Below are 72,089 nucleotides of genomic sequence, written 5' to 3'. Positions count from 1 at the left end.
TCTCTTAGTTGGCAGAGAGGGGCATCCTAGAGTAACATGCCCTAAACTCCAGTGGGCTCAGATATAGAGACGGTCCAGTATCCCAATGGTAGCAAGCATGGTGCTCTCTCTGTGTGTTTTGGATGACAACTCCCATCAGCACCCGTCATTAGGGGTGGTGGACACTGTAGTCCACAACATCTGGAGGGCACCATGTTGGCTTCTCCTGCAAATAGGGAACTCATTTACTGAGTGTGGATATTTACATAGTGAAACATCCATTGATAAACAAGAAGCAGGTTTCAAAATGCTTGCAGAAATCCTAAGGTTTGTAGAAGTTTATATTTAAAAACCAACTAATGGGAATACTCCCCAAATAAACTCAGGGACAACTGAAAAGGCTAGGTGGGCAAAGAATGCTAGCAAACTTTTGAGGGAGAAATGGGGGGAAAGTGTGGAACAGGACATGGAATGGGATATCCTGGAAGGGAATGTGGCTGGCTGGCTGGCTGGAACCATGAACTCCATGCTGAAATGTTTTGTTGTAGGCCCAATTTTCCTAGAAATGCAGCATTCATTTCCATAGTATGATTTCCAAAAAGGTCAACCTCCTCATGAATCAAGTTAAGTGAATGCTACCTGGCCACTGAAAAGAGACAAGACATTGGCTTTGCCTGGGGCAGGGAAATAAAAGCAAAAGCCTTTTTTTTCTCACATTTGCTCTCAAAGGAACACAGGTCAGCAAACAATAAGATAATAAAACAATATAATTAAAAATAAAAAAACACCTGTACAACATTTAAAAACATTTAAGAACACCTAAAAGCGCTAAAAAAACTTCTAAATCATTTAAGAACATCTAAGACTTTAAGAAGATCTGAAAGATCCTTGCTCGTTCTTGTGATCCAAATCCACCTATTGGAGAAGAGAAAAAGACACCCAGCAGAAGAGAAAATAAGGAAGATAAGGTGAGGCAAGTCTCAAAAGATTCCCAGTGGAAGATTACATCAAGTGATCAGCCATGAAAACTAAACATCTCACCCTCGAAAACTGAATGCCATTGGCACCACTGCACACTGAAACCTCAACAGACAACTTGGCCCTGACAGCCAAATATTATTTAATAGGCTTGATGCCAACCCTAAATTCTACAGGGTGGTATTTTTCTAACAAGTCCCATAAGGCTTACCCCTTACTCCCCACTGTGCATAACCCATGCTCTTTCCAAATCTACTCCAGTGACTTTGGGGGAAACCCCTAGAATAGATTTAGGGAAAGGAAGGAGGGTGAAGGATAAATCATCGCACTGATGGAACATTTACCTTAGTACTATGTTCAATTCTACTTATGGTACATGGGTTGAATTCTTAAAGCTGCTCCTTTCTTATTGGTATGTGACTCCATATTAAGGCAAAATGGACACTCCATTTTCATTGTCCCATTCCTGGGTGGGGGGGGGAATGAGGGTGGTGATTTCAGCAATTTTTGAAGGTAAAGGAGGTGAAAGAAGGAATTTACAGGTGGCAGCATCAGCAGGGATCGTTTCTACTACTGCTAACAACCAATTGTTTCCCAGAATGCCCCAGCGAGTTACACTACATCATCACACGCCATCCTTGCCAAGGGAATTCTGGGGTTCTAAATGGTGTCCATCAGTTAGCGTCCACTGGGCGGACAGCTTCTGCTGCCACCACAAAACTGATGACGGTGGTAAAAGGAGGAAACCTGGCAAGCAAGGCAAGTCAGTTCTGCTTCCCCTACTGCTCCCCCGAACGACAACAACAATTCTAGCGGTAAGCTCTCCATTAGTCCTGCTCGGAATCTGTATTCATTTTCTCCTTCCGCTGTGCTATTTACATTTTTTGAAGTGGAGCGAGCAAAATGAGACAAAACACTTAGGATATGAACATACTTGTGCTATAGAATGACATTGTGCCAGTCTAATATCTCCTGTGCTATTTTCTATCCTTTTCTTAATGGTCCCTAGCATTCTGTTTACCTTCTTCGAGTTTGACAGCTGCAATGCATTAAGCTGCTTTCAGTGTTTTCGGCAACGATGACTTAAGGTTCTCTTTCCTGAGCAGTACCAGCTAATTTAGAAACCCACCCATTGTGTGCAAGCAAGATTATTTTTCCTGTGCACATTAATTTGTACTTATCCACTCTGAACTTTGACTGCCAATTTATTGCCCAACCATCTTATTATGTGAAATCTTTCCGTGCTTTCTTATACTGTCGTTGGCACGGCTGTCTTGAATGCATTGGGGGGAAGGGTCTCCAGATTTTTCTATCTCATCCATACTCCCAGATCAATGGGAGACAATGACCAGCAAGACTGGGAGCAGATGCTGGGCATGTGAGAGGCACCAGTTGAGGACTTGTTTATTTAGATGTGCGGACAGACGTAAGCGGAGTCACAACTTGCCCACATGGTGTACTCCAGAGGCCACACTGCCTGTCAATTCGCCCTGCTTTCCCACCCCAACATGGAGCACTCAAGATGATTTAATATATGGATGTAACAGGCAGAGACAACACACTGCCACTTATTTCACAGCAGGGATGGTGATGACATAATCTCCCAGGTCACTGGCTGCCAGTCCTTTTCATGACAAATAAATAATGGTTTGTCAGACAGGAAACACTCCAAATAAACAAAGCAGAGTAGGATTTGGGTTGGGTGCATTAGCTGCCACTTAAATTCCAAAGCCCCCTTATTAAAACCATTCAAAATACCACCCAACAGTGAGCAAGCTTCTGAGTCCACCAGAACTCTTCATCAGTCTGGGTGCTAAGCGCAGTTGGAGGGGGTGAAGGGGGAAAATGCTCTCGGACCCATGGGAATTGATTGGTACACGATACGATCAAAACACTGATCATGTGGAAAATGTGGATGAACCTTCAGTCTGAAAAACAGCTCAAAACCCAGATTTAAGTGGATTTATTAATTTTATTTTAAATGGCAACTGCCAGGACACCACCTTAAATATCTGGTGTCTCACATTGTCCCTGGGCAACTCCAAACCCAAGAAGTTAGTAAACCGAGAATGCTGTGCATATTTATGGTGAACATGTTCATGACGCAAGGCAATCTGCCAGTGTTTTGTCTCCAGACTGGGTTCATGTATTCCCTTAAAAGCATTAGACAGCCCATCAACAATGATGATGGAACACTAGTTATTTTCAAGCCATTGAATGTTGGATCGAGCTGTTTCAAGAATGTAGCACATATTACAATACATAACAATAATGTTTTGTGGCGACCCTCTGGGGCAATTGTTTTGAGGACTCAAATATAAGCAAAGAGCTGAATCTCAGTGACACTTTGAATGGGGCGGAAAAATACAAGGGAAGGTTTTAAAATTCTCATTTGAAATGCAGAGCAATTTATCTTAAAACCACAGAACTGAGATATGTGAAAATGGTCTCTGGTGTTTTCTGAGGGGTTGTTAGTGGCAGTAATAAAAGAGACAGCAGCCTCAACTATTTCATTCCCAAGCAAAACATATGGAATTATGAAGGTGCTTTTGGCTCTCCAGTACGATTGGGGTTGTCATCTTATGCCCTGGTCCTCTGTGATTCTATGTCTAAGGAGCAGGGGAAGAGCTTGGCAATCTCTAGCTCATTCCTTACTGCCTAGCTGTTTCTATACCACCACTCTTGTCCATTGTTGTCCTGGAAATAATCTTCATGCATTTTCATATACATGTGCTGCCTCCTTCTGGAACTGTGTGTGCTTGAGTTTGTCATTTTTCTGTTCCATAGATGCTGAATTTGCACAAACACACCCACTTCCCCAACTAAATGCATTTGATACAGAATGCTGAAAATCAGGCTGGATCTAGACACATCAAAGAAGCATTTCACTTAATCACGTTTATACTTTGTATGAGAAATTGTGTTGGTAAAAACAGAACTCCACAGTGTCATCTGGTGTCACAGTGTTAGAATGCATAAACAACACATATAAAGTGCTTTTTCTTTGCCAATGTAGCTGCATCCTCAGACTCTTGAGATAAGCTTGTGAAACAGTTTTGGAGGACAGGAAGCAGCTAGTTATTGTTCTTTAGCTTCTATTAAACATGGGGAGCCTGTATCTCTTCAGATGTTGCTGGACTGCAACTCACATCAGCCTCAGCCACTCAGCCAGTTTAGACAGTAGTCAGGGATGATGGGAATTGTAGTTCCTCAACATCTGGAGGTCATAGCTACCCCACACCTATATAAGCAGACAAAATTAGCTAGATGTCTAGATGTCACTGGGGCAAAATGTCACATATCAGTAAATTAAACACTGAGGGAGGAGCAGCAAGGAAGGGAAAATGTGAACCTAGAATTTGGTCAGCTGTAGCAAAATCTTGTGCTTTGTTAAGAACATTAAAGGATCCACTCATAACTAATAGCTATGTGGTTGCCTTCTTGAAGGTGGGGACAACATTTGCCCACCTCCAATCTGAAGGGACCTCACTTGTTCTCCAAGAATTATCAAAGATTCTAGACAGAGGCTATGAGATTACATCTGCAAGCTCCTTTAGTACCCTTGGAAGCAGCTCATCAGGCCCTGTAGATTTGAATTCATTTAAGTAACTAGGTGTTTCCTTACCACCTCTTTTCCTATCTTGGGCTGCAGCTCCCTCCTTACATCATTTATTCTGTTATCACCAGGTTAGGCACTGCTTTCCTTTTGGGTGAAGACAGAGACCCAGTAGGAGTTGAGCAACTCTGCCTTCTCTCTATCACCCAGTAGCATTTCTCAGTCTTCTCCATACAGATGACCTACTACTTGCTTGTTCTTCCTCTTGCTTTGAACACAACCAAAGAAACCTTTTTTAAAATCATTTTTAACCTCTCTTGCAAGCCTGAGCTCATTCTGAGCTTTGGTCCACCAGTGTGCAGCCAGTTAGTTTAATTCCAGCATTTTCCCCTCATTTCATGGGCCATGATATTCAATGAAGAAAAAAACACCTGTGCCGCAAGGCCCTTCAGCTTCCTGCCCAGGGTCTCATAGTCATTTGCTATGAAGTTGAAGTCAGTGTCCGCCAGTATCATTTGTACCTACATGAATCAGAAGGAAGGGGTTGTGGACAGTGGGCTATACAGTGGTGCCTCGCAAGACGAAATTAATTCGTTCCGCGAGTCTTTTCATCTTGCGCGGTTTTTCGTCTTGCGAAGCACCGTCAGTCGCAACTGCACCTCTTCAAGCAGTTTTAAGAAAAAGGAAACAAACTCGCAAGACGTTTTCGTCTTGCGAAGCAAGCCCATAGGGAAAATCGTCTTGCGAAGCAACTCAAAAAACGAAAAACTCTTTCGTCTTGCGAGTTTTTCGTCTTCCGAGGCATTCGTCTTGCGAGGTACCACTATATAAGACTTGACAACCTATCTGTCACATTGTAAAACTTTGAACCTGGAAGTCAGCACACCTTCCAGGACATCCTGTTACCTTGGCACACTGCTGCTGTCCTCTTCAGTAGGGAGTCACCTATTACCACTACGCATCTCTTCCTCCTCTGGAGAGTGGCAGGAATCTTTCTGTGCACAGTACCTTCCACAACTGCCTCAGGGTATCCTGAGGTCTGCAACTGCTGTCCTTGTTCCTCTGGCCCAAAAACCGTGTCTGAGGTGAGGGCATGGAATCAATTTTGCAGTTCCAGTGACACAGCATTGCTCCTGGCAGTCCTGCTTCTGTGTGCCATGTTCCTTCCAGTACTGGTCTCCTGCAATCTTCCTCCTCCCTAGGGGTGCCCTGCCTGTGCCATCGTTCCAGGACAGTCCACTCTGCTCTATCGAGAAATTCCTCATATTGGCAGTAACTGATGTGTGATTTAGGACTCATCCTATGAAAAGATGAATTCTCAAAAGGCAGGCTTTTGCTCTGCTAAAACATGTAGATATTTGGGGCAGAAATTTGAATCATTCCACTTTAGTTTCTTTCTGTAAGTTTAAGCCCCTCATCCGCATAAAACAACAGTACTTGTAGGAATTTGATGAATTGGTCAAACGGTTGCTTGAAAGTTTCATCAATCTTTTCCCACATTTGGCCCAAATCCCAAGTAAAGAAGCTCAGCACATAATTCATAAAAGATGCTACTCAGTGAGTTTTGGCTCTAATAATTTTGAGTACATGGCAGGGGTTATGCGCCTGTGTGTGTGTGTGTTTCTTTTTTCAAACAGGCAGGTCTTTGAACATATTGTGCAGATCTTTTTTCTACATTGATTCTGAGCTTGATGAAGTTGAACATTCAAAATCCAAAGAGAGCTCTTAACAGGGCTTCGTTTCTGTCTCGTCTCAGCTGTGGAACCTGTTTTCAGCATGTGGGAAATAATACAGAAGACAGTGCCTTTGAGTAGGTGCAGAGTGCCTTTTATCCAGCGCTATGTAACTGGTACTATCTGGTTTTTCCAAAATCTTGATTAGAAAGGAACTTCATGTCTGAGGCAGTACAGCAGTAGATGGCAATGAAGGGCAGTGATGAGCATCTGACTTCTGGTTGGTTGGGTCACTGCTGTCTACCAGGAGGTAGAAGGGAAAGAGCAAAACAGCTGCAAGGTCAGCATAGTGCACGAGAACTGGTAGAGTCCTGCTGGTGTTTTTGCACTGCCCCAACCTCCTCCTCTACCTTTTGGGAAGCAGCCGCAACACAATTGACCAGAGGTCAGCTGAGCAGCAGCACCTCACCAAGCCACCCGCAACCAGACTCAGGTATGACTAGATAGATTCGTGTCTCCAGACTCCACACTACTAAATAAAACAACAATAACTGGCTACTATTCCCTCTGAATTTCACTTCCTGTTAAAAATTGTTTGTTGGTGGGTTCTGCTGTAGATAAAACTCCTGCCCTATTTTCAGGAGTTTGGCTTTTTATTGGAGCTGATTTTGTTTTAGGTGGGGAGATATTATCACATACTTCCACAAGTGACTGTTTGAGTGATATAACCCTATTCTGAGGGTCATTGGAGGACTATGTGGGACTTTGTTGGTAAGGCCATTTTGGTTTATATAAAGGTAAAGGGACCCTTGACCATTAGGTCCAGTCGTGACCCACTCTGGGGTTGTAGCGCTCCTCTCGCTTTATTGGCCGAGGGAGCCGGCGTACAGCTTCCAGGTCATGTGGCCAGCATGACTAAGCCGCTTCTGGCGAACCAGAGCAGCACACAGAAATGCCGTTTACCTTCCCGCCGGAGCGGTACCTATTTATCTTCTTGCACTTTGACGTGCTTTCGAACTGCTAGGTTGGCAGGAGCAGGGACCGAACAACGGGAACTCACCCCATTACGGGGATTCGAACCACTGACCTTCTGATCAGCGAGTCCTAGGCTCTGTGGTTTAACCCACAGCGCCACCCACATCCCTTTTGGTTCATATAAATGTGACTTAATAACAGGACAAATAATCGCCATAGCTATCTTTATCCATAAATTATGATGACAGATTCCAGAACCTTCTTCAGCCTTGTTTGGGTATTTTCTTCATTATGACTAATAACGTGCAGGAGGAAAATGCCCGACTGTTGCTTCTTGCCAGATCTGCCCCACCACAGATTTTGGGTGGTGAGCGGTAAAGGGAAGCTTGCAACATATACACACGGGTTCCCCCTATGATTGGAAGTCTGCACAATCAAGGTTCCCAATCCTGTGGCATACCTGTACAAGCACAGCAAGTTCCCATTTACAGATTTCCCCTTCCTGCAAAAAATAAAAGTTTTTTAAAGAATTAATGTGTGTGTTTTGCAATGTTCTAATTACAACTGCATGGAGAAAAATGCCTGAGGGGGCTATTTCTGTGGGGCATACATCAAAAGGCCATTTGGCACATCATGAAGAAACAGCAATAGATGATGTCTTGAGTGACTAGCACATTTTCTTTCCTCACTTCTAAGCATCATATGAAAGAAAAATGCACCCATCAACCCTGTGGGGAAATGTGTGCGGTCCTGAGATAGGTACAGATCATACCTCCCTGTGTGAGTGATGTACCACATTCTCCTTTGTGTATAACTAGGAAATGTGGGACAAGGATGCCCAAGTCAATCAGACATCTTCTATTGCTGCTTCCTAGTAAAGCGTAATATGTCTCTGAATGAGAGTGGGTGGAAGTCTACACACCCAGTAAAATCAGGTAGCAGAACTTTTCCTGCACTGTACCAGTTCAAAACTTCAGGTGAGGGATTGCATGTTCAAATATTTCTTTAATGACAAACAAACAACATCAATGAGATAATCATCCCTGCACATAGAAGTGTAGCATGCCAGGAGATAAATTCCAAGTAGCCTTCTCCTTGTCTTCCCATTTTATGTTCAGAGAGATTTTCTGAGGAAGAAATCAACTATGCAGCCTCATATTTGCAACCTGAAATGGTACAGCCCAGTAAATTTCGCTGAGAAAAAGCTCGATTCTGCTGAATGTAGTAACTGGCCCTTAGTTCTCAGCACAGAGATTCCAACGGGAGCTGTCCAGATGAAGGGGCAACTTGAAGGAGGTATTTCATATTTTAAAATGGTGACATTGGAAGCAGCACTCAGATTCATCAGCAGAATCAGGTTTGTACTCCTATTTCAAACATTCCCTCAGCCACTTGCAGGATTGATTTTCCTTGAAATCCACTTTTGTCATATTTCTAAAAGCTCTGGCATAAAAATGGATATTCTCTTGACTTTGGCTACATAATATATGTCATATTTCTTTCCCGAGATTGACTTCAGAATGACATTACTTCAAATGCAGTTATAAGCTGTGACTCTTTACCAGCTGAAACTCTTCCATCACTCACTCTGTACTCAAGAAATGAATGCTTCCTGCTTTGCATACCTCTGTGCTTGCTATCCATAAGCAAAGTCCTCGTTCTATCACAAAACTCAGTTTGGGGCCTGTAGCAAATGGAGTACTGAGCAGCATGGATTCTGCATTAAACTCTGATGAGGCCCTGGAGTTAGCAAGGGAGTTTTTTGTTTTAGGCAAGACCTAAACTCAGGGTCAAATTAGCAGGATGACTTATTTTGGGGGTAGTGAATCATCTCTAAAGGAAGCACCTCTACAGGGTATGTAGCCTTTGGGGTGTTCCTTAGGAAAGTAAGTGAGGGCAAGGTCTGCTGGTCTTTCCTTGGGTATGTAGCAAGAGAGGAGATATTGGGGGGGAGGGTTTCATATCATCTCTCATGCCAATGGCCAGTTGTTCTTCAGGCTCCCACCTGATATGTGCTGAGATGGTGCAATCTCCATAACATTGTAGCATACCCATCAACTGACAACCGGTACATCTCTTCTTCTTTTTTTCATGCAAGAACACGGCGGCCATTTTGGGCCCTGTGATCTTGCCCTGCAAAAGCACTTTTAGGACGTCACATGGGTAAAGTGACTTGCCCTGGAGCACAGCCTAGAAGACATCCCGGTTTTCAGGTTTTGGCCTGGACACGTGTTATAGCAATATTTCCTAACTATAGCATATTCCAATTATGCATGCAAGAAGCTTATAACATTACAGTGTTACCTTGGTTCTCAAACTTAATCAATTCCAGGAGTCCGTTCCAAAACCAAAGCGTTCCAAAACAAAGGCATGCTTTCCCATAGAAAGTAATGCAAAACGGATTAATCTGTTCCAGACTTTTAAAAACAATCCCTAAAACAGCAATTTAACATGAATTTTACTATCTAACGAGACTGTTGATCCATAAAATGAAAGCAATAATCAATGTTCTGTACTATAAAATAAACATGACAGTATTGTAGATGATAAAAAAACCAAAAAAAAAAAAACTTTCCTGCACTGATGATAGTCATTGTTTGGATGGGGGGCTTTTATCCATTTCTGCAGTCACAATCAATCAGTCAGTCAGTAGCTGAACTGGGTTCCACATAGCCACAAAAACAAATTAACCGAAAAAGCCTCAAAAACAAAAACGCAAAATAAATAGCAAAAACAAAAAGTGCCAAACTTAATCCGTTCTGGAAGCCCAATTGACTTCCGAAATGTTCGAAAACCAAGGCACAGCTTCTGATTGGTTCACGTGCCCCAGAAACAATAGTCAAGAGTTATATCTGACATTCGGCTTCCAAAAAAGTTTGAAAACCGGAACACTTACTTCCGGGTTTGAGTACCAAGGTACCACTGTATAATAGCAAAATGGACCTTTTTCAACCCTACTAAAATCGTAACTTTTTTCATTCACTTAGCCATTTACTTCATCTGATTAACAGCTGAAGGAGGATGGCTGCTAATCAATCACCAAACACTTCCTATAACTCCTTCCCCAATGCCTTCTCCCCCCTATTTCCTCTCAGCATTTTTAGAGTTAATGAGGAGGGTCAAGAAGGGGAAATAGGTCTCCAAACAGACACTTGTGGCATCAGTTATGTTTCTTCTGGGCTGTAAGAGTAGCTCAACCAGTGAGCCATTTGTCATGCAGCTTAATCCTGCCATAAAATACTAATCAGCCTGTGCAGTCATGTCCCCTTTGCACTGCTTCCTTTTTACAAGCACATTAATATCAGTGAGGAGGAGGGGACTCATATGGACACAAACACACTTAGGATTTTTCCTCCCTTTGAGTCCATCCCTGGAGACTCTGTTCCTGGGAAGTAGTTCTTGTCTTCTTGGTTAGGCTGGGTTGTGGTGGTCTGGTATCAAAAGAAAGGAAAAGGGGCTGCCACCAGTGTCATAAAGCCATGGCCTATTTTTGAGCACATCATGTTGACATTTCACCATAACATAGACAAAACATATGCAATTGGGAGTCAGAGGGGGTAAATATTTGTCTGAGATGGGCTGTCATTGCATGGATGTGCAAACTAATCTCGATAACATCTAGAGTAACTACATTCACAGAGAGCAGTAAAGTCATAGCACACAGACAACACATTTCATTGTGATATCATGGATATCACAGAGAGTTCGAGGACGCAAGGGAGAAACGTGCTAGGAGGAAGGCACGCTTGGCAAATCCACACTGTGATCAGCTCTTGCCCGGAAACCAATGTCCCCACTGTGGAAAGACGTGTGGATCCAGAATTGGCCTCCACAGTCACTTATGGACTCATTGTTAAAACCGTGCTTATGGAAGACAATCTTACTCGGCTATGAGTGATCGCCAAAGAAGAAGAAGAAGAAGATCACAGAGAGGCATTTGTGGGTCATGCAAAAAACTCATTGCATGTGCCATGGCTTCTTTTGTATGTGTGATAGCATGAGGTTGCCCTTCTCAAGCCTCAGCAGTGTTGTGTGCATCCCTCCACGAAGGCCATTGTGAGAGAGGGACTTCGTGTTTCAACTTCACATTATGGAGTTAGTCTCTACCCAAGAGCCTGCCCTCTTGGGAGCAACATATCTGTAAGATCCAGACATACAAGCAACTATCTCATTGTGAGACAAGCTAACAGCAGTAGCCATTAAAGCGTTTTTCATGTCGAAAATGGCAATTGGATCCCCAGCACTGGTGACAGTGCTCCTTATAATAACTCTTATAATAGAAAGCGGCAAGTAATTACTCCCTGGGGAGTTGTCATTCTGCACAACACTGTTAGCAACAGCCATATGGGTGGAACAGGAATAACACAGCACCATATAGATGATCTTTTCTAATTCTTTATTTTCCCCATCCGTGAACTGTGCCCTTCCCTATTTCCTATCAGTGCTCCATCTCATTGTATGCAAACCACAACCCCCTCTTTTTTCTCCATCCAGCTTTATTTTCCTGAACATTCATTAACTGCTCACAAAGGACCATGCATGGCAGAATGGAGTAGCAATTACCTGCTGGTTCTGACCCGTGTTTAACAGTCAGAGATTAGCATCAGCAGTAATAATGGAGTGTGGGATGCAGGTTGTTCAGTGCTAAGGATCTGACAAGTATCCAACCAACAGTTCTAAGATGAGAGAAAGTAAGGTCTTTGCCGTGAAATGTAAAATGACATGTTCATAGGATGTGGGGAAGAAGCACACATTGTTGTCCAGTAGATTAAATTAAATTATTTATTAAATTTCTATAAATGCCCTTCATCCGAGAATCACTAGGTGGATTACAATATCAAAACACAAAAATGCATAACATAGTAACAAACAACAACACCCCCAGTAACTAACCCCCAGCTTTCAATCACTGACATATCCCTGTATCCCCATCAGAAATTCAATGTACACCTTCTTGGGAACAGGCCCCACTGAGCTAATTAGTACATCCTTCTATCTAAACAAACTGTGAGGCAGGGATGGGGAAGCTGGTCAGGGATGATGGAAGTTATAGTCCAATAACATCTGCAAAACCACAGATTCCACATCTCTGTGATATGTCATGAGCAGGATAAACAAGGAAATCTGACAACTTGGTGGTGGAAAGAGCAGGTGGCCTGATTCTGGCAGCTCTGCGGCACCACCCTGAAACAATTTGAAGGTGTACTCCTGCTTGTTGAGTCAACCAGGTGATGTGAGTAGCCAACAGGGCCATGCAGGCATTGCATTATTGCTAAATCAGACTTAGTTCCCTAATCTGATGCCTGCTTGTTGGCTGGAGAAGTTTCTCTACAGCAAGGATGGCTAATCTGTGGCCCTCCAGATGTTGTTGGACTTCAGTCAGAGGCGGAATGCTTCTGAATACCAGGAATGGGGAGTGCTCTTATGCTTGGGTCCTGTTTGTAGGTTTCCCACATGCATCTGGGTGGCTACTGTGTGAACAGAATCCTGGGCTAGAAGGTCCATCAACCTGATCCAGCAGAATCCTCTTATGGTCTCACAACTCCCATCATCCCTGACCGCGGGTCATGTTGGTGGGGCAAATGGAGTCCAGGAATATTGGGAAAGTCAGGTGTTAGCTACTGGCTTCCTCTAGTTATTTTATTGTTGTTGATTAAAATCACTATTGTTCCACTGCTTTCACTTGGAAAACCCACTGTTTGGTGCTGAATCAGAACAAACATCCATCCACAGAAAACCCAGTAGATATTTTGTTCCGATTCAGTAGTAAAGAGTGAGTTTTCCTGGGGAAATCAGCAGGGCAAAAGAAAAACCTTCCAGACCCAGGCCTAGAAACACAGCTTTTTTGGGTGGCTTTAGCATGGCGAAGAAGCTTGCTTCTATACCTGTATTATATGCCATAAATATGACTTATTTACTACATTTTATTTATTTTTTTAAAATAATATTTATTACTTTTCCAACAATTTAAACACTACAAAAAATAAACAATACAATACAATACAAAAACACTACATAGCATAACATAAAAACACTACATAACACTAACACATTAAACTAACAAAACAAAATAAAAATAATTTAAAACACATCAAACAATTTAAATATCTTATCTTTCATTCACTTATTTCAACGACCTCCTCACACCTCCCTTTTTGTATTCCACTTCTGTTAATTGTTTCAGCAATTCCTTTCCATCTTCCTCTGTTTTCTATCCTATAATTATCTTAACATATTCTAACCTTATTTTTTCCTTTAATACTCTAATAATCTATCTATACTTAGTTCCTTATAGCATTTCTACTAAAGCCATATAACTTCATTTCCACATTTTTCTAACATTCATTAATTTTACGGTATTTCTGTAAATAGTCTTTAAACTTTTTCCAGTCTTCTTCCACCGACTCTTCTCCCTGGTCTCGGATTCTGCCAGTCATTTCCGCCAGTTCCATATAGTCCATCAACTTCATCTGCCATTCTTCCCAGGTGGGTAGATCTTGTGTCTTCCAATACTTCGCGATAAGTATTCTTGCTGTTGTTGTTGCATACATAAAAAAAGTTCTATCCTTCTTTGGCACCAATTGGCCGACCATGCCCAGGAGAAAGGCCTCTGGTTTCTTCAGGAAGGTATATTTAAATACCTTTTTCATTTCATTATAAATCATCTCCCAGAATGTCTTAATCCTTAGGCATGTCCACCAAAGGTGAAAGAATGTACCTTCAGTCTCATTACATTTCCAACATTTATTGTCGGGCAAATGGTAAATTTTTGCAAGCTTGACTGGTGTCATTTACCACCTATAAATCATTTTCATTAAATTTCCTCTTAAGGCATTACATGCCGTGAATTTCATACCTGTGGTCCATAACTGTTCCCAGTCAGCCATCATTATGTTATGTCCAACGTCTTGTGCCCATTTAATCATAGCTGATTTCACCATTTCATCCTGAGTGTTCCATTTCAACAGCAAGTTATACATTCTTGACAAATGGTTGGGCCTCCAGAGGGGAGAGTGTGCCTGTATGTGTGTCTGCGTGTGTGCGAGGCCCCTGCTTGCCCATGCTTTGGTCCAGGAAGTCCCAGCTGCCTCTTCTGGAGGAATCTGCTGGATGGACGCTTGGCCAAGGGCCTGGTTTACAACTCAAGCCCATCTCTGCAGGTAGCTGTTAATGTTGTGCTGTTGTTTTAAAACCCATCAACTTCTTTTTTTTAATGTCATGGCTATTTAGGATAAATAAAGAGCTTATTTACTACATTTTAGCTCAAATCACTTTTCATAGAGGCTGGTGAGTTGTGAACTACATGAACAACACTTCCTGTTTAAATCCTGCATATGTTCCACAGGTGGCAATTTAACCTTAGAACAAAAAAATGTGTAAATCATGGATGGGGAATCTGTAGCACTCGGTGAGAACCCCCCTGAGCCCAAGCCAGCATGGCCAATGGTCATGGGTTGGTGTTCACCATCAAAGAAAGTGTAGGTGCGTATCTCAAAGGCACATATTGCAGGAGAAAGGATCATTAGTCTGTCTAGGGAAAATATCATTTCTTGAGCTCAACTGTATTTCCTGTGAACATGAACAAAAACAATCTACCAAATTTTCCCAGGGGAAATATACAGCTCTCTGAGAAAACTTGGCCAAACAACAGAGTGCCCTTATCTCCACTATGGTGTTTAGAATTCCCATTCGGTCTATAGACACAAAGGACATCACTCTGTGGCTATGGGAAACTGAAGACCAAATTATTTTTCAATGAAAGCAGAGAATAGAAATGGAAGTTCCAGGGCACCCTAATGATAGAGCAAATCTGGGGCCAATGGACCCTAGGGAACCCACAAGGCTGATGTCATTCTTTATGAAATAAAGAAAATGCACAACCCTCCTTTGCTGAGCATCACCACCGATCCCAACCGCTGGTGGTCACCTGGCCTTGAGGGTGTGGGGAAGGCCATGGCATTTAGCAAATTAGAAAAGTACTGAGTGAACTAGCTGGAGCAGCAGCTACTCACTTAATTTTCCAGAGAGTTGATGTGGGCACTGCAGAGGGCATTTTACACAGGGACTCCTCACCCCTGGTAAGTACAGACAAACTAGCAAGGGAGAAGGCAAAGTAGCCTAATATGTTTGTTACTGGTTAAAGGTAAAGGGACCCCTGACCATTAGGTCCAGTCGTGGCCGACTCTGGGGTTGCGGCGCTCATCTCGCTTTACTGTCCGAGGGAGCTGGCGGACAGCTTTCGGGTCATGTGGCCGGCATGACTAAGCCACTTCTGGCGAACCAGAGCACCGCATGGAAACGCCGTTTACCTTCCCGCTGGAGTGGTACCTATTTATCTACTTGCACTTTGACGTGCTTTCAAACTGCTAGGTGGGCAGGAGAAGGGACCGAGCAACGGGAGCTCACCCTGTCGTGGGGATTCGAACCGCCGACCTTCTGATCGGCAAGTCCTAGGCTCTGTGGTTTAACCCACAGTGCCACCCGCATCCCTTGTTACTGGTTAGGCTGCTATTATTCTTTCTTGCTTGTGCTTTACCAGCTATTTCATGCCCAAACTGGAAGGCTTCTGAGACCAGGAACTCCGTGAAATGTGTTCTGTGATCTGAGTAATCACAGGGCCTTGAGTAGCATGAAGTCCAAAGGCGGCAAAACAAGATGCAAGGGGGCATCTGAGTGGCGTTTAAAAAATAACTCTGATCTTTGTGCTTCCGAATCACACTAGACCCATGGCAGTGGTTATAAGTTCCCATGCATCTATTGTAACAGTGCTATCAAATATAGAACATAGGTGAAAAAATGTATTTTCAGCTGGTGTGAGACACTAATGAAGGAGAGCCCCGCTGACTTCCATGATTCTGTCATGATAGACATCTTGATGAACTCTCCTCCTTGTTCATTCCCGGTATTGATCTGCACCCCTTGCCCCTTGTAATATAGTCATCTCTTGCTTCACATGCAGGTGAAGAGGTAGGAGGGCGAAAGTAAATGGCATTGGTCATATTAATCAGCATGGAAGCTGGAGAGCCAGAGATAACTACCAAATATGTCTTGTGTCCAATGGCCTCAATAATAAAAAGTGTTGCCACTTGATGGCCTTTCAGAGATCAAATTGGAATTAGTTTTGGAGCTGTGATCTGAAAGGCTGCCCAAAGGATTTATGGGACAATGAGGAGCCAGCCAGCAAGGTCTAAAGTATGAACTATGGATTATGCTTGTGCGACTGTAGTGCTTTTTATTACGCCTTCAGACTCTCTAGCCTAGGTCAAGAGGGCAGCATTTGTGCGGCAAGAATCAGAGGGGAGAAGCTTCTTCTTCACATCACCTCCTTGGTGCAGCATTGATCAGGAAGGCTGGCGTATTGCTAGAAATTTCCAAAGATGGGTCAATTAATTAAGCTCAGTCATAGCAGCAGGAGGAAAGTTTGAGATGCCCAGGAGACACAAGTGTAAGATACATGAACAGGCCTAACTTGGATGAAAGACTTTTGAGTACCTTTTACAAAGCAATAACTAATTGGCCACCTGAGGAAGAGGGGCATCACTTGTACTCTGTGGGGTGTAATCCAGTGGGAGCTGTCAAGTACAACATTCCTTGTTTTGCTAGAGTGGACATGCAAGGGAATGTTTGGTCTAGCCAGTTGAACTTCCTGTTACACCTGGCCTGGAGTATCCTTCCTTGCATGTGACTGGGAGGTGGGTGTGACCTTTCCAGACCTGGTAAAGGGTCAAGTCATGCAGCCACCTCCTTCTCTTCGATCTTCTTTTTCGTTCTGCGAACTTCCTGATTCACCTGGACTGTACTGCTGGCTACCAGCCAGCAGTCCCCCAGGTTATCTCCCATATGGGGTAAACCTGTTTGTACATGTTTGTAACTTTAAGTCTAAAGCCTGCTTTCAGGGATCACACTGTGCTCTGCCTGATCATGAGTAAAACTACTTTTTGTTACTTATGAATAAGACTGTTTTGTCTTTATTCTTTTAGGAGGGATCAAAGGGGTCTTACCTGGAAAAATAGAACATATCTCAATCTGGGCAAGCCAGGTTGAATTGTTTATTGTCTTAAGAGACTCTCACGAGTTTGCAACCAGCTTTCTGCTGAGCAAGAAGGGGATTGTAACTCTGCTAAGTGAAGAAACTTGCTAGAGCAAGTTAGGAAAGATATTAATAATCACTATAGCCTCTCCTGCCACCCTCAACATTCGTCCAGATTCTCTGTCAGAAAGTCACCAAAATATTTCTTGGACTATCTGTGTAACCAGTGGGACATGAATGTCAGAGTTATATACCAGAAGCTTACCTCAGGACAGTCTAAAAGGCTGGCAGGCTGGTTACATAGCTATTGGATTAGAAGGGAAGCAAATGTCCACTTTGTCATTTGAGGATGCATGTTATGAGGAGGAATATGTGGAGGAGGAAGAGCCGCAGGCCCCAGGAACCCCAGGTTCTAAGGGTACATAAAACTGATTACCCATTTCGATGTTTTGCTGAGGGTGAACAAATGAAGCTGTTCTGTACCAAAGCTCACCATTTAATAGGAACATAGGAAGTTGTCTAATACTGAATCAGACCATTAGTCCATCAAGCTCAGTATTGTCTACACTGATTGTCTCCACTGTTTCAGAGAGCAGCTGTTCCAATCCCTACCTGGAGATGCTGAGAATTGAGCCTGGGACCTTCCACCAGCAACATGCATGTTCTACCACTGAGCTTCAGCCCTTCCCCAGAACAGAAATCAAATTCTATCTGTGCTTCCCAGCAACAACCCTTTATGGCCAAAGTCTTTCCAAAACCAATAATAATAATAATAATAATAATAATAATAATAATAATAATTTATTATTTATACCCCGCCCATCTGGCTGGGTTTCCCCAGCCACTCTGGGCAGCTTCCAACTAAGTATTAAAATACAGTAGTCTGTTAAACATTAAAAGCTTCCCTAAAGAGGACTGCCTTCAGATGTCTTCTGAAAGTCTGGTAGTTGTTCTTCTCTTTGACATCTGGTGAGAGGGTGTTCCACAGGGCGGGTGCCACTACTGAGAAGGCCCTCTGCCTGGTTCCCTGTAACTTGGCTTCTCTCAGTGAGGGAACTGCCAGAAGGCCCTCGGCGCTAGACCTCAATGTCCAGGGAGAACGATGGGGGTGGAGACACTCCTTCAGGTATACTGAAGCTACTGAAGGTATACTGAAGGTATACTGAACCTACTACTCAAGATCTGTCAACCGGAGCTTCTAGGGATTGAACTGGGATCTTGTGCATTTCAGTGAGTCATGTGACATAGATCTGCCACTATGCCCCTAGCAGCCATCCATAAAGGCTACTGCCTCTGAATGCCTGTTGCTGGTAATCACATATGGGGAGAGCAGACTTGTACTCAGGACCTGCTTGCTGTCTTCCCATAGGCATCTGGTTGGCTCCTGTCAGAACAAGATTCTTTGGACTGATTCAGCAGAGTGGTTCTTATGTTCCAGAGTAGTCTGAAGCTGGAACTAACTTCAGGATAACATACCATATCAATATCACCTAAATAACACGTTTGCTAAGGATGTTATTAAGAGCTGCAATTTCCCAGCATTTTGGAGCTTGAGTGAACATGGAAAGCCCTCAATGCAGCATGTTAAACTTCTGTCATGTGAATATGTATATGTTTATATAATGATCTACACATCTTTAGAGCTATAATATCTTCTCATAAGAGTATATTAAAATGTGACTATATAGGATGTGTTAAATTATAAATCAGCATGTTTTAATGGTTATATCAACCAGTGAGACTATATTTCTTCTTTTAAAATGGTCCAAATACAAATGGAAATGTTAATTAAAAGCAATGGTTTAAATCAAGTCTTTCTGCTTGGTGATTTAAATAATTTTGATTTAAATCAATCTTCCATGCTCTCTCTCTCTTTGACAGTGTATGTGTGTGCATGCTGTTTTTCTTTGTGTTACGGTTTGAGTTCATTTCCAACAAAATATACACTACCAGCAATAATGTAATGCACATTTCTCTTACATGACAACCGGGTCGGTTGCAATTTTTCTTAAAAAAGTCATGAGGGACAGACTTTGCAAGTATTCAGTTTCTCTGACTTCCAGCGCAAGGGCAGAAGGTGAAAATAATGGTTGTGTGATATAAAATCCATTGCAACATTTGCACTAGCATAAGCTTGTTGCATGTCTGCAACAAGTTATGGAAGAAGTAGTACTGGGTCTACAGCAATCTGCCTCACAACCAGCCATGAGAACCATGGTGGCTTCCTGAACCTTCTCTTGCATTAGTTTTTCCACTAGTACATGACTAAGAAGCTTTAAGGAAGCAATACATTGAATTACTCCCAAGGATTTGAGCAGTAGAAAATAGACCAGGATGGTAGGAAACTGAAGGTAGGCAGCCTTTCTTCACAATCCATATACATATTATCAGCTAAATGAGAAGTGTTTTAAAGGAGTGGTTCAATTAACTACTCAGGATAGTCCATTCTGATGCTGGAAACCATGGAGAGCAGCTTTGCCCCAATCTCGTGCCCTCCAGGTATCATTGGACTCCAACTTCTATCAGCCTCAATCAGCATGGTCAATAGTCAGGGATGATGCAAGCCATAATTCAAAATATCTGGAGGCTACTGTGTTGGGGGAAGCTGATGCATAGAGTACAAGTGTAGATGTCCTGTTATTGGGGATCCCACAAACTTGCTTATCCTGTTGAACTGGTAAGGTGTGAATCAGTCCTATACAAATATATTTGTAAGATACAGTGCCCTTTAGAGAGGTGTCATGTTTCTAGAACCTAGCCAAATTTGCACATGCAAGGATCAAGATGTTAGGGCCAAAGCTATTTAACAGCCCCAAACCAACAACTTGAACTGTGTCTTTTAGGCAACAGGGAATCAGTGCCGACTCTGGCACATCGGGGGTAAACAGGAAAAAGAAATCCAGAGTTCATCATAACAATTTCTACCAGCACTTTTATTCAAGGTGAATTTGTTCTCCTCCATAAGCATTCCACACACATTTTCCTAGTTCTGTTTAAACGGAGGCAACAGACTCCCTGACATTCTTCAGCTACATTTACATTGATTTAGAGCAGGGATTCTTTTATGTTTGCTTTAATTATTTGGATTGTGTATTGTCTCGATGCCATAAATACAGGGGTATAAGGGCTTTTTCTATAAGGTTAAGCATATAACCAACCAAAAAGGCAGTTCCTCCTCTGATGCCACAACAGAATTTAAGGGTAGCACATTAAACAGACCCCTGATGGCTACAACATACTCCTTAGGTCATATACTGACAAAAGGGCCGCAGATATGTACGGCACAGTTGGAAAAGGAATAAGATTGACTTAAAAGAACTTCACAAACTTCTTTATGTGTCTCATTTAAGGAAATTGGCAATTCACGACCTACGACCCATCAGCCTCATCTCTTGCAGGGACGCCATATATCGGAACTCTCTTTCATTGCCCAACCTCTTGCAGGCATCATTTGACTCCAGAAATCAAAAGTTACCACACACACACATTCACTCTAAAAGAGACAGAGAAAAGAATATTCACCATACCATTGCTTAGCTATCCAGCAAGCAGGATCGAGAGCAATCCCCTTTTGATACTTTGGTAAGGTAGGAGCGAATTTCACACTACCTATTTAAGTATCTCCCAGCTGCCCTGAAGAATGGCACAGCTTGTGCGTTTGCTAATTAGAACCTGCCCAGACTGACATTATAAAGCAAAGCAGAATTGCCTGTGTGTGCATGTATGGCAGATAGTCTTCCTCCTCCTTCCATATTTTATTTGGGAAGCTTGTTGTTTCACAAGCGGCGATACTGTTTTTTAAAGGATCCAAAAGTGAGACATAGCCCCAGCTGATCCCAACAAACAGAGGTTTCCCTCTTCTTCAGAAATTGGCTTTGGAAAACTCATTGTTTCATGTGCAGCAACCCTCTGTTTTACAAATGATCAAAAAGCAAGACATGGCCCTAATTGATCCTTAACAAAATTCCCCCACATATTGATTTCCGTTTTGTACCGAGCAACGTGCATTCCAGCTATTACAGACACAGCAGATATGTTTTGCTGGTTTCTCCATTTAATGAACCACATCACAGCAATCTCTCTCAAAAGCAGCACAGAATGAACTAACAACTCATCCCATTTGCCTTTTGCTGCCCAGCGTAACTGCATCTTACAGCAGCCAGGCAAATAATTGCAAAATGGTATTTACAATGTTTTCCCCAGTAAGATCCCCCCCCCCATTTTATTCACAGACTTTTTCTTCTTCTTTGTCTCATGTTATTGCTGAATAGATCCCAATGTGAACGGACTGCTTTTATTAACCTGCGTTTCTCAAATAAGTCCCAGGTAGTATATAGAAGGTTGCAACTCCACAAAGTTAGGCTAATTTAAACCCACTAGTTTTAATGTGCATAAGCACAAACAATGTCAGATTGTGGGCCATGATGCCTCCATCCCATTTATATTGTCATGGGTCTAGGGGTGGGGAAGAAATCCCATTGATTTTGCATTTAAAGGAAAATAAACATTGCCCTTTCTGAAACAATATGTGAAACAGAATACCAGCATTCTTCAAACATTGCACTTTTACAAGTATTGCAATGCAGTTCTCCAGCCAAATAATATTTACAAAAATGCACATATCATGGCATAATGTGCATAAAAATGCACATATTGGTGAAAAATAACATACAGAAATGCATTACAGGAGGAAAAATTGCATTGCAAAAATGTTTACAACAGCAAAGATCACATACAAACAAATCCATTAAAACAAATCCACACTAAAATGCTGGTGAATTTTCATGAGAACTTAAAACAAAAATTCCACAAAGTGATATGAAAATGTGAATTGAACTTAATGCTGGAAAAATAAGGAATTGGAGAAACCATGTTTGACAGATTTGCCCGTCCACACCTACATGAGTCTGTAGACTTATGTAGACAGTACTTGGCTCCACAGAACAATGGTCTGACTCAATACAAAATGGCTTCATATGCTCTCAGCATCAGAGGTTTCTGTAAGTCTCATAACCAATTATCCTCTTAGCACCCAAGTCAAGGACATTAACAGTATTTATGTGGCACACACAACACTTTAGACACAACGAGGCTGAAAACCTAGGTTTTCCAGGACAGTGGCCAAAATGGCCTCTGCGATCTCACACAATTTTGGGCTGCACTTTTTTCCAGGCACAGTGCCCCAAAACGCACATTTTGGGGCACTGTGCCTGAAATAGTGCTTTTTTTGGAGGCCGTGATCTCACACAAGTCACGTGACACATGCGGGAGCGCAGCCCTGGAAGATGGTGTCCCAGTTTGGGCCTCTTCATATTGGAAGGTATGTGTTTAAAGCACTAATCCACCCCTTTAACAGCCAAGGAATCCTGGGAACTGTAATTTGTTAAGAGTTGTTAGGGGATTCCACATATGGTTCCATTGCCTAGTACAAGTCATGTGGCACATGCGATCTCTGCTGAGGACGCAGCTGGCGGTGGGTGGGGGATGGCGGGCCAAGTCAGCCTGGCCGGACATCATGCATGCACAAACGCCCCATTCCCGATGTTGGCACACCTGCGAAGGATTTCCCCCCTATATCTCAGTCCTGATCAGAGTTGCAAGCCCCAGTCCGCTATTTGGGGGTTTTTTAAAGGAAAAAAATAAACCACACAAGGCCAACACATCGTGTCTATTATGGTTCTAAACTGTATCACATCAAGGTGCCTGCAGAACAGATGACTGAAAAATGAGCCTTCAGATTATGGACCAAAATGTTCCCCATGCCCTTTAGAGCAACATTTAAAATGTTTTCAGAGCCAATTACCATTATCTACCCTCTAACCATTTTTCTAAGTTTAACATGTCTATTTTTCTTGTGATCCAGACACTTTTCCCCTTCTGAAGTGTTCCTATATGACTCATCCAACTTCTGTAGCGATCCTGCTTGAAATATAGTAGAGACAACAGTTTTGCTCAGGTCTGAAACCGCACAGCACTCTAGTACTATTATTTCTTATAACTCAGATTTAAAATGATGCTTTTGCAAATAAAGCATGTAAAAATGATTGGGGGCTACAGAGTTTGGGGCTTTATAGTTGATGTGGGAGCCAGAGAAGTGACTAAAGGGGAAATGATACAGGTTTAAAGAAGTACTGGATGGACATCTGAAGGCAGCCCTGTTTAGGAAAGCTTTTAATGTTTAATAGCTTATTGTATTTTAGTGTTTTGTTGGAAGCCGCCCAGAGTGGCTGGGGAAACCCAGTCAGATAGGCGGGGTATAATATTATTATTATTATTATTATTATTATTATTATTATTATTTGAAGAAAGTGGATAGAAGGAAGTTTTTCTTCCTCTCTCATATTAGAACATAGAGTCACCTAATGGCAGGAAATTCAGGTCAGTCAAAAGGTATTTCTTCACACAGCACATAGTCAGTTTATGAAATTTGTCTCCACAGCGATGGGCACTAGCTTACATGGCTTTAAAGAGGAATTAGACAAATTCAAGGATGGTAAGGTTATCAATGGCTATATATTATTGATAACCTTATCAGAAGCAGCATACTTTTGAATATTGGTTACTAGGGAACATGACAGAGATGGTGCTGTTGTTCTTATGCCCTATTTGTGGCCCTACGAACCAGAGGCATCTGGTTAGCCACTGTGGGAAAGAATCCTCTGGTCTGAACAGGCAGGTCTTGTGTTCACATATTCAAATATGCAACCACCACCCCACAGAATTTCCCCTTGAAATAAGGTGGAACTTTAGAATGCGCTTCAGGTTTTGCTTTAAGCAATTTATTGGAGGGGTGTGTGGAGCAACTCCACACACACATATCTCCAAGAAATTGTATTTGTTTCAGGGAAATAATTTGGGCTTTGTCCTCAAAGATATTCTGCCTGAATGATGGGGTGGGGTGGGCAGATTCATTTCAAGTTCCATTTTGCGTGAAATTTCAGTCACAATACACTTTACCTTTCATTCTTTTTGGGAGCAGAACAAGAAAAACTCACCTTACCGCATTTGTCTCCAATGTCTCCAATCAATCTGAACATGGATAATCTGGAGAATATGTCTGGTCGCAGCCATAGGCTTTTTTTAAACCACCACTGCTCTTTGCTTTGCACTGTTCGGTACATTTCTAAAAGTTACTTCTCAAATTCTCTTAAATTAGGTCCTCACCTACTCTGATGCCATCTAGGGAAACCAAAATGCTTGTTTACAAAGCTATTGTACTACCAACCTTACTATATGCTTGTGAAACATGGACCACTTATAAATGCCATCTCCAACTCCTCAAAAGATTCCATCAACGGTGTCTCCGAATTTTTTTACACATCACTTGGGAAGACAGGCAAACTAATACCAGTGTATTGGAAGAAGCAAAGATCACCAGTGTTGAAGCAATGATTCTTCAACATCAACTTCGATGGACTGGTCATGTTGTGTGGATGCCTGATTATCGTCTTCCAAAACAACTACTCTATTCCAAACTTAAAAATGGAAAGCGTAATGCTGGTGGTCAACAAAAGAGGTTTAAAGACTGCCTCAAGGCAAATCTAAAAAAATGTAGTATAAACACCAATAATTGGGAAAGACTGGCCTGCAAGCTTTGAAGACACTCGAATTCAGGACACAAGGGAGAAATGTGGTAAGAGGAAGGCACTCTTTGCAAATCCACACCGTGATCAACTCCCACCTGGAAACCAATGTCCCCACTGTGGAAGGACGTGTGGATCCATAACTGGCCTCCACAGTCACTTACGGACTCATTGTTAAAACCGTGTATATGGAAGACAATCTTATTTGGCTATGAGTGATCACCAAAGAGAGAGAAGAGATGCATGCAGCATCAATCCCATTCTAAAGCATGTGGAGTGATGCTCAGCAAGTGAGCCCCTCCAAACAACATGCCTTATGCTATCATTTGCTATGCTGTTTTTGAGCAGGCTTGAACACATACTTTGGGGTCCCAGTCATTTAAATGAGTAAGGAAAGAAATAAATCACGAAGGAACACGTGGAGGTCTATTTCTTCTAGAAACAATGTATCATGGTCTGTGGCCCAAACACGTGTTTCCATGTCCCTTTATTTTCTTCTAATTCCCCTACACTTTCTTTCGCCACCCCTGCCAGGCTTCAGAGATGTGCAGCGGTTTCAGATCAGTACGTTAGAGCCTTCAGAGTCAAACCCTGGTATCCTCAATATTTGTCCCCAGCATGTAAGTGGTGCCTCATGCTGTTCCCCTCCGTGACCTCAATATCCAATTCCTGTTCCCCTTCGTTGCTTCACTTGCAGGAATAATACCTTCTGTGGTGAAGATAATACCCTGCAACATCTCACCAATACATGAGGTAGGCCTGATCTCTTCCATCACACTCACTCACACACACACACATACAGAGCTCTGCTGATAGATGTGCTTTGTACAACCAGCACGTTCATTGAATGCAGTGTTCAGCAGCACATCTTTCCTCTGAATTATTCTGTTCATCCCTTACAGTTTTCACGGAAGGAGCTGTGGCAGACAGTTGCCATGTGGTTGCTGCAAAGGTGCAAAATGTATGCAGCCATGTGCATTGTTCTCTAACTCCTCTTGCATTCAGAAATGTGTGTCTATGTGTGTATGCGCACGCACACACACACACACCATGTCTTCCGTTCTCCTTCCAAACTTGATGGATATTTACAGCTGTCCTCTTATGTTTTGTTCAGCAAAGTTGTTCTGTGAGTGCATTTCCTTATCGCTGGTCATCAACGTTTCAAAACATGATTAAGCAGAGAGAACAGAGGCAAACAGTGCTGACTTAGGAGTTTGTTCTGCGGCACTGGCATATACAACAGTTAATTCAAAGTAATTGATTTCTGCATGAATCAGTTTGAAGATTACTGCACTATGGTCTAAGATAAGCCCCTTATGAACACAATTCTAGCTTTTTCAACACAGGGTGGCAGAGAATGGGATTAATGACAATGACAGCATATTACATAAACAAGTCCTGTGCTTTAAGCATGCTTCTTTTCACCATAAGCTGGGTTTCTAAAAATCGTTACATCTGCCTTTGCATCAGTATAGACTGAGAGATACGGCTCACGCTCACACATTCCTCAGTCATTGACAGTGGCGTTGAGGGTGGACTTTCATGTGCGAAGCGAGCCACCACAGATTAAATCACTGCAGGTATAATGCATCAGATCAACAGGTGTCATCTCAAACACAACGCTTGGGGCTGAGTCGCATCTGACGGAGTGTCATCAAATGTTGAGTAACGGGTAATGAAAGATCAAGCGATATAATGCAGATGTGAACCAACCATTATCTATGTATCTGAGGATCATGGGCCTTATGCAAGGGCTCTACCATTCATCAGCCAATGACAAACAGATGTGCATCCATTGTAATCACCCAAGCTTCTGCATGTATGTGGCAGAAATTCCATTAAAACAGGAATCCTCTACAAGAATCATTGGGCTAATTTGCAAGCCATTGCTGTAGCTCTGTATGCTCTAGTGTTCCAATTCAAGGACACTGCAGGGATGGCCTGTAGCACAGTGCTTGACCATCTGCTTTGCATGCAGAATGTACCAATTTCAATTCAAAGGACCAGGTGCGCAGCCTGGGAGTCATTTTGGACTCACAGCTGTCCATGAAGGTGTAGGTCAATTCTGTGTCTAGGGCAGCTATCTACCAGCTCCATCTGGTACATCAGCTGAGACCCTACCTGCCCGCAGACTCTCACCAGAGTGGTGCATGTTTTGTTTGGACTACTGCAATGCGCTCTAGATGGGGCTACATTTGTTTTGTTTGTTTTTTATAATAATTTTTATTAAGTTTTTGATTTTAACAATCCAATCAAATCACATTAAATATTCCAAATTATACAAATACATATCGTAAAGTCCAAATATTTTGCCAAATTATAAATTTTTGTTGGGGCTTCCCATGCTTCAAGTTCAGTGGGGTCCAATCATCTTATGTTTCTACTGCCTTGAGTTTCCAAAAGTTCATTCTTTGAGTCCTCCTGTTGTTATCCTTCTTTCTTTCACAGCCTCTGAGTTATTTCCACAGGTGAGTTGGAGTGAACAATAATATACTCCTGTGTGAAATTTGTGTGACTCTCTTTTTTTTTTTTTTGCAGCTGGTAAGTCTATTATTAGTAGTATGTCCTCACACGCTGGTGTTTATGCCGAATCAATCCAAAAGTCCTTCTCTTGTGGCAGACGCCATCTTCTCTCAGTTCAGATGAAATAAAATCTAAGCGTTTGCTCATTAATTTTCACAGACAGGTTGCATCAAACATTAGTCTTTCCAGGGGAGGTCTGCCAAATCGGACTTGAAATGCAGATATAATAACAAATTAAGAGCTCGCCTCCCCCTATGACTATTTATCTCTGCAACGCAGTCTATTCCATAATGGTGGATCCCAATTAAATAGTGCGTCACAGGAGAGTCTTTTATCTTCTTCCAAATATTTCAAAGAACAAAGGCTTTAGTTAGTATTATTATTTCCACACAGTTTATATTTTTTTATCTCACTTGCTATAAGTAATGTAGACGGATCTTCTGGGGGGTGGGTTGTTAAGTATTATCGTAGTAGAAAAAGAAAAAGTTTTTCCCCCTCCTTTCCATTCCATTCCACCATACCGGCTTAGATGTTATTCTTTGATGTTATCTTTCTTCCTCTCCATCACTCTTGGCTCCTCAGTGGCTGGCTTAATTGGCAGATTAATTACCCTTTCTTCACCTGAAGCGTGTCCAAGATCTTATATCCAATTTTTTATCTCAAGAAGTGGAACTAGAAGTGCTTCATGAAGACAGTGTCCAGGAGATCCGAACTCCCTTGAGGGCTTTCCATCCAGTGCCCTCAGCCCCTCCTTCTTTACGAACTCAGGGGTGGTTTGTGGGCATCCGCAGATGAGACTGCATCTTCCCTTCCACCGGGAAGAATTTGGGAGGCTGATTACTCCCATCTCAGCCTCTAAATTGCCTTGTGGGAGCTGGAGAGATGGTATTGTCAGCAATCTTTCGGGGTGCCCCTAGTGGAGCACATGGGGCTACATTTGAAGGTGACTTGGAAACTACAACTAATACAAAATGCAGCAGCGAAACTGGTGACTGGGAGTGTCCACCGGGACCATATAACACCGGTCCTAAAGGATCTTCATTGGCTCCCAGTACATTTCCAAGCACAATTCAAAGTGTTGGTGCTGACCTTTAAAGCCCTAAATGGTCTCGGCCCAGTATACCTGAAGGAGCGTCTCCACCCATCGTTCAGCATGAACACTGAGGTCCTCCTCGGAGGGTCTTCTGGTGGTTCCCTCACTGTGAGAAGTGAAGTTACAGGACTCTCTTGGAGGTTTTCAAGCAGAGGTTGGAGAGTCATTTCCCACGTTGAGATTCCTGCATTGCAGGGGATTGGTCTAGATGACCCTTAGGGTCCCTAGCAGCTCTACAATTATATGATTCTATGATGCCCTTTCCCCAAAATCTGACCCACCACGAGCTCCTTTTCACTTCTCCCACTTCACTGCATTTCCAGTCCCCTCTTATTTTCCCTCATATACAGAATCACTTGTTCCACAAAGCCTTTCCTAACCACAACACCTTCGCCACTATCTGTGTGCTCTGTTATGCGTTAATCATAGCCAACTCTCACTACACCAGCATTCTCTCTAGTTCTCAAATTATATGCACTCAGGGAAGGACATGGTGTCATTTCATTCCTGATTAGAACAAAGTGCATATATAATTCCAAAATGGAATGCATGAGAGAAGCTGCAGCACTGGAAAAACTTTGGCATGTCCAAGCTTAATTCTCAAAGCACAGGTGAGGAGGTAAATCAATTGCTTATAAGAACCTACCCAATCCCTTTTCATTCCCTCATTGCAGCCTCTTCCTACCAGCTTGCCTAGCCACACTTTTGAATCCCATACAAACCAATTTACAACCAGGCTTTGAGCTTGCTCAGCATGGCATCTCTGTGGGTGATGCCGCAGTACACCACCTCTCTGCTGATCATCTCTGCGCACCGTCTCCACACATTCCAGGAGCAACTTTAACTCATGGCTGGACTTCAAATCTAAGGCTCAGTGAAGGGTCTACGCCAATGATCCTGCTTTCTAATAAAGATGGGAATTCAGTTGCCTTTTTCTTTGCTGCCAATCACATGTAAGCCAGGGTAGAAGGGGAAGATCATGTTGGGCAAATTCATTTATTTCCTGTATACTTGGGAGAGAGGAGGTGGGGATGAGGGGAGACTCAGCTGTGAATTTATTGACTCTCCCTTAAGAAGCTGTGGAGCAGTAAATTCCACCTTTATGGTGCCTGCTAATTAGACATTTATTTAACTTTGTTGCTTTTTTTAATGACTCGCTGCTGTTGTTTGAAGTTCGTTGTCTATTATTTGTAATAAAAACCTCTGTCACTTTTTCGCCTCATTATTCCCAACAAATAGTGCATTTCGCAGCCAAACCTCCCCCACTCCCCGCACCTCACAGACTATGGCTTCCAGAGTTTCAAAGACCAGCTGTTATCATTTTGTCGACGGAGCGCTTTTGAGAAACTTCTGTCGTGGACTCAGGCACAGCAGGGGCTGCTGAATAAAATATCAATCCTTCAAAAGGGAATTAAGGCAAAAGAGGAAAGCCGCCGGGAGAAGTAGGAGGCGAGGGAGGCGCCAAAGCTACAGTTCTCCTCCCACCCAGGAATTTTACTGAGGGAGCTCTTAAGTGCGCTCCTGCACCAACTAGTCTTTCCCTCAAACTAAGTCCTGTGGCAGTCAGTGGGCTCTACTTCCGCATAAACATTGTAGGATTACACCATCTAATTCTATAGCTTATAAATTTTGGAGCCTTCAATACAGGTTTCTTAACCTCTCTGGCAGCAGCCTAAAGATTTTTCTGACTGCAGCTGCTGTTTCCTTCAGAGCCAGGCAAAAAAGTGTTGTTGTGTCCCCTTTCTTCACCAAAGTGAAGCTTCAGCTGGCCATTAAAAGACTGCAAATGGGCAGAGGAGTGAACAAGCTGTTCTCTGAACTAAGTCAATTCTGCACAGCTGCCTAATGGCTAAGTCAATTAACAGGTGAAGCTCTCCCTATCGGGAGGGCTTTTCTTCTGCTGGAACACAGTTCCGACACCTCTCAGATGGGGCAATTTCTGATGATGATAGCGCTGCTTGTTTACAAAAACCACAGCATCCAAGTGAGTGGCAAGAGCAAAGGAGTGAGGCATGCACAGCAGCAGTAGGAGTGGGGCAGGGGGCCACTCCAGTTGCCTCATGAGACAGAGAAGCAACAGTCAAGGCTTGCCCCTTGGAGGGCATCTGCACAGCACAAACCAGACTGATGCTCGGAGGCTAGAAGATGAAGGCAGTGGTGGCCGGCTGTTGCCATGGTTGTGCACAATGTGGAGGATTTGTGCTGCGTAGCAGTGCCCAAGCATTGATGCTTTGCATGGTGAGTCACCCACAAAGAAACAAGGGTATAAAGCTGCCCAGAGTGGCTGGCAAAACTCAGCCAGATGGGCGGGGTATAAATAAATTATTATTATTATTATTATTGAGCAGGATTTCAAGTCACAGTCTGGAAGAGTACATGCACACCTTTCTCCCCATTAATGAGTGAAGGCGCTGAGTGGCAGAAACCATCTGGATATCCTTATAAGATGGTGTAGCCTAGCACCTTGTCATGCAATGTTGGTTTCAAGATGCTGTCTGCATTGGCATCTGGGTTGGTGACTGAGGCAGTTAGTTCCGGCACTTTTTTCTAGAAAAAAAAGCACTGCCTATCGGCATTACCTCATGTGCATGGATGATGGGAGTTGTAGTCCAGCAACATCTAAGAGAGCATCTCCTGGCTATCTGCATACCAGGTTTCACCTGAATGATTTTTACCTTCAAGGCAGCTTGTAGAAGGTTAAAGACCTGTGGGTATAGGATGGTGTCTAAATTCAATAATTAATAAGAGCAAGCAACATTTAACACAGTGCCATGCATAAATGTAAGCTTAGATTATGAATATATTTTCTAATTCTCATTGTGTATCTCATTGGGATTTAATATTCAGGCTGGGCTGGCTTGCCATTTTGAGCCAGGGAAGCCATAGCACTAGGATAGACCAGTAATGTATCTTAGAAAGTTTCCAAGCGCCACCCCAGTAAGTTCTGTGTGCCTCTTTTCAAATGACATTCATACTTAAATGATACCAAAATCAAATACTGAGCATGCCAATATTCTTTATTCCACATCTAAAGTAAAATCAATAATTACAAGACAAGACACAAGTATTTCTCCTAAACAGCCCTATGGGAGAAGTTACCGCATAATACCTTCTACTGAGTTTCAGTTGAAGCATTGCAAGCTGGCTACTGGGCACCCAAAATTGGTACACTCACTAGTCTTATTAGAGGGAAGCTCTTCCATTTCTCCCTCTCTCAAAAAACAACTTTCTCCTTGATTTCTTTAAAACTAAAAGACAAAGAGCTGCTGAGTCCACAGAAGGCAGCTTCCCTACCTTCCTGCCCTTACTAGACAGCCCAGCAGAGGCTTGCCATGGAGTTTTAAGGAAATGTGGGCACTGAAAGTACCTACAGAGCAGAGATTGTACGATCTATAGCTACAAACGCAAGCATCTGTCCATTTTGGTTCTCCTAGCTTCCCATTTCCCCCCAATTCAGTTCTCTACATTTCTGGAGTAATGTGGGATTTTGTGTTGATTTCTCCCAATACATACGTTTTTGTAGGCATCTTTGATTAATATCCACATTCTTGCAATTTCCTGTAATACACAAATTTTTGCGAACATTTTTTCATTGGAGAATTTTGTCACAAAAATCTGATAGTGTGAATTTGGAAGGACGGCTGTGGTTCAGTTCTCATATTGTTATGGAAAGTGAAAATTTGATACCTTTAACAGAATCAAATCTCTCTTCTGTTTCCATTCACAGCAGACCAGAAGAATAGGACACAAACATGCCTTGGCCACCTTGAAAGTAAGGAAGTTCAAAGAAAATCTGCATCCCAGCACTTGAGTATTTCAAAATTTTATCCTTTGATCATTCGTTAAATAGAATTTCCTTTCTCATAAACTGCTGAATAATTCGTTTTTTAAAAAAAGGGATATTATTTATATACAATTTTAGCTACCAATACACTTTTTCAGTATATCCACCTACCTTCAATTTAACACATACCAGAAGAGTGCCTTTTCTAATTCCACTATTTGTACTTCACTAAGCTAGATCCAGAAACAGTGCAATGAAACACATACAGTGGTACCTTGGTTCTCAAATTTAATCCATTCTGGAAGTCCGTTCCAAAACCAAAGCATTCAAAAACCAAGGCATGCTTTCCCATGGAGAGTAATGCAAAATGGATTAATCCATTCCAGACTTTTACGTAACACAGTCACAAAAACAAAACAAAAAGCCGCAAAAACAAAAAGGCAAAATAAATAGCAAGAACAGACAGACCTCAGTGTAACACTCAAAATGGAAGCATGGCACTCATAATGGAAGCTTATCACTGAAAACAGAGCACATTCGGCTTCCGAAAAAAGTTACTTCCTTCCGGGTTTTCAGTGATTGGGTTCCAAGTTGTTTGATGACTAAGGTACCAATGTACTTCATTTGATTTTGACAGTGTATGTTGGTAACTGTTTTAGCAGTTCCAACTTGAACCAAGCAATCATTGAGACGTAAGGCAAGACTTGACAAGTACATTGTCCACCCCTGCTCTTTACCATGAGGTGCCTTCTAGACATTGCTGCCCCCATGGTCAAGGTTCAGGGATGATGGGAGCTGTAGCTCAACATCATCAGGAAGGTTCCTTGTTGGCTAGCGCTGGTGTAGAGCTTCAATACAGGACAAGGCAAATAAAAGACATCATTCACCACTTCTTTATTTAAAACAAAAAACAAAACAAAAAACATCTGTCCATTCACATTTTGGTACTTTTCGAGTATTTCCTTAATCCTACAAGAGACAAAGCAACAAAAACAGCTCCTACTGCAACTACAAGGGCTCTCTCCCATTCTTTTGACAAGACTAGACTACTCCAATGGGAACCTGCAAGAGATAATTAATTAATTAACCGGCTAATTAATAACCACAGAACTCTAGTTTTCTTGTGATTCAGCGAAGTCCTCAATAGAGAGGTGTATGCAATACTTTTGTACATCAGCATTTTCACACGATCCACCTTGCCAGATACCATTTGCCCACCACTGCCATATTTCTTCAAATTCTTCTTACAAGGCTACCTAAGGAGAAGCCGTTTTGCCCACACATGCCAAGCATATGCCACAGAGGACCAGGATGCCCTCTGGGCCCATCTATATATATGTATTCCATGGAGCAGATTTCTTTAGGTACGTAGTGTAAGCTTGAACCATAAGCACATCCATGCAACTGAAAGGTTGCTGCTCAGAAAAGGCTTAGAGGGCTTTTGTTCTTGCTCTTTATGACCAATATAGGAATTTTTTTTAAAAAAAAAAAACCAAAATGCAGCAGTGTAGACAACCCTTAGCTTAAAATTTATGCATCCGAGCCAGTTATGAATTTGGCAGATTAGATCTATATTAGGAATAGTAAGTCTCCAACACACAAATACAGTTTCAAAGTCATGCCCATGAAAAGAATAGGACTCAATTCATCATGGTATTTCATGGCAACAGTCATTATCTCCCCCCCCCCCCCCCACACACACACAAATAGTATTCCCATCTCAATAGCTACTTCCCTCTCACCTTTCTGTTCAACATTGTCCTGTTCTTTCTCCATCTGGAAGTCTACAGGTCCTTCTGCCATCACTAGGCTCCTTGGAGTGTCTTGTAGGGCTTGGTTCTCAAGCGATCTCCTGGCTATTTGACAAGAGAAGTTAGCAGGCAAGCGATTAATACAGATGTTCCAGCTCTTGTGCTGATCATGTCTCCCCTTTCCTTTCAGCCTCAGGATTACCACTGAGGCACTCAAGGGAGCTTTGCATTGAAAGCTGTGTTTGAGGCAGTCACTAGGCATTCTGGGAAGCCATAAGCATTCAGCACCTCGTTCGGCTAGTTACTCCTGCAGAGCAGCACACTGCGCTAGATGCATTTCCACATATTGTCAGATCTCATGCACAAAATTCCACATAAAGAACTGAATTGGCCTCCCACAGAAGAGTAATTTAGGGACGGTTGATGCATAAATCCTCCAGAGGCGACACTGCAAGTTTGTTTAGTTTTGCATCTGGCAGAAAGAGCCTTGAAAATTTGTACAGAACCATCTATTCATAACAGCCTCCTCTCTGCATCGGAGTGGAGAACCACAGGCTCCAGGGCCAAATGTGGCCATCGGACCTTTAAACTCTCTACAGACCACAGCCTCTCACTGTTTATGCCTGGCTGGAATATAGAACTAGATCCTGCTTGCTGTTTGGGTCATTTATTCTGCACCAACAGTTCCTAACTGGTTGCCACTGCTCAAGGGAAGTCAACTCTCATTGTTACAAGAGGAAGAAATTCTTCTATATCCCCTTTTAGCAGTTTTGGAAGAGAAAAACAAAATGGCAGTTGAATAGCTGGGGAGCCATTACCTCTGATCCTAGGACAGTGAGCCACACAGGATTCCACTGTGGATGGGACACAAGCAGCAGCGCTGCAGTGGAAGTAAACCTGGCAAAAGACAGTCAGACTCATTCACACCTATTAAAAGTACAAATTTAAGAGGGTTTTTCTATACACTGCCCACCTATACTCACACATCCTTTAACAGGCATACTGTGCATTCCAAGTCAATTGCCCCACCCAAATCTGGTGTTAACAGCATTTAACCAGACTTTGCTATGCTTAAACACAAGTAGATGGACCATCATTGTGGAATGGTCCTGCATTAAAAAAACAAAATGACTTGTCCTGAAGCTAGCTGCAGGGTTCTGTACGTGGGCACCTCTTTCATTATATATCTGGGCCGGGACCCTCAAACCTCCATCTGGCTCTCAGGACTCCTTCCTCTCAGGCCACATCCTTCACCAGCCCTACTCCACACCCTCCCTGAAAGCTTTTGTTTGGCTCAGAATGTGCCCTGCAACTGTGTTAATGCTTCTTCTTTGCATAGATGGAGGATAGAGGGTTAGGCTGTGGTTTTGCATGGCTGGAATGCAGCCTATAGTATGAAGAGATAAAAGTCGCATTCGTTGCTCTAGTCCCCACTGGCATGCAGCCCTCAAGTGTTGCCCAGGAAGGCATGTCACCCTTAGGCCAAATGCAGCTCTCTACCTCTATTGCATAGAGTAGAAGCAGAAACAGTCACATTGTGGAAGGTTGTGTGTCTGGACCCACCTCCTTGGGACAAGCTTCTGCCCACAGCTGTGAAATCCTGCACAATGAATGTCTGTAAAACACACTGAGTGCATACATAATAATTTCCTCTGGTTGCCCAAATGGTGTGTGCCCAAAGATGGAAAAAAGAAACAGTTCCAATGAAAGATGATTGGCAAATAAAACTGATGGAATATATGGAAATAGCGGGACCGGAAGAATAAGAGATCAAGGTGAGAGACTTTCTTTTAGTAGACTGGGGAAAATTTGTTGAATATATGAAGACCAATTGTATGTAATTTAAAACATTAGCAAGAATGACAAACATGAGCAGTAAGAAATAACTTAAAGGGAGTAAAAAGGTTAAATTTGTAAATAGATTTGAATTGGTTATGCAGTAAGATTACGATATAATAGAACAAAGCACGGAGGGGAGTCAAAGAAAATGTAAACTGACTTTCTTTAGATTTAATTCTTGTTGTTGAAATATTGTAAAATGGAAAAATGGAAAAATAGCATTTAAAAAGCCCAATTTTCTCAACAATGATTCATGATAGATGGCTCAGTCAGTAGAGTATCTCAAGATCATGGATTCTAGAACAACGTTGGGCCAAAGGGGGTTGGGACTAGATTACCCTCATGATCCCTTCCAACTCTACGATTTCATGATTCCGTAATCTGATTCAGTAATCTATTCTCATGCATCACTCTTTCACAAGCTAGGACCCTGGTGAAACTGGGGAGCTCTTACTGGTCCAGTAAGTGCCTGCCGGGAAGCAGTGCTGAAAGTGCTGATGACAAAGCGTTGGTAGTGAGATGGAAACTGTAGCCCTGAAACTGCTCCCACAAGGATGAACCGAGTCTGGTAGTTGTCTCCTTCATATGGACACCTGTGAGAGAGGAAAACACTGCATTATGCGAGATGCTCTTCAGTAGTTTCAAATTCCTAGCTTATCTTGGAGGTCTTGCCTGTTCATTAAGATGGGCCACTGAGGCCTCTGCAGGGGGTTAGTACTTGGTGTGGCCCAGCACTCATGAAGAACCAAGACGAGGTCTGGGTCTGTCCGCTGCAGGATTCGAACTTCCAGGAAAACAGAATCCTTCAGGAGCTTGACTACAGGATAGTCCCCATTAGCATAGTATTTGCTGTACTGTTGGTCTGCAGAATACAAATATTGCAAATCGTTACACACCACCGACTGAGAAGGATCGCAACACCATGGCTTTAAAGGTTTTTATATTGTTGGAAACCACTATGATATAGCTTTATGATGCAGCAGAATATCAATATTTTTTATGAAGAAATGAATTGGCCATGGTTTACTGAGTTGGTGGATGCTGTAGTTCAGGCTTCCTCAACCTCAGCCCTCCAGATGTTTTTGGCCTATAACTCCCATGATCCCTAGCTAGCAGGACCAGTGGTCAAGGATGATGGGAATTGTAATCTCAAAACATCTGGAGGGCCGAGGTTCAGGAAGCCTGTTGTAGTTCATTTGCAGGGCCCAAGGCACCCTACTCCTGCTTGTAGCCTCTTGTTGTAGCTGTCTTACAAAGATCTAGCAGCGTGCCCAATTAATCCCTCCTAATCATCAAAATGTGTTTGTATCATGTGCAGCCTTCTATTGTCTTTTTCCTTGGAAAGTCAGTTAGTAGACACAATAATCACATTGCACTATGCACAACTCTTAGCAGGAAGTTTGCTATTCTCATGAAGTTACTTCCCCATAAGTCCCTTTGTTCCAGTTCAGTCTTCGGGGAAAGTATGAAGATTGAGTTTTAGGCTTCCAAGTTTTGTCTGTTCACGCTATTGCAGAGGGATGCAGACAGCTACTAAACAGCCAATTCTTTACAATACATGCAAGCAAGAAGTACACGAAGTGGAGAATAGAGGTGTCAGAAATTATGACAGCCATAGATTTTCCTCTCATTGACATGATGACACTTACTAGTAGCAATTCTAAGCTCGAGGCTGAGTGGGCCAAACTGAGTGATTGACGGTGGAGGTGGCAGGGTGAAGACTTGTACCATAAGTGGGAGGAAGCTCCCTGTTGAATACCTGCAGCTGACATGCAGTCTAGTGAAGAGCAAAGATAAAGAAGTTAGGTATTGGGGAAGAGCCATAGCTTGGTAGTAGAGCATCTGGCTTCGCAATCAGAAGGCTCCCGATTCAATCCAGGGAAGGACCTATCTCAAAACTTGAGAGCTGCAACCAGGCAATGCAGACAATAATGTGCTAGATAGACCAATAGCCTTAACACTGTAGTTTCCTGTGTGCCCAGATGCCATTATGTGTGAGTGCCAGTTACTATTACCTGAAGGTGCTATCTTGCATGAGTGATCCAGTGTTCCAGTTTTTGACATCATGGTGTGCTACCAGCTCATTTGCATATATGCCCTGATCGCCTGCTCCCTGTTTTTAAACATTAAAGATTAGTTGGGATTAATCCAGTTTATTTGCCCTGCAATCCTGCACCCAGAGAAGAATGAAGGAAACCTAAGAAGAGTCAAACATTTCTGAACCATAAAGTGCACTCTTGATAATACCTGTAAATTTAGAGGGGTTGCATCAATTGCTCACTTTCTCTGGCCTTAAGAAATTCATAGCTTCCTTGTGGATGGGAGGTTGCCTGCTCTTGATGATGTTACACTCCTTCTGAAGGAGCCTATACAGATTGGGCTCAGGTGGCCTTGGTGGAACAGAGTGCTTCCATCAGCTTTGGCTGGTGGCCCAGCTGTGCCCCTATCTGGATAGGGATAGTCTAATTTCTGATGTCTATGCCCCGGAAACCTTTTGGTTAGATTACTGCAATGTGTTATACCTAGGGCTGCCTCTCATGACAGTTTGGAAACTTCAACTAGTGCAGAATTCAGTGGCTAGGCTACTCACCAGGGAAGACGGTTTGAGCATATTGCACCGATCCTGGCCCAATTGTACTGGCAGCCAATGCATTTCTGGGCCCAATTCAAAGTGTTGCTTTTGACCTAGAAAGCTTTAAAATGGTTCAGGACCATGGTACCTCAAGGATCACCTCTGCCCATATGAACCAATTTGGTCATCTAGCAGATTACTTTCCTCAGTAAAAAGGTAAAGGTAAAGGGACCCCTGACCATTAGGTCCAGTCGTGGCTGACTCTGGGGTTGCGGCCTCATCTCCCTTTATTGGCCGAGGGAGCTGGCGTACAGCTTCCGGGTCATGTGGCCAGCATGACTAAGCCGCTTCTGGCAAACCAGAGCAGCACAGGGAAAGGCCATTTACCTTCCCGCCGGAGCGGTACCTATTTATCTACTTGCACTTTGACATGCTTTCGAACTGCTAGGTTGGCAGGAGCAGGGACCAAGCAACGGGAGCTCACCCCGTCACGGGGATTTGAACCACCGACCTTCTGATCGGCAAGTCCTAGACTGTGTGGTTTAACCCACAGCGCCACCCACGTCCTACTTTCCTCAGTACCTTGCCCAATTCCTGCCTCCCCTCACCCCTGTACATTTTCAGATCAGAGGGCGTATGCATGGATTTACAAGGGCTTTATTAACACAGCCCATACTAGCCTATGCTTTTCTGTGCATCTCTTCCCACTATGCCTGGGGATTTCAGCTATGGAATGGCCATGCAAGAGGCTCCTTTTGTTGACCCCAGACTTACCTAAAACCAGAATAGTTTTCCAGGTATAATAGTGTGGTGCAGTCAAAGAGAAGGGTAGTGACTTTGCACACAGAAGGTCCCAGGTTCAATCCCCTTCATCTCCAGGTAGGGCTGGGAATGTCCCCAACCTGAAACCTTGGAGCGTTGCTGCCTGTCCATGTAAATGATACTGAGCTACAAAAGTGCCAACTTAGCCCCGTAACTAGGGGTGCCCGGGGCTGTGGGTGCCATGCAGCATGCACCAAAATTTGTGGGTGCCCAGCCCCTTCATGGGGAATTTTTTGGGTGCTCGGGCACCCAGGGCCCAAGTGAGTTGGCACCTATGCTGTTCTGGATGGCCCAATGGTCTGATGCAGTGTAAGTACGTTTGCAAGCTGGTTGATTAAATCAGGAGCTTTCAAGGCAGGTGGTTTTGTATTGGATTCCTACCAGAAAAGTAGTTCCGCAGGAAGAGAGTGGGAATTTGTAGAGGACAAAGGCACCGTTCTTTGTCACAGGAACACAACCACTGCCATATCTACTGACAAGATGCACAGAGTCCAGAATTAATGATGGCAGAGTCACATCCCTGGACACTGCAATTGAGAAGTAGCCATCTGGAGTGCAGTGTGTAGTCACTGAAAAATGAAAGCCAAAAGCATTAGCATGGAATTCCACCACAGACTTCTCATGGTTTCTAGAATTAACCATCCTTCCTTTTGTTGCCACCTGGCTCCATATGGAAGGCAACCATTTCAGCCATAGGAGATACCACAGCCACAGTAAAGAAAACATCCAATTCCAGCAAATTCCAAGGTGCACCTTTTAAAATGTGGATTTTTTAAAAAAATGCTTACCACATAACTAGATTTCCTTGAGCCTGCTTCACTTCTATGGTTCTTCCCCTTCTCTCCATATAAGCAAGGGAGAAGAGTTGCTTAATTAGACATTGCCTTGCAAAATATGGATTTGTGCAGCTAGGATGAAAGTTGTTTAGACTGGAAATTCAGTTTCCCTTGACTTGTCTGGAACGAAGCGTTTTGTTCTCAAATCAGAACCTCAAAATATGCCTAAAGTACACTTCTAGTGCAGGTGTCTTTTGTTTTTTTTTAAGAATGCCCAGCCTACCTGTATTGCCATAGTAACAAGGAACACGATGATCTTCGGTGGTATAACAGCAGCCTCTCTCTTCACATTCTCCCTGGGACACAGGTTGAGAGGCACAGGGAAGGCGGTCTTGTCTCTGCACTCCCTGGCATACGCTGCTGCTTGGAACATCTAAAGCTGAAGGCCAGAGTGTCAGGGTTTGTTGTTACATCATCCCACTCATCCTAAGAACACATTTCTGCTATTGTTGAAATACTGCCTTTAGCCTATCCTACACCATTGCAAATATGGTAGTCAGCATTTTGGAATGCTCCAAATACACATTTAGAACAATCATGGGAGGGATTTATGGTGGATGAAAAGCCATATTTCCCTCCCTTACAAGACACAACAGAATTTATCATAACCTGCAATTCTGTATTGACACAGGGTGCCCTCTTCCCCTTTCCCACCTGATGTCCTATTCTCAACCAATAATGGACTTTACCTTTGCTTCTTTCTGCCAGGTAATTTGGGGTGACATTTAGATTCTACAAGTTTAGATTCCACAGTTGCTATACCTGGCAAATGGGTTGGGCATTTCAGGTCCTCTTCATAAAGAAGCACTTTCCTAACCGCTTCCAGTCCTTCAATCCTGAGAGTCATTAAGAAGTAGCTGTTCTGTATTAACAGACAAGGCAAGGCATGTTTGGAGATTTCCACTAATTGAACTAAGACAGAGATTACTCCCATAACTTGCACGCTTATTAGAAGACAACAGTTTTCTACTATGCAATTATAAAAGCCCATTCCGCACGATTCATGATGCAAGAGACTGTTGAGGAATTCATTCATGAGTAACCTGGTATGAGGGTCCTTCATACATCCACCCAATTCATGTAACTTATTTCAGTGACTCACAACTGATCCTAGTGTGACTGGAAATATTTGTCTATATGGTCCTTTATAGCAACCCTCTATGTCCCAGCAAAGGGTCAAGTTACTACCTTTTTGATAAAGAAACATCCAGTATAAGGAACAATGACCACTGTAGAGCCTTCTGGTTTCTGAGAGATGGAGACACAAGCAGATCTGTCAAGAGGATGGGACTGGCCTTCTGAATCTAGGAAAGAAATTGGTGCCCTCTTTGAGAGCTATCCATGCAATGTCTTCATGCCAGGGGTCAAAGCTCTCACCCTTACATTGATTATTCTCAAACGGTTTGGCTCTAGTCAGTACAATACTTTTTAATCAGTCATGCCCTACAGTCTTCAATCTTTCTCTGATGTGTACAAATATATTTTTTCCTTATTACCTAGCATACTGATCTGTTGTTGAAATATGAATCTCAACCCAGTCAAAACCAGCTTCTTCAGTGAAACTGCAGATTAATTCTACTTCTCTATTCCTTACAGTATCACAAGGCTGGTCTGAAGCCAAGGTAAGATTATCGCCCCATTATTCCAACTCTGGTGTCCCCAGATTGTATGATACAGACCAACCGTCATCAAATGCCTGTTAGCAAAGCCAACACAGCTCCTGATAACAAAAATGTAGGCATCAAGCAGTCCTTCATTTCCAAGATATAAGGATCAAGTACACACTACATTCAAGTTTGTAAGGTAAAGGTAAAGGGACCCCTGACCATTAGGTCCAGTCATGGCTGATTCTGGGGCTGCAGCACTCATCTGGCTTTATTGGCAGAGGGAGCCGGCGTACAGCTTCTGGGTCATGTGGCCAGCATGACTAAGCCGCTTCTGGTGAACCAGAGTAGCGCACGGAAACACTGTTTACCTTCCCGGTGGAGTGGTACCTATTTATCTACTTGCACTTTGATGTGCTTTTGAACTGCTAGATTGGCAGGAGCTGGGACCGAGCAACAGGAGCTCACCCCGTCGCGGGGATTTGAACTGCCGACCTTCTGATCGGCAAGTCCTAGGCTCTGTGGTTTAACCCACAGCGCCACCCGCATACACATTCAAGTTTGTAGAGCTTCCTAGTTCTTATTATGATGGCTTTCCTTCACAGGCTCATGATTTCCTTGCCCTTCCAGTGTTATAGGTAGAATGGCAGCTGCTTCACAAACCCAGGATGCTCTCTGCTTCTTTAACAGCCAAATGCGTGGATCATTTACCACCATTGCCTTCCCCCACCCCAAAAAATGTAGGAGTGGGATGATAGGGAACCTCACTCATGTTGAATCACTGCCTGGGTTAACGCTTCAGAGCTTCAGTCAGGAGGAAAACTGACCAGGTAGTGCATTTCTCTAAAGCCTATGTAACTGTACTTGTATCAAGGCCTCCCATCTGCAAAGACATTCTAGCTTTTACAAGCACAGTTTCCCCTCCATAGCCCTATGACCCACTGAATCACAACGATGGTTTAAACACGAAGCTCTGATTATTGTACTAATGGCATGCAGGATCCTATGCTCCACATAAAGGGTCTGCCTGAACAGCAACCCTGTAACTAAGGACAAATTCATAAAAGCAGATACAGTATAAAGAGTCGCTCTGCAGCTGTTTTTTTCCACTGGGAGTTGGAATTTCCTCTTGCAACGCAAAGCCCAAATTAATGCAAGGACAGCAGCCATTTGAGGAACCACTAGCAGCACTCAATACAGTGGTGCCTCGCAAGACGAACGCCTCGCAAAACGAAAAACTCGCAAGACGAAAGAGTTTTCCGTTTTTGAGTCGTTCCGCAAGACGAATTTCCCTATGGGCTTGCTTCGCAAGAAGAAAGCCCATAGGGAAATCTCCGGGGACCTCTTTTAAATGCTGGCGGTGGGGAGCAAAGCCTTTCGCCCCCCTCCGGCCTTCAGAAGAGGTCCAGGAAGGCCAGCGGGGGCCGAAAGGCTTTGCTCCCCACCGCCAGCATTTTAAAAGCGGTCCGGGATAGCAGGGAAGCGCGCTGCGCTTTCCCGCTATCCCGGACCGCTTTTAAAATGCTGGCCATCGGGAGCAAAGACTTTCGCCCACTGCCGGCCTTCAGAAGAGGTCCTGGACCTCTTCTGAAGGCTGGCGGGGGGCAAAAGTCTTTGCTCCCCCCGCCTGCCTTCCCGGGATAGCGGAGAAGCGCAGCACGTTTCTCCGCTATCCCGACGGCTTTTGAAGGCAGGCGGGGGGGAGCAAAGACTTTGGCCCCCTGCCGGCCTTCAGAAGAGGTCCTGGACCTCTTCTGAAGGCCGGCAGGGGGCTAAAGTCTTTGCTCCCCCCCCCCCGCCTGCCTTCCCGGGACAGCGGAGACTTCTCCGCTGTCCCGGGGCGATCTTAAAATGCCTCTTCTGAAGGCCGGCGGGGGGCCAAAGTCTTTGCTCCCCCCCCGCCTGCCTTCAAAAGCCGTTGGGATAGCGGAGAAACGCGCTGCGCTTCTCCGCTATCCCGGGAAGGCAGGCGGGGGGGAGCAAAGACTTTTAAAATGCTGGCGGTCGGGAGGAAAGCCCTCCTGTCCCCGGAGCTTGCGGGGTGGGAGGTGGGGAGAAGGGCTTTTCTTCCCACCGCTAGCCTTCAGAACAGCCTTCTGAAGGCTGGCGGTGGGAAGAAAAGCCCTTGTCGTCCCCCCCCCCCAGCCTTCAGAAGAGGTCGGGGGACAGACTGTCCCCGGACCTGGTCTGAAGGCAGTTTCCATAGGAACGCATTGATTGATTTTCAATGCATTCCTATGGGAAACCGTGCTTCGCAAGACGAAAAACTCGCAAGAAGAAAAAACTTGCGGAACGAATTAATTTCGTCTTGCGAGGCACCACTGTAGCTCTAATATCAGATCAGTGTGAGCTGCACCTGTAAACAGGCCTTGATTGGTGTAGCAGCCAGCTGGGTGTCCTCTGCTTGGTTGTCCAAAAGAAGTATGGTTTAAAGAGGAAACTGGAGAACAGAGGCCTACAGCCAATCTTCCCAATCCCACATCAGTCTACTAGACACACTCAGTCTAGTCAGAGGGAATTGCAGAGGGAAAGAGTATAATTCACAATACACCAGAAAATATAAAGCTTCTGTCTGAAACGCTGGGGCCAAATCCCCCAAAAGTCTCCTTTAAAAAGCACCTTTGATAAGAATCTGCTTACCTCGAACAGTAAGAAAGTGAATTATCTCTGAATGGTTTGCAGGTAAGGTGAAGTGCAAGCTGTCTCTTCCACAATACAGTGTTCTTCTGCTCCACAATCTTGGCAAATCTTTAAAGCTACTAGGAGCACCCAGAACTAGAGACATGAACAAACAAATAATCCAGAAAAGCATTGTGCCCAAAGGTGCCCAAAGCCATTTTACTACTGTCATCTTGTCTTAACAATAGTGACCACGCCTCCCAAAATTCTTTATATATAGGCTTAACTAAACTGTGATTGGACAGAAGAAAGGAAGGGGTGTGGTTTCTTCAGGCCAGGTAGAACCACAACGTAATGGAGACATACCTGCATTATAGCCAGCAGATGGCAGTAATAGGGCCTCTTCTAAAGTCTTGCAATGCTATGAGAATGCCTAGAGGAAGAGGAAGAGCATCCTATTGGGAAGAACGGAATGAAATCAATGCACATCTTTCCACTGCCCTCCTGTCTACATTCCAGAAGACCTGCTCCATATCTATCCAGTTTTATTTCTTCTGAAATTTGTTTTCTAAATCTATATTTGCCAATGCAAAATAAACAAAATTCAAAATGGCAATAAAAGAGACAGCATCTGAAAATCTCCTCTGCTCTTTTACTGGGTCAGAACAATAATAAATTGTATGTGCGGGTGAAAAACAAAAGATGTAGATGAATGGGAGGAGGAGGCAAAAGACTTGGTTTGCACAAAAGCCAGCGCTCTCTGTTGCCAGCTCAGGCAGCGCTGAACAATGTAGCAGCCTGCTTGGTAAATGATGCAAATGATTTCTATAACTGTGAGGCACATTCTTCAGCATGCTATGTTTTTCAATGTATTATGCAGTTTTCTGATCTTTTCTTGGAAGTCTCATTTCATAGTTCATCTATAGAAGCAATAGGGAAAAGAATCAGAGACGGAAAATGCCTGCAACTTGCAACTGAACCCTCTCCAGAGTTGGCATGCTGACTTTGAGGCAACTACCACTTGCATAGGATTGGGCTGTCAGGCTGCAATCCAAAAGAACTTATTTGGGAGTAAGGCCCATTGAAATCAATGGGATTTACTTCTGAGTAAACATGTATAAGTTCACCATGCACTGGGTGTCCAAACCACCAAGGGAGGATAGATGGCCCTTACCAAGTAATTTGTAGAAAGTTAGACATTGAGCTGGTTTCGTTTTTCCTGTCGTTGCTGCTTTGTAGCAAGAGAAGTTGCATTTTTAACATGTTAAAGACAAATAAGCGTCTATCAGGAAACGTGATGGCAAGGGAATGATCTCTTTCCCAAAGAACCAGAAGCAGCTGCCACAGACGATCCATGGCTCTAACAGCTGAAAGTGCCCAAAGTAGTGGATTTGCATGTAAAAGGTCTAAGTGAGGAACCAGAGGCTCCCAAAATTTTGCTGAACTACAACTCCCATCAACCCTACCAAAGCATAGCTAAAGGCCAGGAGCGATGGGAATTGTAGTTCAGCAACATCTGGGGAGCCAAATGTTCCCCACGCCTGGACTAAGTTCATCTCTCTGTTCAGTTAAGCAGAGTCTTGTGCTAAGCACTCACTGCCAAGGATGTGGGTGGCGCTGTGGTCTAAAGCACCAAGCCTCGTGGGCTTGCTGATCAGAAGCTTGGCAGTTTGAATCCCCATGATGGTGTGAGCTCCCGTCACTCTGTCCCAGCTCCTGCCAACCTAGCAGTTTGAAAGCATGCCTGTGCAAGTAGATATATAGGTACCGCTGCTGTGGGAGGGTAAACAGCATTTCCATGCACTCTGGCTTCTGTCATGGTGTTCCATTGAGCCAGAAGTGGTTTAGTCATGCTGGCCACAAGACCTGCAAAGCTGTCTGTGGACAAACAGTGGCTCCCTCAGCCTGAAAGCGAGATGAGCGCCACAACCCCATAGACTTAACCGTCCAGGGTTCCTTTACTTTTTTAATCTTACCTAAGCACGCACTACCTTACAATCTAACCCACAAACGTTTTAATACATGTATACGATCAGAGATTATTCAAACTGCAGGGTTACCAATGGACCAAAGCAAGGTTTCCAAACTTGAGTCTCCAACTGTTTTTGGACTACAACTCCCATCATCCCTAGCTAGCAGGAGCAGTGGTCAGGGGTGATGGGAACTGTAGTCCAAAAACAGCTGGAAACCAAAGTTTTGGGAACTCTGGACCAAAGAAAGCAACCTGGCTGTTCTTGTGTCTTTTACCAGTGGCTTGATGTGAAGAAACGGGCAGACACACCTTTTCACAGCCAGGAGGTTTACATTATTACCTACTAATGTAAGCACATCAAGATAAATGCAGCGAGAAAGGCCTGTTGAAAAGTCTGTTCAATGCAAATCCCTATTTAGTTTACAAATGTGGGAAATTCAGAATGCTGCCACTTTTTATGAGCAGAAGCATTCTGCATCAGCTGGAACATAAGCAGCATTCACCATACTGATGCTCTTTCTGCCCAACAGATTCCATGTTTGGTGGACTCTACACACATAAAAAAACGCTGTGAAAATGCTTTAAACACACACACACATTTTGAAAAATACATTGAATTTTGCATAGCTCACTGTCGCCATCTTGTGTCACATTTGTATATTGCACTTTACAACACATTTAAAATGTTTTATTTGCAGCTGTGTAGCTGAGTCCTTTGTTAAACCTTCTGATGATCAATCCTGCTGTGCACAAAGCCTCTGTTTGTGAGCAGGTGTCAACACTAGAAAGTCAGGCTCTGTTTTTACAGACCAATCTTATTCTTCCCCCTCCATTTCTATAATAGATAGATGATAGATGATAGATAGATAGATAGATAGATAGATAGATAGATAGATGACAGACAGACAGATTAAAAACCCTGAAAATTAAACAAAATTGATTTCAATGGAATTCTGAGCAGGAAAACACAAGATCACAGCTTTTGCATTTAGGAAAGGAGGTGGACCTGCAATGAACAGAAATGCAATGCAGCTCCCATGTGTGTTCTGTAATACTTGTATAAATGACAGGCTTTCCTATTGTGCAAAGGAAACAAGGCATGAAGGAATGGGGCCAGCCCACCAAAAACCAAGAAACCATTTCATGAGCTGTACTGCACCCATATGTATTTGTGACCCCCTCCCCCCAAAAAGGGAGTAGGATCCAGGAACCCATGCTAAAACGCATTTGATGCCCTCCCCAGCCCCAGTGTTTCAAGCTGTGAATCAGGCAAGGAAACATATGTAGGCAAGGGTGCCAGCTTGAATAAAATATTGGGGTGGGCAGGTAAGACCCACCCTGAATAATCAATCACATGATGCAGTGTGTGTGTGTGTGTGTGTGTGTGTGTGTGTATACTCCCTCCCTCCCTCTCTCTCTCTCTATATTTATATGAATGGCAATGCCCATTAACCTTGGGGAGAGGCTCCCTCTAATATTTTAGGGTGGGGGCGAAGGGACCTCAGGCCATAGGACTTGGCTCCTCTGTATGCAGGGAAAAGTGCAGTGAAAACATCCAGGAAAGAAAGAGTGCAGTGCTGAGCAGAGCTGGTGGAGAGGAGAGGTGAATGACATAGCTGGCCACCTTCATTATGTCCAAGGTAGACATCCAGTTAATTGAGCAAAGTGAATTCCCCCTGGAATTGGGATTAAATTGGGGGGGAGGGGATAATTAGTCCTTGGTGGGGAATGGAAGACAGGGATTCAAAGATAGTTTGGGTTTGCATTAACACACACACACATCCCAAAAAAAGTCCATGTTTATTTGTCTTCCCCTGCACTGTGAAGGGAGAGCAGCACATATCCTGCCTCTCTCTGATCATGTAAAATTCATCATTTCCCTCTTCCTTTTTAGTGCGTGGGCTCCAAGGGAAAGCAATAAAATTGCACATTTCTCTGGCACTGAGGCTGCTGAACATTGCAGTCATTAGCATACTAGCTACAATAAAAGATGAAAACAGGGTAACTGTGGAAAGCTGTGGACATCACCAGTGACGTTCTGCCAAAGTAGCTCCACCCCAAAAATCCTACTTGAAGTCTTCTATTAATTTTATGGCCAAAAGTGATTTTCTCTCAAACATCCTTTGCAGAAACAATCTTCTTCCCTGTTTGTTTTGTTTTTGTAAGATTGTTTGCTTATGTTCAATTAAAGGGGGAGGGGAACCTGTGGTGAGGACTTTTTAATGCTTCATCTGATCCCTAATAGTATCCATCTGTCTTGAGAGACAATGCAGAGCCCCTCCAGGGGTGAAGTCAAATCAATGTATTATGAGCAACTCCCTGGAGTGCAAGCCTGGGTAGTATGTATGGAGGTCCTCGTTTGCCCAGATGACAATACTCTCTCAGCCTTGCTAATGTGGTCCAATGGAAAGTAGAGCAAAGTGTTTGGCACCAGCTTGGCTGCAGGAGTTGCCAGAAGGAAGCTTACAAGCCACCATCCAACCATCTTAGGGACTGCACTCCAGATTTGTGTTGGGTTTACTCCTTAGCCTTTTCTTCTCCTGAATATATCCTACAAGGCAGCAGAGGTTTGAGTTTTCCTTTTCCTAGATGGGCTACCTTCCCAGGTTGACGAGTGCCAGCTGCCCCTCACTTTCCTCTACAGTATGTGGCGCTGTGGGTTAAACCACAGAGCCTAGGACTTGCCGATCAGAAGGTCGGCGGTTCGAATCCCTGTGACGGGGTGAGCTCCTGTTGTTCAGTCCCAGCTCCTGCCAACCTAGCAGTTCGAAAGCACGGCGTTTCCGTGTGCTGCTCTGGTTCGCCAGAAGTGGCTTAGTCATGCTAGCCACATGACCCGGAAGCTGTCTGCAGACAAACGCCGGCTCCCTAGGCCAATAAAGCGAGATGAGCGCCGCAACCCCAGAGTCGGTCACGACTGGTCCTAATGGTCAGGGGTCCCTTTACCTTTACCTTTATGTGCAGAAAATGCCTTCTTGACCATTGGACTCCCTCTTGAACTTGTCTGCTCAATCCAGGGCAGCTTGTCTTTGAATCCAGGGGAAGTCCCTAACTTACTGAGGGTTTGAGACCCATCAGCTACCCTCCACTGGTTTAGCAGGCCAGTTGAAGCCATTTCCCTGGGTGTGGCTGCTGTTGCATGCTGACAGCTTCTAGGAGCCATGGATGAGAGTGGAGTGCATTTTATGTGTGTACTGGTTTATTTCTATCCCACCTTTCCTCCAAGAAACTCAATGATGTATGTCCATGATTCACAGCAACTTTATGAGGTAGGTTAGGTTGAGAGCAAGTGACCAGCTCAAGGTCTCTTGGTAAGCTTTTGGTAGAAGGTGTCTAGGAATTTAAATTGATCAGCACCATTCAATCAGGTCATAGACCAAGAAATGTATTTAGTATGTGTGCAATGGTATACCACAGGAGTTCTGCCTTCAGGGAACACCTTAAATATTGATAAATCTGCCAAGCAGCCCCTGAAAAATAGGAAGTTACATGGAAATTTTAAATGTTACAGAATATCCCAGAGAATGTTTTGGGGTGTGTTCTCAGTTCACAAAGAGCACTGAAAACGGAGAATATACCTTAAAACACACCTGACTGACTGTCATACCTTCTACGTTGCGGAGGAAGATCAGCGGTGGTCTTTCAGAGATCTTCTAATTTAGGACCCCCTGACAATATTTATGCAAGCATTCTCCCGAAACATTTGTCTCTTTATGTGTGCAACTATGCAGATATGTCCCTGGGACCATGCTATTCTGCATAGTCTTTTCTTCATCTTGCTTCCTTCTCCTGGAGGCTCTTCTCTGTTTTCCCTTCACTGGGGCAGGGTGATATTAATTTTTTGCTCTGCTAGTCAGAAGATTAGAAGTATTAAGATGTATGCGGCATAACAATGCTTACTTTTATTTTTTATTTTTTTTAATTGGTGGGGAGAATAAACAGGGCTGCTGCAGTGACAAAGAGGGTTATCTTCTTGTAGCTGAGCTATCTTGCAGACACTGCCATTGGCTTGATTTTAATTGTTCCCAGATTTCATGTTTTGCTAAGCATTTCTTTTCTCTGTGCATCTCCAAAGTGTGTGTGTGTGTGTGTGTGTGTGTGTGTAATCTGTGAGTGCTTGTGTGAGAAACTTCAGATAGCCCTAGAATGAAAAAATATACATAAAAGAGTCAAATTATAGCCCAGGGCTGTATGCCTTTAGGTGATGCATTAACATACCAGTGTAGGCTCAAATTCAGATCCTTCAAGCTAAATTTGACTGGAGTAAGATGCATGCAAGCAGGCAGACACAAGTGCCAAGAAAGTCTTTGGACTTAATTTTAGCAGTGATTCCAAGGTCATACGGATCAAGGATGTAATATAATTTATGCTCGAGAACCCATTTTCTGCCAACTTCCTGCCCACGTGTCAGCTTACACTCTGAGTCAAGGATACCACAGAATGTTGCAATATTAGTAGGATGGCATTTTACACTCTCTTTGCAAAGGCAAGAAAAAAAAAGAAAAGCAAACAGAGGATAAGAGTCTTTTTTATTTTAAAAGCCTGTCTCCCACTTCTCTCTCTCTCCTCACCCACCCACCACACCTCCACTTGATCATAACACTTTCCTCAAACTGTTGCTGTCTGATGCCTCCTTTACAAAAGTCCTATTGTGAAGACTTTACTGGCGCCAGCTTTGGAGAACCTTGGGGAATGACGCCTTCAGTGCCCTCCTTCTATTTGCAATTGCTCCTCTTTGTCCCCACTTGCCCTCTTCCTTTGGTTCAGATCCACATGGCCAGACGGAGGGAAAAGGTGAGAGACAGGATGCTTGTGTGTCCTATTTTATGAAGGGCTGTCTGATCTAGCAATAGAAGGGTCTGTCCATTTCAACCCTCTCGAGTTCTCATTTTTCCAATCTTAAATTCAGTTCTCCATATTTCTGCAGCAACCTGCAAATTTCCTTTGTGAAACTCCTCACAAAAATCATTCCGCTTCTTCGTGCAAATGGAACCTACCACATTTCTGTGTTATCTTCATCAATGTGTTCATTTCTAAGCACACTTCCCTCTAATCTATGTATTTTTGAGAGCCAGTGTGGTGTAGTGGTTAAGAGCGGTAGTCTCGTAATCTGGGGAACCGGGTTCGCGTCTCCGCTCCTCCACATGCAGCTGCTGGGTGACCTTGGGCCAGTCACACTTCTTTGAAGTCTCTCAGCCCCACTCACCTCACAAAGTGTTTGTTGTGGGGGAGGAAGGGAAAGGAGAATGTTAGCCGCTTTGAGACTCCTTAAAGGGAGTGAAAGGCAGGATATCAAATCCAAACTCTTCTTCTTCTTTTTGTAAACATTCTTTGCTTAGAGAACTGCATGGCGAATTTTGGATTGGTGCAAATTTTAAAAGATGGTTGTGTTTCAGTTCCCATATTGTTTCGGAGAGTGTGAATTTGATAAAACTGGTTTTAAGTATTAACTGAATCAAAATTATCTTCTCTTGTTAGTCTGATCCAAATCCAGGTTAAATATAAAGATACATAAGAAATGTGTGCAGGAATCTTGAAGTTGCCCATCCACACAGTAAGCTGTGGTCTAAACCACAGAGCCTAGGGCTAGCCGATCAGAAGATTGGCAGTTCAAATCCCCTCGACGGGGTGAGCTCCCATTGCTTGGTCTCTGCTCCTGCCAACCTAGCAGTTCAAAAGCATGTCAAAGTGCATGCGGGAAGGTAAACGGTGTATCCATGCGCTGCTCTGGTTCACCAGAAGCAGCTTAGTCATGCTAGCCATATGACCTGGAAAAACTGTCTGTGGACAAACCCCGGCTCCCTCAGCCAGTAAAGTGAGATGAGCACCACAACCCCAGAGTTGTCCACGACTGGACCTAACGGTCACGGGTCCCTTTACCTTTTAGTGGACTGAACCCAGCACACATGAGGGTTCATTTTTCTTCTGTGAAATAGGCATTATTTGGTACCCATGACAGTTTATTAGATTCACAAATGTAAACAATCCCCAGGCTCTAAATAGTTGAAGATTCTTGGCTTAAGTCAAAGACATAAGGCAATATAACTTTTCCTCCCTTAACTAGACCTCTTTCTTTTTCTTTTTTTAGAGTAGGTTCTTCAACCCAAGAGTAGACAGGGCTACATTCACAGTAAGTATGAATAGGTCTAATTAAACACAGCAGCATTTACCTGCAAGTAAACACACATAAGGCTGTACTGTGAGCTCCTAAGGCTGCACCTGCCATCTAGTACCCAGTAAGAATGAAGGAAATATTCTATTTAAATGTAATCTGTATGGGAGACATGAAAGCAGAGGAGGAGAAAAAAATCAGCGTGTTTGTGAATGTCAAACATGATAGATGGAGGCTGAAATAAGCAAGCCAGTTTCGTATAATATAGCAATGTGCTGTGTTCCCCCGTTTACTTACGTTTAAATAAGACCAGAGAACCATTAACCCCACAATCAATTTTGAGATCTGATATTATAACAGTAAACACAGCTTGGACTCTGGAACCCTGCATATATTCCTGGCTACCACTAGAAATTTTGAACCTACAACCTGAGAATTCTTGAAGCACTAAAAGAAGTTCCACACATGTCATTTGTCCCCTTTCTGTGATTCATGTCCATGTTTGCCACTGCAACATAACCAAATAGTAGCTACCTGTATTTGCCAACTGACTCAGATTGCCACTGATACCACTACGATTGGACACGGAGGAGAAGTGCAAAATGCAGCTATATGGCAGCCATTTTGTGTTATGCCATGCTTTCAAGGTAGCCATTTTGTGATTAGTGCCCAGAGTTCTTTCTCAAAATTCCAAATGTACTCACGTGCACAGCATTGAAGAGATTCATTTCAGCTATTTTTCAGCCAAGCATGCTTGAGATTCAAAAGAGCCTCATTTGGGCATCCAAATCTGAAGCAATATCTGAAGCTAAGAGCACTGCTGTTATCCACAATACTTTAAGAACACAAGAGCATCCAAACAGCCTGCTGGATCAGGCGAAAAGGCCCATCTAGTCCAGCAGCCTGTTCTCACAGTGGCTAATCAGATGCTTGTAGGAAGCCGACAAGCAGGACCCAGGTGCCACAACAATCTTTCCTCCTCTGGTTTCCAGAAACCAATTCTGAAGCATTACTGCCTCAAACCATGGAGGTAGAGCATGGCGACCATGACTGGGAACCATTGATAATCTTGTACTCCTTGAAGTTGTCTAATCTTATTTTTAAGCCATCCAAAGATGGATCTAAACACAGGCAGGAGGGAGAGAAAAACGCTATAAATAAGTCAGAAATTATATCATTTTAACAGAAGAAAAAAACCCCTATGGAAAATCCTGTTTTAAAATTTTCTGCTCTCTGGCACCATCTGGTGTTGCGCATTTGTAATGCATTCAAATTGCTGTTGGTTTTTTTACTAATGTAGCTGAGTCCCAAGTTGGTGGCCATCACCATCTCCAGTGGGAGCGATTTCCATAGTTTAACTCTTTGCTGTGTGCAGTGCTTCTTTTTCTGGGGGTGCTGAAGGGGATGCAATTCTAGCACCATTCTTTGTAGAAGAAAAGCACTGGTTAAAAATGTGGCATTTACTGTAACAACTTCATGGTGAGTACCAGCACCATTTTTTCTAGAAAAAAAGCACTGGCTGTGTAAATAAGTCCTTTCTTATTTCTGTCCTGAATCTTACAACATACAGCTTCACTGGAGAGCCACATGTTCTGCTGTTATGGGAGTGAGGAGGGACCTCTCTCTATCTACTTTCTCAATGCTATGCATAATCTTATAAACTTCTCTCATGGCACCTGTTACTCAACTTCTCTCAAAACTAAAAAGTCCTAAATGCTGCAACCTTACCTCATAGGACAGTTGCTCCATCTCCTTCTGGTTGCCATTTTGGTTGCTTTGCAAACCAGGGCAGCAAATGGTGCACAGCCCTGTTCAAGTATCCAAAGCCAGTCAGGTTTTTGAGGCAGATAATCTCACAACCACCTCTCTCTCTAGCATTAAAAATGCAACAATAATAACTTTAACAACTATTTGCTGCCTTTCCATGATGGCCCAAACCATCAGCCTGAGGCAGCTGACTAATGGGAGGGCCACAAACTTCTACACAGAAACACCATTTTTTTCATGTGCTTTTACAACCCCAAAGACCTTCCCTTTATTTCTCCTTATCGCTGGTGAATTGCCCTCTGTATGGTAGCTAGTATCTCCCCGTAGGCTGCATAGTTGAGTTTTGCTTTCCAAAATCAATCTCTGCTCGTTCTTTAACAACATTCCCCTTCTATTTATAGCTTTATTTATTTATTTATTTATTTATTTCCACCCAAAGGCTAAGTATCCGAGGGTGTACGTTACAAGAGAAATGGATGCACTTTCCCCAAAAGATTTCATTACGGGCCTGTTGATTTGACACAACTGTAAATGCAAGGACAGTTTCAAGAGGTCATGGGACATAAATGCAGCAAAGCTTAGTGGAAGGACCACAAAGGGAGGTCAAGTGAAGGTGTGCCTGTTGTTTGTGGAAAGTAAAGGCAGAGAGGAGACAGCTATATTCTCTAATAAGGCACTCAGTACTCTTCTGAAAGGAACAGATGACAGTAAGCTGTGTTCTTTGTGCAGGGGGTCCCAAGTTGGCATTGAGTCTCACATTCTGGTCAGTCGTTATGCTTGAATGTGAAATGTAAAGAGTAAATACATGCTTTGCCTGCTATGTCTCCATATGTAGTAGCCCTCACATACTCTTGCCTCAACATTCCCATGTGCCTGCTAGGGTCTTCTTAGTATGTTCAGGTGAACATACTTCCATACCACTGCACATTTAAAATCCTTTACCTTTCTTAAGGGACACAGGTGGTGCTGTGGTCTAAACCACTGAGCCTAGGGCTCGCCGGTCAGAAGGTCGGTGGTTTGAATCCCTGCGACGGGGTGAGCTCCCATTGCTCGGTCCCTGCTCCTGCCAACCTAGCAATTCGAAAGCATGTCAAAGTGCAGATAGATAAATAGGTACTGCTCCGGTGTGAAGGTAAATGGCGTTTCTGTGTGCTGCTCTGGTTTCGCCAGAAACGGCTTAGTTATGCTGACCACATGATCTGGAAAAATTGTCTGCAGACAAACATCGGCTCCCTCGGCCAATAAAGCGAGATGAGCGCCGCAACCCCACAATCATTCGCGACTGGACTTAACTGTCAGAGGTCCTTTACCTTTCTTAAGGAAAACATCTGAATTTACTTGTTCCCTTTTCCTCAAAATACATGTTGGATAAAAGACTGAAGAGCACACAGCAGGTTAATGAATAATGACTGCTAACACAACAGAACCTCGGGGCCTCGTTCATTTCTATTATTTCGTTGGGGGCTTGACTTTGAGGCACATGTTATCCCATTTGCTGTACCCGATGACTGATATGCAGCTCTCGGTGATTGATTAACTGTGCCTCCAGACTGTCACTAGTTTGCAGGAGGCATTCAAGTGCATGTAGGAAATTTAGGTTTGTGCTATTAAAGTGGATTAAAATGCTCCGTTGCAACTAAACAAAATGACTTTTTCGTGGTTAGGAAAGTGACAGGGAAATGGACTGGAAAGCAAATCAGAACGAATACTCCTTGTCACAAACAACATGAACAAATGTATCAACACACTGCAGGGGGGGAAAGCAGAATGAATGCTCACTAAAGACTGGACATGGTCTGACCACTGTTACATAAGCTTTGGGCAACCAAATCAGGATGAATGCTCAATAAACAGGTCATCTGGAAAAGCCTTAAAACCTTATTACTGCTGAAACCATGCAAATAAGGAAGTTAAAATAGGTACTTACATTCGACTGCAACACCTTAGTATCTGTGCACCACAGAGAGGCAGAAACTGAGCGTTAATAACTCCAACCCTAAAGCCCAACTCATGTTTTACAATAAAAATAAAAATAATGAATTCTAACAAACACAAAGCAAAACCTTAATGTAGTGAAGTAATGTAGTGCAGTAAAATTTTGTTTTAAAATGCATTAAAAACAAGAACATAGAATTGCTGAGTTGGAAGGGATCAAAAGGGCCATCTATAGTCCAACCCCCTGCAATGCAAGAGTCTTTTGCCCAACGTGGGGCTTGAACCCCCAATCCTGAAATTAAGAGTCTCAAACTCTACAAACTGAGCTGTCTCTGAGTAAAACCCTCAGGGCTCATTCAGACTTCCTTCTTTGCTGCGCTTTTTAGGCACAGGTCTGCCTTTTCTAGGACTGTGTCCTAGTGGTGTTTTGTCCCACCACTTTCCCCTGGAAAATCTGCAGGTTACTGCTGAATCGGAACAAACAGCAATGAGGTTTATGCAGATTGCCATTTGTTGCAATTTAGTAGGAAACAGCAGGTTTTATTCAAGTTAAGTGGCAGGGAAGAAGAAGAAGAAGAAGAAGAAGAAGAAGAAGAAGAAGAAGAAGAAGAAGAAGATTGATGCTCGCACATCGACGTATAAAATGCAGACCTGGGCCTGGAAAGTGCAGTGCAAAAGGAAATCTAGTTGAGTCCACAGCAACAATCTTCAGGTAGGATGCAGGTTGAAGTACAATTTACTGAAACTAAAACATACTCAAGGCAGACCAAGGAAGTAGAATTCACTACAACAAAATGTTTCAGAGGATATGTATTTACATTGGGAAATAATTGTGTCATGAGAACAGATTAATAAGCAAGATGTTGGTGCTGACCTTTAAAGCCCTAAACGGCCTCGGTCCAGTATACCTGAAGGAGCATCTCCACCCCTCATCGTTCTGCCTGGACACTGAGGTCCTGCTCCGAGGGCCTTCTGGCGGTTCCCTCACTGAGAGAAGCCAAGTTACAGGGAACCAGGCCTTCTTGGTAGTGGCATCCGCCCTGTGGAATGCCCTCCCACCAGATATCAAAGAGAAGAACAACTACCAGACTTTTAGAAGACATCTGAAGGCAGCCCTGTTCAGGGAAGCTTTTAATGTTTAACAGACCACTGTATTTCAATACTTTGTTGGAAGCCGCCCAGAGTGGCTGGGGAAACCCAGCCAGATGGGTGGGGTGTAAATAATAAATTATGATGATGATGATGATGATGATGATGATGATGATGACATGCCTAAAGAAAAAATTCTCACAGAATATTTTCACTAGACAAAGATACACATCTTTGTACATGATTTGTTTGCAGATATTTGTATGTTACATGTTGATCTGGATTCAGTGAGAGGGACAACCAGTACCCCACCCCAACCCCACTCCCTGCATCCCAGAAGCTGGGCAGAAGGGAGTCCAGTTCAGGGTTTCAAGCAGAAAGTATTATGTACCTTATACATTTCCTTTTCCATTCAGGTCAGTTATTTCCTCTTGCTATTTGCATACTCGCTCTGGTCATTAAAGTAATATAAAAGAAAGAGAAAATGGTGCCTGATAGAATGCAAAGCTATTATGCCTAGAGAGAAGGTAGGTCACATCAACCCCAGGACGATAAGAGTCAAGGTCAGTAAAAGAGCACTGTGTCTCATCACCGCATTCATTCAAATAAAGGAAATGGGATTGACGCTCGTCTCTCACTCCTCCAGACACTCATTACTAACTCAAATTTCCAGTATTCCTTCCATCTATTGCTGCCTCTCACTGGACCCCATAGCATATTCTGTCTTTGGTAAAGCTTAGCAGGTGAACGAATGCAGGAACAGAGTTTATGGGAACACTTTAGAGGATCTATTTAAACATTTAAAGATAGATTTACAGATAGCTGGATTTAAAGATTAAAATCAAAACAACCCAAGTTTCCCAGTGCGTTTTATGCCAAGCCACACTCTTAAAAGATGAGAATTAAATGGCTATGGTGGGATTTCTTGTAGGACTCCATAACAACTCAAAGTGCTGTTGTTTTTTATGTGGGGTGTGAAGAATATGGGGTGCCGCATCACCCCCTTCCATTACAGTTCCTTGTATTCCATCTCAAAAATCTAACACAGTAAATCAGGAAATGTTGTAAAGTCTAAGATATTGCAGCTGGCATTTGAAATCCAGCAAGATTCAGTGAAAATACAAAAGCTTTTGGACGCAGACTTCAGAATTCTTCAGCCCCAGATATATTTTTTTAAAAAAGTCTTCCAACTTTTTGTTTAATACGTGCATATGATAAGAAATGATCATAGTATTCTAAGCAGGAAGGTATCTTGAAGGACCCAATATTCTGTTTCCGTAGGAGGGAGACTGTGAATGCTTCTGCTGAGAAGAACTATATAGATATAAATGGCGTCCTGAAATTTTTTCCTTGTACAGGGCAACTGTAAAGGGAGATTCCTGCCGTGTGTCCTGTGACTGCTACAAATGTTCCAAATCCTCATGGATATGCAACCTGGAGCCATTACTGCCACCAATGGAGCTGTTATCTACAATAGGCAGGTGTTCATGAAACCTGAGCTGCACACAGTGGCTTTATGAGGTCTTTGCAGACCTCAGACTTACCATATTTACTACAGCAGACTTAGCAGGAACATACAAGAAAATGCACATTACCAGAGTGGTTAGATGGTCTCTGTTGAAATCTTAGGTGTAGTGAACCACACAGAATGACAAACTAAATCATGCACGAGACAATGCATTTTTTTAAGAAACAGGAGGGTGGGGAACCACACAAGTTTTTCTTACTAAAAATATATATATAGCATTGGTCCTTGTGTTTTTGCTATGGGTTCCTACAGATGGAACAGGGGACCAAGAGCATATTAGCGTAGAGGTGTCTATATTTATTTTAGTCCATCACACTCAGTTATTTTCCTCTTGAGATTCTCCTCTCGATCAGAGATGAAGGTCCAGATGTATCTTGGGGCTAAAAGTAACCAAAAGGTCAGAATATGAGGTAATGGAAGTTTGAGTAGTGTGTGAACCTGTGTCACATCCAGCTATTATTCACACGTTCTTTCAGTCCAGATAATAGCAGCAGACTCCAAAATGTGGGTGGATAAACCAAACATCCAAGTCTGTTCTCCCAGATCCATTCTGGATCTTATACAGGGTCCAATCTGATATTCAGGTTGCAAATGGAACACTCTGTACTATCTCCCACACATGCTGATCATAGATGTTATGGGGAGAGACCACTTTATTTGCAACATAAAGGCTATTATAACTTCTTGGACCCTGTATGAATCTGCATCTTCTTGGTGCAGCCAAAACCTGCAACTTTATATCATCTGGTGTGGTGAATGAGTCCACAATTATTGCTTCCACAAGTAACATGAAAAGCAGAGTGACAAACAGGCCATTACAATGTCTGGCCTCCAGGCCCTGACATGAAGCTATGACATTATCATTAAGGGACATAACCTACAGATGCAATTTGGGACCCAATCCTTGTCTACTTTATGCTTTCTAATGTGCAGAGGACTATGTTTCACAGTGTGCAAATAGTCCCGAGATTATATCTAGAGCAGAAGGGAATCAGGTCCACCTCCATAACTTCTGTCGATTTGTGTTTTGTCTCAGTGCCACAGCTACTTATGTAATAATCCTTTTCCTTGATACTTGGCAAGATGAGCCCATAATCTCCTGTAGTCATAGTGTATGGATGGTGCAAAACTTGATTAGACTCATACAGCCATTATTATTCAAACTGGAGAAAGACATTCAAAATAGCCCTGCAGGAAAAACTAACTCACAAACAGTGTTGTATGAGCTTTTGAATATTCAAGCCACAGACTGTTGTTGTACAGTCAGAGTGATAATAAGCAGCAACATTTGGTATTTTTCTGGGGGTATGCAAGGGTACACAGTACCGGCACCTTTTTTTTTCTAGAAGCAGAATTTGCAGAGGAGGTAATGGAGTTTATCTACTGAATCCAACCTTTGGGGAAATTATGCCACTGCAAACCCTATAACTACTCTGGGATTGCTGGACTTGTTTAGTTTCAGGTTGTTATGTACCGTGGGCAGGCATGAAAATAGCTTTATTCTAAATGCAAGCATCTCCTGAAACCGAAAATGGTGTGGTCAGAGGTACCTCTGAATATGAATAAAGGCCTCATTCTGTATCTCTGCTGCTGCTGCTGCTGCTTCATCATTAGCCATAGCAATTCATGACCTCCCCAAGAACTCAGAAAACGTTGTGTGACACTTTTAGCTCAAACAATGCAAATTAAGGCAAGCCCCTTTGCTCCTAACCCTGCTTGCGTTTCCAAGCAGAGGGTAGAGCATAATGGGTTCAGAGGTCAAAGTGACCCTTTGCCACTTCTAAGCCATGTTTAGCTTAACAATTTAAAAGGTCAGGTGTCTGGCTTTAAGTGCTCCACGGCAAGCCCAGTTCAGTAACCTCATTGTTTTAAGCATATCTGAGAACAAATTATTGTTGTCATGAGGTAAACCAATATTGTTTACCCAACATTCCCTTCTCTGTCACCTGTGAAACTTCTTTTCTTTTAACTTAGCTTCCAAATCACACAGACATGTCACTTCCTGGGAGAAAGAGCTGCAAGGGTCATAGGCAAAGCAACTTTGTTGTTGTTGTTTAGTCGTTTAGTCGTGTCCGACTCTTCGTGACCCCATGGACCAGAGAATGCCAGGCACCTCTGTCCTCCACTGCCTCCCGCAGTTTGGTCAAACTCATGCTGCTAACCTCGAAAACACTATCCAACCATCTCGTCCTCTGTCACCCCCTTCTCCTTGTGCCCTCCATCTTTCCCAACATCAGGGTCTTCTCCAGGGAGTCTTCTCTTCTCATGAGGTGGCCAAAGTACTGGAGCCTCAGCTTCACAATCTGTCCTTCCAGTGAGCACTCAGGGCTGATTTCCTTCAGAATGGAGAGGTTTGATCTTCTTGCAGTCCATGGGACTCTCAAGAGTCTCCTCCAGCACCATAATTCAAAAGCATCAATTCTTCGGTGATCAGCCTTCTTTATGGTCCAGCTCTCACTTCCATACATCACTACTGGGAAAACCATAGCTTTAACTATACGAACCTTTGTTGGCAAGGTGATGTCTCTACTTCTCAAGATGCTGTCTAGGCCTGTCATTGCCCTTCTCCCAAGAAGCAGGCGTCTTTTAATTTCGTGACTGCTGTCACCATCTGCAGTGATCATGGAGCCCAAGAAAGTAAAATCTCTCACTGCCTCCATTTCTTCCCCTTCTATTTGCCAGGAGGTGATGGGACCAGTGGCCATGATCTTCGTTTTTTTGATGTTGAGCTTCAGACCATATTTTGCGCTCTCCTCTTTCACCCTCATTAAAAGGTTCTTTAATTCCTCCTCACTTTCTGCCATTAAGGTTGTATCATCTGCATATCTGAGGCTGTTGATATTTCTTCCGGCAATCTTAATTCCGGCTAGGGATTCATCCAGCCCAGCCTTTCGCATGATGAATTCTGCATATAAGTTAAATAAGCAGGGAGACAAAATACAACTACAGTGATCCAAAGCTCACATTGGATTAAATCAGACATTATTCTGGCCATCTCCTTCTCCCTTATCCTGTGCAAAAGCCATGTCTGGCCAAATCCTAGATACCCAAATGCACTTCTTCTTTCTCTTTATTTGTCTTATAGTTGAAGCAACAGGAGGAGCAACAAAGGTACATTGTTAGAAGAAAGGGAGTAGGGTTTTTGCCCTTGCGGGAACTAGATTTTTCACATCCCAACACACTGATGCCCAGCAAAATGGAGGAGAAAAAAATATTCTCTCCTCACATGCCTATGCTCCAGTCACAGGTTCAAGATAAAGAAAGGGAATGAGGGGAAATTGAGAGGAGCTTGCATTCAGGAATAGGGGAGGGTTGCCAAGATGGAAGGATAGAATTGGAAGTTCTTATCTGGCTAGGATTTGATCTGAGCTGAAGAATTTCAGAGCTTCTCATTTGAGATGTGTTTATGAGCCCCCCAAGTTTCCTGCCTAAGCCCAGCTCAGGAGAATTTCACCAGCATCCCTAAAAGCATCCGGTCACACCTCAGGATCAGTTTCCTTTCTCCTAAGATTCCCTTTTCTGCTATGCCCTCATCCCCTCTCCCAACAAAATGCTTGGTAGACCAAATGGTAACTAACCATAATGCTCCTCTTGCTACATATGTACCATTCTACAAAGTGCTGTGGAGAATGTTGTCATCCTCTTCCTTTTTTGTTTGCTTGTTAAATTTATATTCTTCACAAACAAGCCTGGGGTGGCAAACAACAGGTGATTTTGCAGATCTCTGACCAGACACGAAAGCAGGAGAACATCAAAGAATCTGCATGGTGGGGCATCTTGTTAAGGAAGCTGTTTACATGCACACACAGATATGGCCCCACTTGGTAATAGTCACCTGTGGTTACTCCATCACTGCTTGCCTTTCCAGTACTGCATCCCCACATTGCTGAGTACATGAATGAGGGATTAAACGTGGGTGCCTATATTGGTCCTTGCATCTGTGTAATGGGGGATTTCTAGCGGAGTGCAGGTGAAGGATATTGTTGCATCTAATCTGCACTTTGTTTACATTTAGTGTGCCGTCTCAGTTATTTATAGTTTATGTGTTTAATTTTTGACATGACTTTTTATTTCTTTGACATTGATTTCTTTGACACTAATGTACTGATTTTGACATGTGAATTTTCTTCCGATGGCACTTGCTGATTGAGAGCCAAATCCTGAGAGGCCCAAGTCTGCATATCCTCCATTCAAATAGCCTGAATGCTGAGCCTGGATCCTTTTTTGTACAAATGAGGGTCTGAGCACCGAGTCACAACTTATGCATTAATATATATATTTTGATAATGTTTTTGAACAGAAAAATTGCGCCGGAATATTCGGCAAATGTGAAAGTGGGTGGACATCTTGATCTGCACATTAGACCAGAAAGAGTAGATAGCAGATCAGTAAAAAGAACTTGTTCATAGCAGAGCAAGCTTTGCAATTGGAAACAGGATGTGTCTCTTTGATCAAAGCCCCAGTATGTATTGGGACTAAAAGAATGTGAGGACCAAGGTCATTTTTATGAGCTAATGTGAAGTGCACAGTGATATGGTGTAGAAAATTCCCCAGTGCTTTATTTTTACGTGATTCCCCCTACCCCCACCATTTCATAAATTTATTAGTAACAATGAATGGATGTCAATTGCATCTGGAAAGAGACTGTCAAGGTTTTTAGGTTTTTAGCTTTCTAAGGCATCAGAATATTTTCCATTGCAAACTAAAAAACATTCCTATATTTGCATAAGACTTTTTCCAAGTCAAAATTTTCTGTAAAACTCACATCACAGGAGATCCGTGGCTGAAGTGCACAGATCACCTACTCAGACCCATCAGTGGAAGCCCTATGGAAGGACTTCTGCTTTCATGATAGGGCTTCCCCTTTCTCCTCCCCCTCCCTCTGTGCTCCCCCCTATGGTCCAGAACAAAGCATAGAGGGGAAATAGTGGCAAGCATTCCACCTGGCAAGCTGGAATGCTTGTGCAAAGACCACAAGAGTGCAACACTGAATTTCACCAGCAATTAATATCAGTGAGCCAAAGTGTGTCCAGGATTTCCTTGCTCTTAAAAAAGCAGGTATCCAAATGAAGTTCAGCCACAATTGTCTGGGACAAAATGCAGCTTGAGTTTTAAGTTCCTTGCTTGTGCTGTGATGTATAAACCTTGGATCAGATGGAGGTGTAAATGTATTTTACAGGCAGCGATTAACCCCTTCTCTTTCCAAGTTGTCTTCACTCAGGATTCATCTTCATGTTCTTTTTACTGTAGCATCTATCAAATGATTCTTGTTGTATAAGCATTCTTGATATTTCTTAATATCATTTTAGGTATTTTATGGCATATTAAAAATGATTTCAACGGCACTCCAGAAGAAATATAGCCAAGGAGCTGAATGCTGTACAAGTAGCCATTGTGACAGATGCAATGGCTAAATCATATTCAGAAAAGTCCTGTTGGGAGGAAATCTTCTTTGTCATGTAATCAATAGCACATGGAGAGATAAGAGTGCTGTCCGGCAAGTGGATTCCACAAGTATTTAGCATATATAACAAAGAGTCCAAGGGGAAACTACCAGCTGAATATTTTTTCAGAATAGTAAGAAGGATTCAAATTTTCCTAAAAGCAACAATCACTTTTGTTTTTCCCTGAAAAGGCTAGTCCAGTTCTATTTGCATCTATTGAGCAAGTTTGATATAAATCACTTAAGCTTTTCAGTCGTTAAAAAGTTGGGATGGATAAGGTAAATCCCATTATATTTTTATATCACTGCTTTTATGAATATTGAGAAGACATAACACGTCAGATGTTGTGTTTTGTTTTCCCCCAGGATTGATACTGAGCCTTCATATTACTGTTTTGTGAGTGGGCATGTCTGGGTTTTAACACTCCTTTGAGGTCTCTGATACCATACCCCAATGCATCACAATGTTTTCAATTATCAAACAAAGAAGAGCCTTCCACCCGCTGCCACCAGGAAACAAATGGCCATGGTGGATTGGTTGGAGGGAGACAAACAAGTGGGAAGTAAGCCCAAGGGCGTAGGATACAGAATTAACGAAAGCCAGAGGAAGGAGAAAATAGAATGATGGAACCAAACAGGGGATTCTGTTTCAGAGAGAAAGGCTCCTGGTATTGTTACCATATTCATCCTCTATAATAAAGCAATGTTTTATTGCTAACCTTCATCTCTATATTATTCTATGTACTGTTGCCAGACACACGCCTTTCCGGCTCTGGCCCCGACTTGGTGGAATGCTCTGTCACAAGAGACTAGGGCCCTGTGGGATTTGACATCTTTCCGCAGGGCCTGCAAGACAGGGCTGTTCCACCTGGCCTTTGGGCTGGACTCAGTCTAACCCCACCCCCTCTCATTTATTTATTTTTTGATGGAACCCCTTATATGGGATTTTGTATATAAATTTTCCCTCAGCTCTTTTTGCTGGCCTATGTAGGACCAGCATGGTTAGTTGGCCCCAGTGAATATTTGACATTTTCTGCCCTTATGGCTTTGATCTATAGGCTACCATTAAAACAAGGCTGAATTTTAAGCTGCATTTTAAACTGTATTCTAACATATTTTAATCAACTGTTTGTTTGGTTTTGGTTTGGTTTGGTTTTTTGTTTGTTTTGTTTTGTTTTTAATGTTTTTACCATATTCATATTCAGTGTTAGCCACCCTGAGCCCAGTATTGGCCAGGGAGGGTGGGGTATAAATAAAAATTTAATAAAAATAGTAATTAATAATCATAACTGAATGGGCCAGCACACCTATGAGGCAAGGTGAGGAGACCGCCTCAGGTAGCAGGATCCACAGGGACAGCAGATCCGGCCTCCAAGAAATGCATTGCGTGCTGCAGCTGCCACAGTGGCAGCAATGGCTCTAGTGCTCTCCTTGGAGGCCAGACCTGGCCCCTCCCCGCCTCCACCGCCACCAATGCCACACCTATAGCAGCCCCTTGGCATATAGGTGGTGCCGCTATTCTCCTTCCACCCTTGTTCCTGGTGTGGATCTTTATTCCCCCATTATTCCTGATCTAGATTTTCACTCTTCCCTTGCAGGGCAGGAAACCATTTTCTGTTTTGCCTCGGGGCCAAAATGTATTGTACTGACCCTGCTAACTTAGCTCTGCTATAGGTTGATTCTTACAACTTGATCTCACAATAGTATTTTTTGTTGTTAAGCTACTGGATTTATTTATTTTTTTAAGACGGTGGTTGTTGCTCAGTAGTGCAGACACAGCCTGGAACTCTGCGAGTTAGAACTCAATAATTAAGCCATATATTTCTACTGTGGAGTAGTTACCTGATTTGATTATCCAAGCTTCTAACGATTTGGAAGTAAAATAAATAACACAATCCGTAGTGGCAGCTACTTGAGACTGCCTGACCCATACTTAAGTTCCACTGAAATTAATGGAGCTTAAATTAATTGCAACTAACCTTTCCCATTGATTTCAGTGGAACGTAGGAACTACCACTTTCTCTGGAAGGTGGCCAGAGTATTTCTATTTACCGAAGAATTTGGAATATGCCTTCTGCATGCATGTTTCCAAACAATCCTTAAAACATCAGGGACAGAAGCATTTTCTGTGATATGAAAGCTGACAGTCCCAGAAGTCTTTTTAACAAGTTTCCGTTTCTGTAGGAAATTCCATGGTTTTTGTTTTGTTTTTGTTTCGGTTTTTTGGTTTTTTTCCTTAAAATGGCAAGATATAACTAGCTCTGCCAAGTGTAATTCCCTACTACACAATATTGAGGGAGAAAAAGTGAATGGAAATTACTATATAGGCCTGTAAAACAAGCTTCCAAGCACTGGATGAGCTTAAAAGAGATCTCACCATGTTCTCTGAAGGAAACATTTTCTGTTTCTTTTAAATTGCCATTTGCTTTGTTGCTGACCAGGAAGAAGAAGAAATGGAGTCAAGAGTTTTCTCATCTTTCTAGTAAAATACATCCTTCTGGATACCGTAGTGGGAGAGGAAAATATATCTCACATCAATTTAGAGCTGATAAAAGAATAGAAAGGTCAAGCCCTTCTTTGCATACCTGATATTTACTTTCATGTTCTCCTCAAGGCATTCTCACTCCAGGAATGCAAAGAAAATAGCTGATAGTAGAAGATATAATAAGAACTGTGGGATATGTTGTGGCTCTTGCGGAATTAAATAGGTGAAGCAGGCTGAATTTACCAGGATGTTAAAGACGCTGCACAGTAGGCTTCAGCCAAACTTTATAAGTCTTGTTAGATTAATTTTGAGAGGTTGCTTCCCTGCCTAGAACTATGCCAATCTCCTGTGCATCTTAGCAAATAGTGACTACAACCTAATGAAAAGTTCAGTGGAAGTTGTGGGCTGCTGTGTTCGTATAGTCATTGGGTATTATTTGGTTTCTTTAATTAATTGAAAAACTGTTGGTGCTGTTTGATGGCCCTAGGTTGACGCCATCAAGGCCCCATGCAAATTGGGAAGGCAAGATCTTTCACCAGAGCACTTTTGTCTCAAACTTTCCATGAATTCACATCTTCAAGCATTCATACTGAATATAGAAATAAATGTTTGTCATTAGCCATTCTGATTTTTAAGAATGCATAATGAACAAATGGCAACGTTCTTCCTGTTTTCATAATCCTAAATGTCATGGGCACCTTCCGCAGATGTCCCCAGCTTTAAACACTAATTTTAAAAGTGATTGGTGTTCTGTATGCAAAGCACTACTGGAATTATGGCCTGCATTGTTTCTTAATGTCAGGATTAGTATTTATTATTTCTTTAGCGCCAGCCATGTGTAACTACTGGAGAAGCCCCTCCCTTCGAGAAGTAGCACCATTTCCCAGGAGGGGGTAATGCATGTTCATAAAATGAGACTGTGATACCAACACTTGGTACTTGCAATAATACTCTGCACTTCTTTATTACTTTCCATTAAAGTGCTTAACAAACATGAATGAATTAAAGATGACATTTCAGAATGTCTGCTAATTGTCGCCGTCTAGCTTGAGGCACTGTGTGAATCTCTTTGCAGAGACGTCAAATACCTTAAGCCCTAACCAATTGGCTGCAGGTGAAAAGTTTGATCTTATCTGAGTCTTACATGGTGAGCAAGCAAAGCAACCTTATGTTTAGATTTCAAACTGGGAAACTGAAATGTGAAAGTGATGCAGGCACAGAGGCGCAGGGGTGGATTAACTCTTTTGCTCAATACACAGCAGACGGGGACACCAGACAAACTGGGGATCTGGCTGTGATTTAATAGTTTTCCATTGTTACAAATGAGCCCTTCTTCCTGCCTGCAGAACAGTACTTGAACTATGGGAGGTTTTCAATGAAATCTGTAAGCCATCCCCATTTTCCTCCAATTTTAGTCAATTCATGCCCCCACCATGCCATCTTATAAAAACAGCAAGTAAGACAAGGTGCCAGCCCTGCCCTGCTCTGCTTCCCCTATAATTTGTGTATTGCTGAGCCACAAATATGGTGTCTGTAGTTGTTCAGCTCAATCATAGGTTTCCCACCTCAATGAGAGCTGGACCTTAAGACACTACCTATGTCTATAATGCTTAATAGAATGGCCAGGCAGCAGGTGGCACTGTGGTCTAAACCACTGAGTCCCTTGGACTTGCTGATCAGAAGGTTGGCAGTTCAAATCTCAGTGACGGAGTGAGCTCCCGTTGCTCTGTCCCAGCTCCTGCCAAGTTTGAAAGTAGATAAATAGGTAAATGGCGGGAAGGTAAATGGCATTTCCATGCCCTCTGGTTTCCATCATGATGTTCCATTGCGTCAGAAGCGGTTTAGTCATACTGGCCACATGACCCGGAAAGCTGTCTGTGGACAAATGCCGGCTCCATTGGCCTGAAAGCGAGATGAGCGCCGCAACCCCATAGTCACCTTTGAATGGACTTAACCATCCAGGGATCCTTTACCTTTTACGTTTAATAGAATGGCCACCACAAGTTTCAGAATTTACTTTCAATCCTAAAAAAACCCAAACCACTGTTTTCAGCAAATGAGACCTTTGGCAAAACAGTATTCCCTTCAAAGGTTACACTGAAAAGTCCATACAGAGGCTCTACGTAAACACGCACACACACACCACATTCAGTTGGTATCTTTTTCCACTACACTCTTGATTCACAAAGGAGACAAAATCACAACATCTTTCATAAAAAGAGTCAACATCCACAACAACAATACCCTGCAAAACAACATTAACAACCTGGAGGTGGTGCATTAGTTTTTCCATTATCTCTAGCAACCAAACTTTCTCATATCGGTTTTTAACTGTGAAGCAATCAGCTTCCCTCCAATACTGAGCTATCATTAGCCTTGCTGCCACAGGTAGGTAGTGTGTCATCTCTTTAGGAAGCATGCCTGAGTTATTCCCCTAGAAGACAGAGAAAAGACATCATGAAAGGGTCCCTCTCTAGCTTATAAATAACACTCATTTCCACATCTTCTCAAACGATGTTTACCATTGGACACTGCCACCAACGCTGCCAGGATGTCCCTTTAAAGCTGTTCTTAGCAAAAACTTTGGCAGCCCTGCTGACATTTAGCCAAGACCGAGAAGCATGACGACAGAGCAAGCAAAAGGCTTAGGCTGGTCCTGCAGTTTCTGGAACGATACCCCAGAGTTCTGCGAAATCTCTCCTGTTTCATGCAAGTGATACATAGAACGCCTCTGTGAAGCAGCAGGCCAGAGCAAGAGGTAGAGCGTTTTGATGAGGCACTCAAGCTTATATTGTCTCACCGTCGTGCTGCACAGCAGAGAGTTCTAACTTTATAGCTGAGTTTTGAGTGCCGGGGCAGGGAGAAGCTGTTCTCTCTTGATAGATGTACATTACTGCCATTGTTAGTCAGTCAATGTAAAGTGCTCTTGGAGGAGCAGCAGATGTCATATTACGTGGAGGCAAGTAGGACACCTGGGTTCGTTACTACCTAATTAGGTTCTCCATTTGATTGACTGCTTGTGCTGCAGACAAAGGAAGAGAACAGCCACGGTGAATGCCAGGAGAAAGCAGGCTGGCATGTCAGCACTCATAGATACATGCTATAGGAGTGCTCCTGGTGGAGCAAAGAGAGAAATTCTGAAGAAAAGTTTTTTTAAGAGAGAGAGAGAATATCAGTCTGGTGTGCATGTTCTCAAACCAATGACCTTTGGACAGTTAACCCAGCCCTCAGCCTTCATCATTCTACCACGAATGGGTGGTTTAAACTTCACAGCCATAAAACAGAAACCATGGGAAAGATGCCTGATGGTGTTCCACATTGTAGGTGTAATGTTTGGAAGCTATTTACTATGTGTACCAGACTTACTGTGTGGAGAATCACCATGCCTGTACTAGCCACTGCAGGAATATTTAAATATATGAATATAGTTCTCCATCCAGTTAAGTTGGTGACATTGTAAATAATATGTGGGGTATTACCAAGTTAAAAGCATTTTTCATGTTGTCCAAAATTGTGGTAAGGTTTGAACTGGTGCTAAGAGACTTAATAGCCCCAAATGCTCAACCCACTTTCAACACTGACATCCATTTCTTGCAAATAATGTAACTGAGGCCTAAAAAATTGTGCCAATTTGATTCTGATATTCGAAAATGATGCTCCCTTGAACCATGTTCTCATTCCCAAGTAGGAAAATACCTCATTTGCACTGGACAATGACATGTACAAACTATTAGAAGTTGTGTCACAAGCCCTTAAAAATCATGTTCATTATTTTTCAATGGGTCCCCTCTGCATAAAACTCATATATTCAACTGTCCTCAAATTCCCTTTGCAATAGGTATTTTTGAATGAGTTTTTATTTTCTTTCAAAATGCAGTTTTAACAAGAAGTATGGGTTTGGGGGCTGAAAACCACATTGTAACATTCAAATTAATGTGAAATCCGATAGGGAGACAGGAAGGTTCTAATCAGCATCTACATCCAGGACATGTGGGTCTTTGTCAGTTTGTGTTGCAATTTGCAAAGACTGAATTCTTCAAGCATTCTTAGTGCAGGATTTTACAAATGTGGAATGCAAATATGTGGGATAAGCAGCCTCATATACCAACATGTTTAAGTCTAATTAATGCATGAAGAGGTTAATGCAATAGAGTAAGCTATCCTGCCAGGCTTAGCTAGGTTACTCCCCTTAACCTTGGGAGGAAGGCAACCTAGTCTATTGTCTCCCTCAATATAAAGAAGTCTAAGCTGGTTACTCCAAGCTTACACATGGCTTTTCTACAAACATCTCTTGAGTTCTTATACAAATAATTTAGGAACTTTCGCCACTTTGGAGATAACCTAAGTCTTACTGCCTGTGTTTTCTGACTGCTGTATGGCGAAGCAAATGATTCTGACCTTTGTAGAGTTTGTAAGTAAACCATTTTTAACTTAACATTTTTCTCTAAGCCAGGGGAAGTGGGAAACTTTAAAAAGAACTAGCAAGGGGGTATTTTAAAGGTCCAACGGACTATATTTCCACACTTCACTTTGGTGCATGTTTTGTGATTCTCTCACCATGTTTTGTGGGGTTCTCTCACCAAAGAGTCCTTACCCCAAACCTGGATCTTGACATCCAGGGAATTCTCCATTTTATACTTACATTTGTCATTACCAACCAACAAAATCTGCCCAGAAATAAATGTGAGATGGGGTGCTAATGGGCCACAGTCTTAGGATTAGTGGGTGCCACATCAATCTGTTTCCACTGACCATTCAGAAATGCCAAATGTTTTTCTAGCAAAATTATTACTCTGAAAATATTTTTTTAAAAAATGTATATAAATAAATCCTATTTCATTTGACCTCATCACTGCTGTCTCGGAGCCACACTTGCAATTTTTCAGAGCCAGCTTTATGATTCCACTGAGGCCCTGGTGGAGAGGTAGCTGCTGGTTCCTCAGACACACTGCTGCTACCTTTCTGGAATTAGAGAAGAGGAGAGGGACATGGCTTCATTCAGGTGATCTGAAATGGAAAAAGGCAATTTCGTAGAGCAGACTGGGGCCTGAGTAATTGCATGATTTATGCACATGATGAAAGCCAATCTGACACTGGTCTAAGCCACAGGAGCTTGGAATGGCCCCAGCACACTGGAGAGCCCTGCGCATTGTGGCATCTGTTCATCCACTCACCTAGCATCCTGTAGTGGTGCCTGCAATCCTGAGCAACAGTTTTGAGATGCTTCGGATGCTGCTCTTCCCTTGGAGTGTTTCCCTGGTGTTTAAGTTACCCTTTGAAATTTTAATTCATCTAAGTGATTTTAATGCCAAGAAGGAATGTTGGATTGACAGCCCTGGGCAGCAGGGTTTTCTGAGCTTCCCAATAGACAAACTGTTCCCGGAATAGCGGCACCTCCCTCCGCTGCTGATGTGATCACTGATCAAATTTGAAACTCCATCTCTATACATGCAGCCCACTGGGCTGTCACAATTCAGGCATGCTAATTTCAGTGAACAACAAAAAGAGAGAGAGAGAGATGTGGCCAGATCTTTCCTTTGT

The 72,089-nt window shown here is 43.0% G+C and overlaps 1 protein-coding gene across 1 annotated transcript; it reads right to left on the bottom strand.

Annotated features, from left to right (window-relative positions):
* Window positions 1-33,053: 33,053 nt before the first annotated feature.
* On the bottom strand, window positions 33,054-44,427 carry LOC128412756 (zona pellucida sperm-binding protein 4-like). Its single transcript, XM_053386081.1, has 12 exons — window positions 44,239-44,427; window positions 41,183-41,298; window positions 40,757-40,856; window positions 40,218-40,373; window positions 39,540-39,727; window positions 37,780-37,877; window positions 37,414-37,541; window positions 36,437-36,626; window positions 36,219-36,357; window positions 34,744-34,822; window positions 33,917-34,030; window positions 33,054-33,236 (listed from the first exon to the last, which is right to left on the bottom strand). The coding sequence occupies exons 1-12, from the start codon at window positions 44,408-44,410 to the stop codon at window positions 33,109-33,111; spliced, it is 1,608 nt and encodes a 535-aa protein (XP_053242056.1). The 5' UTR covers window positions 44,411-44,427; the 3' UTR covers window positions 33,054-33,108.
* Window positions 44,428-72,089: the final 27,662 nt, after the last annotated feature.

This window comes from Podarcis raffonei, chromosome 4, assembly GCF_027172205.1.
Source record: "Podarcis raffonei isolate rPodRaf1 chromosome 4, rPodRaf1.pri, whole genome shotgun sequence".
In the NCBI taxonomy this organism is placed as follows: Eukaryota; Metazoa; Chordata; class Lepidosauria; order Squamata; family Lacertidae; genus Podarcis; species Podarcis raffonei.
The sequence above is the reverse complement of the archived record's forward strand: the minus strand, read 5'-3'. Positions and strand labels throughout refer to the sequence as shown.

What these genes read in the sequence shown, in the direction of transcription:
- LOC128412756 (XM_053386081.1), bottom strand. Translation starts at nt 44,410, where the DNA reads ATGCTTTTCTGGATTATTTGTTTGTTCATGTCTCTAGTTCTGGGTGCT. An exon ending in TTGTTACTATGGCAATACAG is followed by an intron (nt 39,728 to 40,217) that starts GTAGGCTGGGCA and finishes TTCATTTTTCAG; the next exon opens with TGACTACACACTGCACTCCA. An exon ending in TCACTGTCCTAGGATCAGAG is followed by an intron (nt 34,031 to 34,743) that starts GTAATGGCTCCC and finishes CTTGTCAAATAG; the next exon opens with CCAGGAGATCGCTTGAGAAC.